The following is a 72089-nucleotide window of genomic DNA, read 5'->3' as shown; positions in this document are numbered from 1 at the left end:
GTGTCTTTATCAACAAAATTACTATAAAAGAGAAACCAAATCTGTTGGCTATAGAATACACAAAGTGGATAGTTTTTAAAAAAAGTTTACAGATTTCACTGTTGTTATATAAAAGTTGCTTATTGCTGCTTTAGGAAAATAAGACAACTATTTTCAGGAATCTCTGAACCTCTGAATCTCTAACCCGGCACCTCTCAGATTCTATTGTTTTATGAAGACTGAGAAAGTGCTCTGTTGGTTAGTGTCCATAAAGCACTGCAGAGGCAATGCTTTGCTGCTGCAGGATTCATTGTATAAGTATGGTACAATTCTGTTCTGAGCTCTGCCTTTTTCAACATGGAGCATGCGCCACTCTTTTTTAGTGCTGCATCAGGCAACCTCATACAGTGTAGTTGAAATAATTCTCCATGCAACAGAGTGTTGCACTAACAAGGTGCTTGCATACACCAAGATAGTATCACATACCTGTAAAAGATACATCAACATCATTCATCAGCTAACATCTGAAATAAAACAATTTGATGAACACATGCATACATCCAAGTCAAGTATATGACTACTAAAACTTAAAGAGACAACATCATTATTCCTACTTGCCCTTTACAGTGTGTGTAAAGGTTGTCAGTCATCCAGGTCATAATATACAAGATTAATCCACAAGGCAACTGGACTTGGTTAAATTTGCAAGTCCAGTTTCCTTTTAGAATAAATGATCTCCCTATCAGTTTCCCCAACAAAGTCTATAGGGGCATCTCAATAAATTAACCATATCGTTCAGGTACTTTGAAGGTGGCCTCATACATTGAATTTATTTTCTGTACTTGTGAATGACCACAAGTCATCTTGATGCTTGTGACCTCTAAGTCATCAACCTGGATGAAAAAAGTAGCATATCTCTACTACATTCACAAGTCAGACGGAATACATTTTCATTCCTCTGTGCACTTCTCCTGTGTGTAGTCTTGAATGCCAATAGTTAATTTTCAATCTGAAATACCAACCTTTCCCTTTTTTGTTATTAGACAATGAGTTAACTGCATTATTATTCATATCTGATTGCCATTTTAATAATGATAAAATAACTGTAATTATCATTTCCAAATCTGTCATGCAGACCAGCTAACTTTGGGCCATTGTTTCCATCTCCCCAGAGTTGTTGCAAACAGCCAAAAAGAAATGCATTACTCAAACGTGTTGGAGATACAGGAACAGGATACTACTCAGTGAAGATTGATGGTGGAGTTTGACGACAGGGAGTAACCTCACATGACACACCGGGGGTGATTAAGACACAGTGGGGGATGATTGAGTGACTGACCTTAACTTTAGTCAGTTTGATCACACTGAAGGAATGACTGGCTGCTACAATTAGAGCAGAGACAGTGGAATGTTTTGAAAATCGGAACTGGGATGAACATGTGACTGCTGCCATATTGCAACGAGAAATGCTCCCCAGCCCGCAAGGCCCACGAGGAAGCCATACCTGTAGCCTAAAAGATGTACTTTCAATTTCAGTCTATATCTCCTTTCGAGAGATTGCCTTGTGGGCCCACCACCTGCAAGGAAAGGCATATGGGTCGGGTGCAATGCAAACCGGGCAGCAGGCAAAGGCGGGGGCCTTGGGGTGCTGATCCCCAGGAGCACTTTTGGTTGGCCTCAAAGAAGTTCTGGCAAACTGTTTGAATACTCAGGAAGGGGAAGCAGGGATTGGCTCAAGCTGTTTTTAACAGGGGTGGAGAACTGTTAACCCGGACTGAGGATATTGTGGAGCGGTGGAAGGAACACTTTGAGGAAATCCTGAACCCAGCCAAAACGTCCTCTGATGAGGAGGCAGAGTCTGAAGTTCCAGGGGAAGCCTTATCTATATCTGTGGCAGAGGTCGCGGAGGTAGTCTAGAAGCTCCTCAGTGGCAAGGCGCCAGGTGTGGATGAGATTCACCCTGAGATGCTAAAGGCCCTGGATGTTGTTGGGCTGTCATGGCTGGCACGCCTCTTCAATGTCACGTGGAGGTCTGGGACAGTACCTGTGGAATGGCAGACCAGGGTGGTGGTTCCCATTTTCAAAAAGGGGGTGTGTCCCAACTATCGGGGTATAACACTACTCAGCCTCCTGGGTAAAGTTTATTCCAGGGTGCTTGAAAGGAGGCTCCGGCCGATTGTCGAACCTCGGATACAGGAGGAACAATGCGGATTCCGACCTGGCCGTGGAACAGTGGACCACCCTCTCCTGGCAGGGCTGCTTAGGGGGGCATGGGATTTTGCTCATCCAGTCTACATGTGCTTTGTGGACTTGGAGAAAGCTTATGATCATGTCCCCCGGGTGGTCCTGTGGGGGGTACTGCGGGAGTATGGGGTACTGGGGCCGTTGGTACGAGCCATCCAGTCGGCCTCCAGCAGGCATTGGGGCGGTTTGCAGCCGAGTGTGACGCGGTTGGGATGAGAGTCAGCACCTCCAAGTCTGAGGCCATGGTTCCCTGCCAGAAACCAGAAGATTGCCCCCTCCGGGTGGGGAGTGAGTCTTTGCCTCAAGCGAAGGAGTTCAAGTACCACGGGGTCTTGTGCACGAGTGAGGATAAAATGGATCGTGAGACTGACAGTGGATCGGTGCAGCATCAGCAGTAATGCAGGCGTTGTACCGGACTGTGTTGGTGAAGAGGGAGCTGAGCCTGATGGCAAAGCTTTCAATTTACCAGTCGATCTACGTTCCAACCCTCACCTATGGTCACGAGCTTTGGGTCGTGACCGAGAGAATGAGATCGCGGATACAAACGGCCGAAATGAGTTTCCTTCGGAGGGTGTCTGGGCTCAGCCTTAGAGATAGGGTCAGGAGCTCGGAGATCCGGGGGGAGCTCGGAGTAGAGCCGCTTCTCCTTCGCGTCGAAAGGAGCCAGTTGAGGTGGTTCGTGGGCGCCTCCCTTTGGAGGTTTTCCAGGCACGTTCAACTGGGAGGAGACCCCGGGGCAGACCCAGAGCTCGCTGGAGGGATTATATATCCTGTCTGGCCTGGGAACGCCTCGGAATCACCCAGGAGGAACTGGAAAATGTTGCTGGGGAAAGGGACGCTTGGGTCACCTTGCTGAGTAGGCTGCCACCGCGCCCCGGCCCCGGATAAGCGGAAGATAATGGCATATTAAGGCTCTACATGTAGCCTTTGTCTGCTCCTTCATAGACAGTGTATTGTTCCGTGCAGAATTGAAAGATCATCGACAACCCTAAAATGTCTGCTAAGTAAGGTGGCCTTACGAAGCTGGATGGAATAAACAGTATGGGCATGATTTATCTCACGATGCGCTAGATTGAGAAAAAAAAGGAATAATTAATCTACTATTAAGCACATCCAATTAACATTTAAACTTCATTATTATGAAAGTTGACATGGTTTTATTTGGCACATTACTGCATCTTCACCAAAGAGTTTTTCAACTCCTCTAGACGAGAGAAGTGCATTTTTACCACTTGTTGCAGGTTAAGGTGCAATGTCCTCCCCCATGCTATAAATATGTTTTGGTTCTTCAGAATTACTAAAAGAGATGATTAAGAACGGAAAACCGTCTAATATGTCTTAAAGGCACTTATTGAAACAGCAAAGCACGTTTTGATCTTCTCTCGCTGCTTTAAGCGTCTTTTGACAAGTATAGAATAATACACGCAAAATGACATGAATCCAATATAAAGCACATCCAAATAACATTAAAACTTCATTATTATGAAAAGTTGACATGGTTTCATTTGGCACATTACTGCATCTTTACCAAAAAGGGACATATGCTGTTTTTCCACTCCTCTAGACGAGAGAAGTGCATTTTTACCACTTGTTGTAGGTGAAGGTGCAATGTCCTCCCCCATGCTATAAAAATATTTTGCTTCTTCAGAATTACGAAAAGAGATGATTTAGAAGAGAAAACTGTATATATGTCTTAAATGCACTCACTGAAACAGCAAAGCACGTTTTGATCTTCTCTCGCTGCTTTAAGCGTCTTTTGACAAACATAGAATATTAAACGCTATATGACATAAAACAATATTAAGCACATCCAAATTAACATTTAAACTTCGTTATTATGAAAGTTGGAGTTGTTTTATTTGGTACATTACTGCATCTTCACCAAAGAGGAACATATGCTGTTTTTCAACTCCTCTAGACGAGAGAAGTGCATTTTTACCACTTGTTGTAGGTACAGGTGCAATGTCCTCCCACATGCTATAATAATGTTAAGCTTCTTCAGAATTACTAAAAGAGATGATTAAGAACGGAAAACCGTCTTATATGTCTTAAAGGCACTTATTGAAACAGCAAAGTACGTTTTGATCTTCTCTCGCAGCTTTAAGCGTCTTTTGACAAGTATAGAATAATACACGCAAAATGACATGAATCCAATATAAAGCACACCCAAATAACATTTAAACTTCATTATTATGAAAGTTGACATGGTTTCATTTGGCACATTACTGCATCTTTACCAAAGAGGGACATATGCTGTTTTTCAACTCCTCTAGACGAGAGATGTGCATTTTTACCACTTGTTATAGGTAAAGGTGCAATGTCCTCCCCCATGCTATAAATATGTTTTGGTTCTTCAGAATTACTAAAAGAGATGATCTAGAAGAGATAACTGTCTTATATGTCTGAAATGCACTCACTGAAACAGCAAAGCACGTTTTGATCTTCTCTCGCAGCTTTAAGCGTCTTTTGACAAACATAGAATATTTAACGATATATGACATAAAACAGTATTAAGCACATCCAAATAACATTTAAACTTCGTTATTATGAAAGTTGGAGTTGTTTTATTTGGCACATTACTGTATCTTCACCAAAGAGGAACATATGCTGTTTTTCAACTCCTCTAGACGAGAGAAGTGCATTTTTACCACTTGTTGTAGGTACAGGTGCAATGTCCTCCCCCATGCTATAATAATGTTAAGCTCATTCAGAATTACTAAAAGAGATGATTAAGAACGGAAAACCGTCTAATATGTCTTAAAGGCACTTATTGAAACAGCAAAGCACGTTTTGATCTTCTCTCGCTGCTTTAAGCGTCTTTTGACAAGTATAGAATAATACACGCAAAATGACATGAATCCAATATAAAGCACATCCAAATAACATGAAAACTTCATTATTATGAAAAGTTGACGTGGTTTCATTTGGCACATTACTGCTTCTTTACCAAAAAGGGACATATGCTGTTTTTCAACTCCTCTAGACGAGAGAAGTGCATTTTTACCACTTGTTGTAGGTGAAGGTGCAATGTCCTCCCCCATGCTATAAAAATATTTTGCTTCTTCAGAATTACTAAAAGAGATGATTTAGAAGAGAAAACTGTATATATGTCTTAAATGCACTCACTGAAACAGCAAAGCACGTTTTGATCTTCTCTCGCTGCTTTAAGCGTCTTTTGACAAACATAGAATATTAAACGCTATATGACATAAAACAGTATTAAGCACATCCAAATTAACATTTAAACTTCGTTATTATGAAAGTTGGAGTTGTTTTATTTGGTACATTACTGCATCTTCACCAAAGAGGAACATATGCTGTTTTTCAACTCCTCTAGACGAGAGAAGTGCATTTTTACCACTTGTTGTAGGTACAGGTGCAATGTCCTCCCCCATGCTATAATAATGTTAAGCTTATTCAGAATTACTAAAAGAGATGATTAAGAACGGAAAACCGTCTAATATGTCTTAAAGGCACTTATTGAAACAGCAAAGTACGTTTTGATCTTCTCTCGCTGCTTTAAGCGTCTTTTGACAAGTATAGAATAATACACGCAAAATGACATGAATCCAATATAAAGCACACCCAAATAACATTTAAACTTCATTATTATGAAAGTTGACATGGTTTCATTTGGCACATTACTGCATCTTTACCAAAGAGGGACATATGCTGTTTTTCAACTCCTCTAGACGAGAGATGTGCATTTTTACCACTTGTTATAGGTAAAGGTGCAATGTCCTCCCCCATGCTATAAATATGTTTTGGTTCTTCAGAATTACTAAAAGAGATGATCTAGAAGAGATAACTGTCTTATATGTCTGAAATGCACTCACTGAAACAGCAAAGCACGTTTTGATCTTCTCTCGCAGCTTTAAGCGTCTTTTGACAAACATAGAATATTTGACGATATATGACATAAAACAGTATTAAGCACATCCAAATAACATTAAAACTTCGTTATTATGAAAGTTGGAGTTGTTTTATTTGGCACATTACTGTATCTTCACCAAAGAGGAACATATGCTGTTTTTCAACTCCTCTAGACGAGAGAAGTGCATTTTTACCACTTGTTGTAGGTACAGGTGCAATGTCCTCCCCCATGCTATAATAATGTTAAGCTCATTCAGAATTACTAAAAGAGATGATTAAGAACGGAAAACCGTCTTATATGTCTTAAAGGCACTTATTGAAACAGCAAAGCACGTTTTGATCTTCTCTCGCTGCTTTAAGCGTCTTTTGACAAGTATAGAATAATACACGCAAAATGACATGAATCCAATATAAAGCACATCCAAATAACATGAAAACTTCATTATTATGAAAAGTTGACGTGGTTTCATTTGGCACATTACTGCTTCTTTACCAAAAAGGGACATATGCTGTTTTTCAACTCCTCTAGACGAGAGAAGTGCATTTTTACCACTTGTTGTAGGTGAAGGTGCAATGTCCTCCCCCATGCTATAAAAATATTTTGCTTCTTCAGAATTACTAAAAGAGATGATTTAGAAGAGAAAACTGTATATATGTCTTAAATGCTCTCACTGAAACAGCAAAGCACGTTTTGATCTTCTCTCGCTGCTTTAAGCGTCTTTTGACAAACATAGAATATTAAACGATATATGACATAAAACAGTATTAAGCACATCCAAATTAACATTTAAACTTCGTTATTATGAAAGTTGGAGTTGTTTTATTTGGTACATTACTTCATCTTCACCAAAGAGGAACATATGCTGTTTTTCAACTCCTCTAGACGAGAGAAGTGCATTTTTACCACTTGTTGTAGGTACAGGTGCAATGTCCTCCCCATGCTATAATAATGTTAAGCTTATTCAGAATTACTAAAAGAGATGATTAAGAACGGAAAACCGTCTTATATGTCTTAAAGGCACTTATTGAAACAGCAAAGCACGTTTTGATCTTCTCTCGCTGCTTTAAGCGTCTTTTGACAAGTATAGAATAGTACACGCTATTTGACATGAATCCACTATTAAACACAACCAAATAACATTTAAACTTTATTATTATGAAAGTCGCCTTGTTTTCATTTGGCACATTACTGCATCTTTACCATAGAGGTACAAGTGGTACTAGTCAATTTTTCTCAATTTTCATTTATTTTCTGCCTGTGAAAATGAGCTACCCTGGCTTTCATATGAGCTACCTTACTTATAATACAGTGAAAGTGTTATTACTCAATTTCCATCAATTTTCTAGCTGTCAACACCGCACAATTCAAACGCACGTACGTGTAGGCTAGGACCTTTGTGATTCACATGAGTCGTGTTTGTGTGTGTGTGTGTGTGTGTGTGTGTGTGTGTGTGTGTGTGTGTGTGTGTGTGTGTTGCAATTTTTCAATATGTCAAAGGATTATGACTACCAGAGATAAAACAGTATATTGACAAACTCAGTATTAGGGCTGCACAATATTGAAAGAAAAATTTACATTGCAATTTATACTTTTTCTGCGATATAAAGATAGAGATGCTGCAAGTATTTTTTCTGTCTTGTCTTGGTTCAGTATTTCTTACAATTTGCCGGTAACTATCCCCGTGAGAGTAACATATTAGACACAGAATCCTACAGCATATGTTGGCTGCGGACCCATGTAGCAACACTCTGAAAATGCATAGGAAGAGAAGCAAAAAGGTTCCCTTTAACTGCTGAATCGGACTCATTTGCCAGCTGCTTGCAATAATTATTTTCCCCAGTAGGTGTCAGTAGCAGCTTTGGTATATTATCAACTGGTTCTGAACTCCCAGTTAAGCAGGAAAAGTCCAGTCGGAAAGCATTAGACCATCGGGTTAACAAGCTGATTTTTTAATCATTAGTTATTATTTTTTCACCCTATACCTGTTTCATCCAAGGGAACTAAAAAGAAAGCATCATTACATCAGCAGATGGGTGATCACATTTTTATTTATTTATTTTATATGTTACATTTCAGTCAAAATTGAGCAGGTGATCACAGTTTTAGTTTTATTTTTTTTAATATACAAAATATTAATGACTAAGCAGACTGACATGAAAGGTCATAGAATTATTAGTAGTGTTATTTTCTTTATTCCGTACATATTCATAGACTAAGTAAGCAGAAGCAGCAATCTCGCTGAACGCCGAGATCTAGTAGCTAGACATTCAATTCTATTCAAATGGAAGGATGTAATCCCTCCATCACACAACCAATGGATAAAAAATGTGATGCAGAAGATCAAGCTGGAAAAAATCTGATGCACCCTCAATGGAACTATCAGCAGATTCCACAAAACCTGGGACCCGTCTATGAACTTTGTGAATAATTTATCTGGCCTGGAACTATGAACTTTCATCCCCTCAGGTGGTCTCTCCTATTAATGCTTAAGAACAGAATGCACCTTATTTTTTAATTTAACTCTTTTTAAATGTTATTTATTTATATACTTTTGTTTAATCATTTTCATCTCTTTTATTGTTAAAAAAATTGTTCTTTTTCCTTGTTTGTAAGCCTTTGTCTGTGGGAGTTTTGAAATGTTTAGTTTTGTGTCTTTGAGAAAGCTGTTTGTCGATGATAGGGGTGTTTGGGTTGTAGTTTGTCCATACGTATGCTCTTGTTGAGGTATATCAATGTTTTGTTCTGCAATGCAAAATCTGTTACAAATAAAGTGTTAAAAAAAACAAAAAAGCAAGCTGATTTTATTACAAGACTGTCTTTTTGTTATGTTTGCAGTTGCAGTAGCTGTATACTATCATGATTACTTATTCAAAAAGGTATTACGTTTAAGATCTCATATTACCCCTCTAGAATATTGCATTCCCTGGATGCAGGCCTGCTTGCGGTACCTTAAGTCTATGAGAGTAGTACGGGAGCCTTCAATTGTCAGGCCCCCCCACCCTGAGTCTCGTTCTGCTCAAGGTTTCTGCCTGTTAAAAGGAAGTTTTTCCTTGCAAATGTGCCGAATGTTGCTAAATGCTACTGATGGTGATTCATGTTGGATCTCTCTCTAAATAGCATAACAAAGAGTATGCTCTAGACCTGCTCTTTTTGTAAAGTGTCTTGAGAGAACTTTGGTTATGATTTGGCGGCATACAAATAAAATTTGATCTGAATTTCATTTGATTGATAATGAAATAATACCATTAAGGATGATTGTATTGATTGTCATTTCAAATTTGTTAGGGTTATTTGGGGAAAACTGACAGCCCTTTTTAGCTTGCACATTGAGGAGCTGTAATGCATTTAACCTTAACCTTAAGAAAACCTTGTATATTTTTATATATATAACTTCAGCATTTTTCACTCATATTTTCACCACTTCAGATGGCAGATTTTCTTTCCACCTCATTTTCCCTTCAGTAAAGACGGCCTGAAATAGGCTGTACAAGTCATTTACAACATATTTGACAATGTGGCAGACTTATCCAGTCTGAAAAAGCTTCAGCACCACCCATCAAAAACATGAACCAATGAGGAGTGGTTCGACACTCAAAAGTTTATCAAATCAAAAACACAGACAACCCTGAGCTCAGCCTCCAGTACTGGGGAACACTATGAACATACAGAGGAACACTCAGAAGTAAAAAAGAACAGCATGACAGGCACCAACTAGATCTAATCGAAGAGTCCATTGACTCTAATGACTTCTGGAAGAAATGGCACTCTTTCACCAAACCACACAAAGAAGAATTAGCTGTTCAAAATGGTGAAATCCGGAAAAAACAAAGACAATCATAACCCTTTAAACTATCACATAACTGAACCTGAGCTACTGGCCAAAATCCAGGCCCTGCAGCTGTGGAAAGCCAGCGGTCCTGATTGTATTTTAAATGAAATGCTGAAATTTAGCGAAGCACATGTGTCAGCCACAACCTGGGAAGGTTATTCTGCAACATCCTAAACAGCCGACTGCAAGACTTCCTCAGTGAGCACAATGTCCTGAGCAACAGTCAGATTGAATTTACACCAACACATCGAACTGCAGACCACATCCATACCCTCAACAGCCTCATTAAAAAACACGGCCGCAAAAACAAGAACAAAATCTTCTCCTGTTTTGTAGGCTTTAAAAAAAGCATTTGATTCGATTTGGCATTATGTTCTGTTCTTAAAATTAATTGAGAAGGTGTAGGAATTCATGACATCAATAAAGCATGTGTACACATATGAAACATGCTGTAAAAATTGAGAAACAGAGTTCTTTTACCAAAGAAGAGGGATGAAACAGGGCTGCAGTCTCAGTCCCACCCTCTTAAACATTTATACTGATGAATTGGCTAAATCATTGGAACAGTCTGATATCCCTGGTCTCACCCTGTCTGACACACATCAAATGCCTACTGTTTGCAGATGATCTGATATTGCTGGCTCCATCTAAGGGGGCATTTCAGCAGGAACTGGATCACCTCCAACCCTTCTGTCAGACCTATAGGCCCTGACAGTTAATTTAGACAAAAGAAGAATAATGATATTCCTGAAACGACCAAGGGGTCAGGGAAGTTTTTTCAGTTTTTATTGGGCCCCACTTGACATAGACTAATTTCCATTTTTCATTAGAATAAAAAAAGAGCTATCAAATGTTATAAACACCTCAAAACAAGTGACCCCAACTCGTACCATCACAAAGCACTGCAATGCCAAGAGGAGAACATGGAGAACATGGAGAACACCGTCAGCCAGCTAATCCTGAGGCTCAGCTCCTCTAACAGGCGTCAGGACAGCCCTCACACAATCCGGACCAACCACATGATAGATAAAGAAAAACAACATGACAACAACTATTGGACATGTAGCACAAACAGAGCAGCAAATTGCTGTGTTATTCGGCTCTAAACAGACAGTACACAGTGGCACTGTGACTGATGAGACTATAACCAGGTACAGACTCAGCGAACACAGCCTGTGTCTACCGAGACAGGTAGACACAGAGGCACCAGGCTCCAGAGAGGACAGACTGTGTCAGCTCTGTCCACACAGACAGTTGGAGACAGAGACACACTTCCTGCTACACTGCAGCAAATATGAACATATCTCGGAGAAATCAAATACAGCAGCCAAGCTGCAGAAAGATATGTCCAACATTTTCTACTGTTATCAACTCTTGCATGCATTGGAGTCCCTGTTAACAGTGAAAAACAGATTGGCAGCTGTGTCATGAGCACGGGTCCGAACGCAGGTTGACGAGGCATCGCTTCATCCAATTATATTGTTATCAGAATTATGCATGGGGACAATTCATCAGTAGCTTTATACTGATATTTTCCGGACATATACGAACATTTTCCCGCGCGCCTATGAAGTTTTGTTTCAGCTCAGTTGAGAGGATTCAAAGGTCCGGAGCCATGCAAGTTAGGCGGGGAGGAGTACGCAGAATTGGAGCAGACCAGCTGTTTTGCCGGAACAAGACGAGAGGTAGGGGTGCAGGGGTGCAGGGAGAAGCCTTGGAGGCGGGCTGGAGCTTTCATCCCCATTAACAACTTAGAAACGGTAGCCTATTTGTATCTCTGCTACTTTTTTGGCCATTGGCTTTTCCCTAAACTTTTGATTATGTGGGCAAAATCCACATTAGGGTGGGCTGAGCCCACACTTGCCCATAGCTGCGAGGCCGTCTTAGTATGGTAATTATGATCTCATCTCACCGAGCGTATCTTTTGACTAATAAGCTACCTACCTAATAAGTCATCTCTACCATATACACAGAGGTGAAAGTAACGAATAACAAGTACTCACATTACTGTAATTTAGTTGCTTTTTCGTGTACTTGTACTTTTTAGAGTATTCTTTAAAGTCAGTAATTTTACTTTTATTTAAGTAGGCTATGTTTTAAATGAGGCAAAGTCATTTGCTACAGATATACATCCATCCGTTAGCTACTGAGTTAAATATTTATTTACGGATATTGCGAGCTAGAAATAAAAACGGACTTGGACCAAACATCAATCAAATGCATCACATCACATCACATCCAAAACAGGCGAATCAGATCAAATTGTCATGCATCGCGTCAAAAAAAGCGGTGCTGGTTGAAGCCAAGAAGGAGAGCAGGTCTGCAACTACGAGCCCGACGCATAACGTGAGTGATGGGACAGAAGAGAGTTCGGATGATCTTGTTTCTTAGAAATGTAGGCAATTGTATATTAGAAATGGGAAAATGGGATGGGAATGGGATTATATAAAAACGCTTGTTTTTTCTGAATGATGTTTTTTTTTCTTCTAAAAGCAGCATGTTCCTTTCACTGAGTTAATGTTATTTTATGGTATAAATTTCATGTTGTAACTGTTTTTCCCGCTTCGCCGTTCAGTGACGTTTGATAAAGAAAAAAAAAGAAAAACCAACTATTTTTACTTGCGTCGTGGTTTTCTTTCTGAGTTTCTTTGAGAATTTTCCGTGATACAGAGCATGTTGATTTTTTTTTTCTCACCGGGGGAGGTCGCGAGATGCATTCCAAAAAACAAATAAAAATGTAACATGATTAAAAAATGGCATATTTTATCCATTATTGTCAAGATACATTCAAAATAGTAGTTACATTTGAAATAAAACAAAGCGCAAAAAAAGTGTCCCTGAGGTAATTGCGACTGATTAACAGCATCGTTTCAGCAGGTCAATTTACAACAGCACAGGAAATGCAGCGCCATGTGAACGTAGGTAGGTACATTCTCAGCACACCAGCTAAATACCTTATCTTAGGCTTTAAGCTACTATGAAACGTTGGTTAATGCTAACCAAAGAAGAAGCGGAGAGACCAGCGAGGAGGCCAGCGGAGCAGGAGAGATCAGCGGAGGCGGAGAGCGGACAAGCACCACCATCAGCAAGGGCGTAAAGACGTCTGAGACCACCGTGGTAATATCCATCATCAGTCGGAGCAGCTCTTCTCCAGGTGTCGAAAATATCAAGATGAATGCAATATGTATCTGCATGTGTCATCGTCAACAAACTTCAACACCTAACATGTGTTGCATGCGCCGGGGTACTTGCACTTGAAAGCCTAAAGCCTGTGAAAAGGCTACAGACACTGGAAAACCAAGCATCCCTCACTTGCTGCTAAATCAGTTGTTTTTTTTCCGCCGAAAGGAGCAAGAGTTGTAAGGCCAAAAAGCCCTTATGAAACAAACAACAATCCCAGCCAAAGCTCAAATGGCATCATAATGATGCGCCATATTTAATTGCACAGGCACAAAAGCTACACAATCGAGGAAACATGAATCAAACCCGCTGCTGTAGCAATAAGTCAGTTAATGTAAGTGCAGTTTTGACGGAATTCTTAATGCTGTTTTGCACCGCGCTGGAGGGGACGTGCACAGGTGAGGACATGTTAATTAAACTTGACAATAAACTTTGGGACGATTGCATTGGTGTGTATACAGACAGTGCTGGAGCAATGCTGGGGTAGAAAGGACTGAAGCAAGAGTCTTACAAGTGGCACCTCACGTAAATTTCAGACACTGTATTATTCACAGACAGCGCAAATTGAAATGGGCACGATTCATATGGTTTCTATAAGATGGAAGACTCCATGGAGGAAAATGCACTGAATGTTAACACAGTGAACAAGTCTATATCATTACGCAACCTCCAGTTCCTCCTGGAACACTTTAACAAGTATTTTCCAGAGGAAACCGATATGACTGAATAAGATCACCATTCACTGTTACGCGGGAAAATCATCTGACATCAGACCTGGAGGATGCATCAGTTGAACTGTCAAGTGGCCGAACGTTACAGACACCGTTTAATACCAAGATGCTGCTGAGACGCTGAGTTCCGGATTTCCGTCGACAGGGAATACACGCAGCTATCCAAGATCGCTATGGATGTCCTGATGCCCTTTGGCTCTAACTTCTTATGTGGAAAGACTTTTTGAGCACTGACTTGCATGAAAAAAAACAAAAAACAGTTCGGCACGAAACATGGATGATGATCTCCGAGTGGCCGTCTCCAAGATTAAACCCACAATGGGCTTGCTCTGCTCCATGCATTGTGCCCACCCATCTCATTAGGTCTGTCTAATGTTGAAGCAATGTGTAGAAAAATGAATTCTAAAATGTAATTTTGCACTTGAAAGCAACAATGTAGGTGTCGCTGCTCTTCACGCACACAGACATCACCTTATTAAATATTGTATTCAGTGCTACATGGAAATTACTTGTATTCTGCATTCTCTTGAATATTCAGATAGTAACAAGTTTTTCTTTAACTGTCATTCCCTCCCACACACAGCCCAGCTGTCACTTGACACGAAAATTATCACAAGCGACATTGTAAGCAAACCCTCAACAAGAACGATGTGATCAACAAAGCTTTTTAAAAAATCTTTTAATGCTTTTCTTCACCTTGTCAGTGCTTGCATGATTGTTGAAGTGAATCCTTTCTTCTCCAGACATGTTTTTCTGACCGCGGTGAGGTTTTATTATTGATCCAGATCCAGCAGCGTCTTCTTCAAAGTCAGCTTTGCTCAGAGTTGTCAGAAGAAGGAAACTCGGCTATCCCAGGCTGGGGTGCTCCTGAGAGAAAAGCATTTTGGAGACTCAGGATGTGGTTTTAATCCACATCAAGCAACTTCAACAAACATCCTTAGTGTTATTTAAAGCAAAAAAAAAATAGTAAAGGTATAAAAAATTAATTTGTACTCAGTAGTTAAACATCAAACTATTATTTTATTCATCCGTGTCAGAACACTTTATCACACATTTTTTACAAACCATCAAATACTAGTGAATGAAAGAAGTAAGTAATAATAATACTTAAATTGATATAGGCATGGCAGTCAAGTGCTCTGAAGTGCAATAGCGAACTATAGCAAACTTAAACTTTAAGAAAATTCTCATCTTGGCACAATCTGTGTCTTTATCAACAAAATTACTATAAAAGAAAAACCAAATCTGTTGGCTATAGAATACACAAAGTGGATAGTTTTTAAAAAAAGTTTACAGATTTCACTGTTGTTATATAAAAGTTGCTTATTGCTGCTTTAGGAAAATAAGACAACTATTTTCAGGAAAAGACAATGTGCTGAGAAACCCTGCATGTTTTTCTATTTGTGGTTGAATTGCTCTCTACTTTCCTTCTGAGAGCCAAAGACCTTTCAATCCCACGGTGCCAGGAGTGTTTAGCCAGAGCATTTCAGACAATCCAATTGTCATGGTGTTTTTAGGAAAGTCTTGATGCTTTTCAAAGTAAAGCGGCACCTCTCAGATTCTATTGTTTTATGAAGACTGAGAAAGTGCTCTGTTGGTTAGTGTCCATAAAGCACTGCAGAGGCAATGCTTTGCTGCTGCAGGATTCATTGTATAAGTATGGTACAATTCTGTTCTGAGCTCTGCCTTTTTCAACATGGAGCATGCGCCACTCTTTCTTAGTGCTGCATCAGGCAACCTCATACAGTGTAGTTGAAATAATTCTCCATGCAACAGAGTGTTGCACTAACAAGGTGCTTGCATGCACCAGGATAGTATCACATACCTGTAAAAGATACATCAACATCATTCATCAGCTAACATTTGAAATAAAACAATTTGATGAACACATGCATACATCCAAGTCAAGTATATGACTACTAAAACTTAAAGAGACAACATCATTATTCCTACTTGCCCTTTACAGTATGTGTAAAGGTTGTCAGTCATCCAGGTCATTATATACAAGATTAATCCACAAGGCAACTGGACTTGGTTAAATTTGCAAGTCCAGTTTCCTTTTAGAATAAATGGTCTCCCTATCAGTTTCCCCAACAAAGTCTATAGGGGCATCTCAATAAATTAACCATATCGTTCAGGTACTTTGAAGGTGGCCTCATACATTGAATTTATTTTCTGTATTTGTGAATGACCACAAGTCATCTTGATGCTTGTGACCTCTAAGTCATCAACCTGGATGAAAAAAGTAGAAAATGCAAAGATAAATTGCTGAAACACTGGAATATACATCACAGCTTACATTTGAAGCCAGCTTCTGTTCTCCTGGTTCCAGCATCCTCTGTCGTTATATAGCCTGTTACTGCTATTGAGGTGTACTCTCCCCAAACAGTGAGAAAAGGAATGGCCTGAAACAAAAAATAAAAAAATGGAATATAATAAAAGCATTTTAGCATATCTCTACTACATTCACAAGTCAGACGGAATACATTTTCATTCCTCTGTGCACTTCTCCTGTGTGTAGTCTTGAATGCCAATAGTTAATTTTCAATCTGAAATACCAACCTTTCCCTTTTTTGTTATTAGACAATGAGTTATCTGCATTATTATTCATATCTGATTGCCATTTCAATAATGATAAAATAACTGTAATTATCATTTCCAAATCTGTCATGCAGACCAGCTAACTTTGGGCCATTGTTTCCATCTCCCCAGAGTTGTTGCAAACAGCCAAAAAGAAATGCATTACTCAAACGTGTTGGAGATACAGGAACAGGATACTACTCAGTGAAGATTGATGGTGGAGTTTGACGACAGGGAGTAACCTCACATGACACACCGGGGGTGATTAAGACACAGTGGGGGATGATTGAGTGACTGACCTTAACTTTAGTCAGTTTGATCACACTGAAGGAATGACTGGCTGCTACAATTAGAGCAGAGACAGTGGAATGTTTTGAAAATCGGAACTGGGATGAACATGTGACTGCTGCCATATTGCAACGAGAAATGCTCCCCAGCCCGCAAGGCCCACGAGGAAGCCATACCTGTAGCCTAAAAGATGTACTTTCAATTTCAGTCTATATCTCCTTTCGAGAGATTGCCTTGTGGGCCCACCACCTGCAAGGATAGGTATATGGGTCGGGTGCAATGCAAACCGGGCAGCAGGCAAAGGCGGGGGCCTTGGGGTGCTGATCCCCAGGAGCACTTTTGGTTGGCCTCAAAGAAGTTCTGGCAAACTGTTTGAATACTCAGGAAGGGGAAGCAGGGATTGGCTCAAGCTGTTTTTAACAGGGGTGGAGAACTGTTAACCCGGACTGAGGATATTGTGGAGCGGTGGAAGGAACACTTTGAGGAACTCCTGAACCCAGCCAAAACGTCCTCTGATGAGGAGGCAGAGTCTGAAGTTCCAGGGGAAGCCTTATCTATATCTGTGGCAGAGGTCGCAGAGGTAGTCTAGAAGCTCCTCAGTGGCAAGGCGCCAGGTGTGGATGAGATTCACCCTGAGATGCTAAAGGCTCTGGACATTGTTGGGCTGTCATGGCTGGCACGCCTCTTCAATGTCGCGTGGAGGTCTGGGACAGTACCTGTGGAATGGCAGACCAGGGTGGTGTTCCCATTTTCAAAAAGGGGGACCGGAGGGTGTGTCCCAACTATTGGGGTATAACACTACTCAGCCTCCTGGTTAAAGTTTTTTCCAGGGTGCTTGAAAGGAGGCTCCGGCCGATTGTCGAACCTCGGATACAGGAGGAACAATGTGGATTCCGACCTGGTTGTGGAGCAGTGGACCACCCTGTCCTGGCAGGGCTGATTAGGGGGGCATGGGAGTTTGCTCATCCAGTCTACATGTGCTTTGTGGACTTGGAGAAAGCTTATGATCGTGTCCCCCGGGTGGTCCTGTGGGGGGTACTGCGAGAGTATGGGGTACTGGGGCCGTTGGTACGAGCCATCCAGTCGGCCTCCAGCAGGCATTGGGGTGGTTTGCAGCCGAGTGTGACGCGGTTGGGATGAGAGTCAGCACCTCCAAGTCTGAGGCCATGGTTCCCTGCCAGAAACCAGAAGATTGCCCCCTCCGGGTGGGGAGTGAGTCTTTGCCTCAAGCGAAGGAGTTCAAGTACCACGGGGTCTTGTGCACGAGTGAGGGTAAAATGGATCGTGAGACTGACAGTGGATCGGTGCAGCATCAGCAGTAATGCAGGCGTTGTACCGGACTGTGTTGGTGAAGAGGGAGCTGAGCCTGATGGCAAAGCTTTCAATTTACCAGTCGATCTACGTTCCAACCCTCACCTATGGTCACGAGCTTTGGGTAGTGACCGAGAGAATGAGATCGCGGATACAAACGGCCGAAATGAGTTTCCTTCGGAGGGTGTCTGGGCTCAGCCTTAGAGATAGGGTCAGGAGCTCGGAGATCCGGGGGGAGCTCGGAGTAGAGCCGCTTCTCCTTCGCGTCGAAAGGAGCCAGTTGAGGTGGTTCGTGGGCGCCTCCCTTTGGAGGTTTTCCAGGCACGTTCAACTGGGAGGAGACCCCGGGGCAGACCCAGAGCTCGCTGGAGGGATTATATATCCTGTCTGGCCTGGGAACGCCTCGGAATCACCCAGGAGGAACTGGAAAATGTTGCTGGGGAAAGGGACGCTTGGGTCACCTTGCTGAGTAGGCTGCCACCGCGCCCCGGCCCCGGATAAGCGGAAGATAATGGCATATTAAGGCTCTACATGTAGCCTTTGTCTGCTCCTTCATAGACAGTGTATTGTTCCGTGCAGAATTGAAAGATCATTGACAACCCTAAAATGTCTGGTAAGTATGGTGGCCTGACGAAGCTGGATGGAATAAACAGTATGGGCATGATTTATCTCACGATGCGCTAGATTGAGAAAAAAAGTAATGGTTCATTACTGCATCTTTACCAAAGAGGGACATATGCTGTTTTTCAACTCCTCTAGACGAGAGAAGTGCATTTTTTTACCACTTGTTGTAGGTATGTCCTCCCCCATGCAATAATAATGTTAAACTTATTCAGAATTACTAAAAGAGATGATTAAGAACGGAAAACTGTCTTATATGTCTTAAAGGCATTTATTGAAACAGCCAAAGCACGTTTTGATCTTCTCTCGCTGCTTTAAGCGTTTTTTGACAAACATAGAATATTAAACGCTATATGACATAAAACAGTATTAAGCACATCCAAATTAACATTTAAACTTCATTATAATGAAAGTTGACATGGTTTTATTTGGCACATTACTGCATCTTTGCCAAAGAGGGACATATGCTGTTTTTCAACTCCTCTAGACGAGAGAAGTGCATTTTTACCACTTGTTGTAGGTACAGGTGCAATGTCCTCCACCATGCTATAATAATGTTAAGCTTATTCAGAATTACTAAAAGAGATGATTAAGAACGGAAAACTGTCTTATATGTCTTAAAGGCACTTATTGAAACAGCCAAAGCACGTTTTGATCTTCTCTCGCTGCTTTAAGCGTATTTTGACAAATATAGAACAATACACGCAAAATGACATGAATCCAACATTAAGCACATCCAAATAACATTCAAACTTCATTATAATGAAAGTTGACATGGTTTTATTTGGCACATTACTGCATCTTTACCAGAGAAGAACATATGCTGTTTTTCAACTCTTCTATACGAGAGAAGTGCATTTTTACCACTTGTTGTAGGTGAAGGTGCAATGTCCTCCCCCATGCTATAATAATGTTAAGCTTATTCAGAATTACTAAAAGAGATGATTAAGAACGGAAAACTGTCTAATATGTCTAAAGCACTCATTGAAACAGCAAAGCACGTTTTGATCTTCTCTCGCTGCTTTAAGCGTATTTTGACAAATATAGAACAATACACGCAAAATGACATGAATCCAACATTAAGCACATCCAAATAACATTTAAACTTTGTTATTATGAAAGTTGGAGTTGTTTTATTTGGTACATTACTGCATCTTCACCAAAGAGGAACATATGCTGTTTTTCAACTCCTCTAGACGAGAGAAGTGCATTTTTACCACTTGTTGTAGGTACAGGTGCAATGTCCTCCCCCATGCTATAATAATGTTAAGCTTATTCAGAATTACTAAAAGAGATGATTAAGAACGGAAAACTGTCTTATATGTCTTAAAGGCACTTATTGAAACAGCCAAAGCACGTTTTGATCTTCTCTCGCTGCTTTAAGCGTATTTTGACAAATATAGAACAATACACGCAAAATGACATGAATCCAACATTAAGCACATCCAAATAACATTCAAACTTCATTATAATGAAAGTTGACATGGTTTTATTTGGCACATTACTGCATCTTTACCAGAGAAGAACATATGCTGTTTTTCAACTCCTCTAGACGAGAGAAGTGCATTTTTACCACTTGTTGTAGGTACAGGTGCAATGTCCTCCCCCATGCTATAATAATGTTAAGCTTATTCAGAATTACTAAAAGAGATGATTAAGAACGGAAAACTGTCTAATGTGTCTAAAGCACTCATTGAAACAGCAAAGCACGTTTCGATCTTCTCTCGCTGCTTTAAGCGTATTTTGACAAATATAGAACAATACACGCAAAATGACATGAATCCAACATTAAGCACATCCAATAACATTTAAACTTCATTATAATAAAAGTTGACATGGTTTTATTTTGCACATTACTGCATCTTCACCAAAGAGGGACATATGCTGTTTTTCAACTTCTCTCGTTGAGAGAAGTGCATTTTTACCACTTGTTGCAGGCTAAGGTGCAATGTCCTCCCCCATGCTATAAAAATGTTGAGCTTATTCAGAATTACTAATAGAGATGATTAAGAAGAGAAAACTGTCTTATATGTCTTAAAGGCACTTATTGAAACAGCAAAGCACGTTTTGATCTTCTCTCGCTGCTTTAAGCGTCTTTTGACAAACATAGAATATTAAACGATATATGACATAAAACAGTATTAAGCACATCCAAATTAACATTTAAACTTCGTTATTATGAAAGTTGGAGTTGTTTTATTTGGTACATTACTGCATCTTCACCAAAGAGAACATATGCTGTTTTTCAACTCCTCTAGACGGGAGAAGTGCCTTTTTACCACTTGTTGTAGGTACAGGTGCAATGTCCTCCCCCATGCTATAATAATGTTAAGCTTATTCAGAATTACTAAAAGAGATGATTAAGAACGGAAAACTGTCTTATATGTCTTAAAGGCACTTATTGAAACAGCCAAAGCACGTTTTGATCTTCTCTCGCTGCTTTAAGCGTTTTTTGACAAATATACAACAAAACACGCAAAATGACATGAATCCAATATTAAGCACATCCAAATAACATTTAAACTTTATCATAATGAAAGTCGGCGTGGTTTCATTTGGTACATCTTTACCAAAGAGGTACAAGTGGTACTAGTCATTTTTTCTCAATTTTCATTCATTTTCTAACTGTGAAAATGAGCTGGCTGTCAGTATGAGCTACCTTACTGATAATACATTGAAAGTGGTATTACTCAATTTCCATTAATTTTCTAGCTGTCAATACCGCACAATTCAAATGCACGTACGTGTAGGCTAGGACTTTTGTGAATCACATGAGTCGTGTTTGTGTGTGTATCGCAATATTTCAATATGTGAAAGGATTATGACTACCAGAGATAAAACAGTATTTTGAAAAACTCAATATTAGGGCTGCACAACATTGAAAGAAAAATTTATATTGCAATGTATTCTTTTTTCTGTCTTGTCTTTATTCAGTATTTCTTACAATTTGCCGGTAACTATCCCCCGTGAGAGTAACATATTAGACACGGAATCCTACAGCATATGTTGGCTGCGGACCCATGTAGCAACACACTGAAAATGCGTGGGAAGAGAAGCAAAAAGGTTCCCTCTAACTGCTGAATCGGACTCTTATTACAGCATTGTGCTAGCTGCTTGCAATAATTATTTTCCCCAGTAGGTGTCAGTAGCAGCTTTGGTATATTATCAACTGGCGCCAGCCGGAAAAGCATAAGACCATCGGGTTAGCAGCAAAACAAGCTGATTTTTTATTATTAGTTATTAATTTTTTCACCCTTTACCTGTTTCATCCAAGGGAACTAAAAAGAAAGCATCATTACATCAGCGGTAATGATCCCTCCGCTGGTTCACCTATGGAAACCTTGTTACTTATTCTTATTTTTTTTATTTTTTCATAGCATTTCAGTAAAGACTGAGCAGACTGCAGATGGGTGATCACTGTTTTATGTATTTATTTTATATGTTACATTTCAGTCAAAATTGAGCAGGTGATCACAGTTTTAGTTTTACTTTTTTTAATATACAAAATATTAATGACTAAGCAGACTTACATGAAAGGTCATAGAATTATTTTCTTTATTCCATACATATTCATAGACTAAGTAGACATTGGGTAATAGGCAAATAGGCAGAAGTCTAAGCCCCCCCCCCCCGGTCTGTCTAAAGGCATATATAGGCCTATATATAGATATATATATATATGTATAAATATATATACATATATATAGATATATATATATGTTTTATTCATTACTTGTATTTGTTTTTTGTACGTTTAATATCTGATTTGTGCATTCATCTATGTTTTGTATTGCTTAAATGGGAATTGGATTTACATATATGAACTAGATAGTTTCAGTGGCACACAGTAATTCATATCCAGTCCCAGGTAGGAGTGATGTGAAAATAATGAGTTGGAATGTAAAAGGGCTTAAACATGCAGTCAAAAGAGAGAGGGTTCTCTCACACTTAAAACATATCGGGGTAGGCATAGCATTCTTACAGGAAACCCACCTTCAGAATAAAGACCACTTTAGGATTCACAAAGACTGAGTAGACTGGGTTTGTTCAAGGCAGACAGTCCTATTTCAATGTGAGACGATTGTTTAACATAATCTACACGAAATCCCACACTCCATCCCCGGAAGCGGTAATCTCGCTCAGCGGCGAAAAGGTGTTTGATGGTTTGGTTTTGAGTGGGAATATCTTCTTTCCACACTCAGTTGGTTTGGATTCTGCCCTAATTTTATTGAACACATCAAATGTATCTACACTGACCAAACTGCCTCAGTTTACACTAACTCTGTCTCCTCTGAGTACTTCCCTCTCTTCAGGGGGACTAAACAAGGAGATCCATTGAGCCCACTACTTTTTGTCTTAGCAACAGAACCACTCCATAGCTCACAGGTGCAACAATGCTATACAGGGTATTACACGTGGTGGCCTAACATACTGTCTCGCTCTACTTAGACGACTTATTATATGTCACCAACCCTGTCTCAACCGTACCTCAGAGTCCTGGAAGAATTTGGAAAAATATCAGAATACAAACTTAATTTTAATAAAAGTGAATACTTCCCCATAAACAAGAAAGCTGAAGAATTTCCCAATCTGCCATTTAAACTCACAGCTGACTTTTTCTCATATCTGGGGGTAAAAATAACCAAATCTTACTACAGTTTATTTAAAGCAAATTTTATTCCTCTTTTAGAACAGTGTAAAAAGAATATTAAACGCTGGTCTTTTTTTTACCCATATCTCTTATTGGGAGAACAAATTCGTAAAGATGAATATTGTTCCAAATTTTTTATATTTGGTTAAGGGATTTTTGACACACTCTCAAAGTCTTCCGGCTGCATGGTTGTGCCCTCTCCTACAATTAGTATCTTCGGGGTATCCCTAGTTTCAGCTGGTACAAATTTCCCTCCTTACTTTTAGAAAGTTATTGCCTTTTCCTTTCCAGTAGGTAGACGTTCAATTCTATTCAAATAGTTCATAGTTATCTTTATTATACTACTTTGTAAAATATCCCCCTGGTGTCTAGTCCTTATTGTGTAAATTGGGATAAATGTAACAACGGTCAAAAGTACAATGTATTATTGGTCATTAAGATAAGCTTGCATCTAATCAGAACTTAGCACAATAAATCTGGTTCTGTGTTTGTTGTGTTTTTAATATATCATTTGTTGATTGATCCTGTTAATATTGTGACACTAAAAATATATACACATAGGACTTAATCATTTTAAAACAGCTCTCACCCACTTGGAAAAACCTTATACCAACAGTATGTCGGGATGCTGTTGATGTCAGCTTAACATTTCATTCCATCAACACTGAGAGCCTACACCTTATTCCTGGTCAGGAAGACTTAGCAGTACAGAACCATCTGGGTACAACAGACTCCCTCAATAACTGTTATCATTGCACAAGAGAAGGCATTCTGACATACAGCTGCACAGTCTGGTAGTCCAGCAGCACCGAGGCTTGCCCTTTCACATTCAAGGAATATGAAGGGGCTTGGTTCTTATTGTTCAGATTAAAATGAATGTTAAAGTGGTCACTGCACGATGTATTACGTATTTGCCATAAGATAACCCTGTGTCTAATCAGAACATTGAGTAACAGTGAGACAGACACTATTGTATTTTTAACTATATGAATTCATTCAGAGTTCTTCCACTTTTAAAAACTATTGCTCATTAACTCATTCATACCCTTTGATAATAGAATAGATACTAAGAAATTAAAGAATGTAACTCAACATTGATACTACATTATGACTAATGCTACAAATGCTGTAACTCAACATTGATACTACATTATGACTAATGCTACAAATGCTTACAAATAGACATTGCGAAGTACAAATCAATGTCACTGCTGCAGATTAAAGAACAAACAGCTCAACCAGGGTTCAGCAGGTTTCCCCAAAGATTCTGGCCAAGCAGATGGTCGCACACATGCCACAATGCACAAGCAAAGGAGTTAGTTCAGGACTTGGAATCTGACTTCATCAAGTCACAATAGTCAATAGCTTATAAAGATAAATAAAATTCTGTTAAACTTACCAAAGCTGCTCATCTTTTGAATGAGTCCATCCCTCGAAAAAGGCTTTTTCAGTGTATCCGTTTCTTCTTCTCCTTAAGCCATGTAAAAAAAGAACAATGGTAAATACAAATCCACACAAAAAAAAGTGCTACCTACCCTAACTGCTGTCAGCTTAGTGACCTTCAGAACGGTTTTAAGACATGGCAGTTAGGTAGTTAGACCTAACAGGCAGTTAGGTCCATACGGTTCTTGTCAAATAATAGAGCAAGAGAGAAATTCGTTATACTCTGAAAACCACCCTCACATAAGGGGAGAAATTGGCAAATCTCTAAGAGTTTGTGTGCAAGGGAAACTGTTAATGTATTGTTTCTGCATAACGACGGCGGATTTCAGTCATTCTTCTATAAACCGGGCTCTCCTTCCACTGTGCCCCTGCAGAAGTGGAGTGAAGCAGGTGTATGTGGAGGCAGCCCCACGTCTTCCAGCATTTCTCACCAGATCGGTAACAAACCGCAAGCAGCATCATGATTTAAAGAGACGAGGGAAACAATATCTTGCCGTCTCACAGTCCCATAAACGTTATTTCAGAAAAAAAATCAGTGGGACAACAAATAAAACTTAGAGCATAAAATATATTTTAAATTATTTAAAATAAAATAATTGTATTCCTTCCTGGTCCTGACGGCCCACATTTTGGTACACACTGTACTGCCACTAACAGTAATTTTATTAACTATAATCTACAAACATCTAGACATTCTTATAAAGGGTAGCTTACATACAACTTCATTGAAAAAGCCCTAAGTCTACAATACTCCTACACTAGATCCAAATTAAAGACTGACCGCCTTATAAACAACTTGCCGACTAACGGTGACTAACTGCGCAACAAGCAAGATCAAAAAGATACACATGCACCTGCATTTCAAAGATCAAAGATGTTTGCAAACAAGTGCCCGGCTTTGCCCTTTTGCCCACCCCCCCCCCCCCCCCCCTGTGTGTGTGTGTGTGTGTGTGTGTGTGTGTGTGTGTGTGTGAGAGAGAGAGAGAGAGAGAGAGAGTGAGAGTGAGAGAGAGAGAAAGAGAGAGATAACTAAATATATGGTACAGAAAAAAGTTGTTTCACAAAAAGTTCGAGTAGTTATATCAAATGCTAGTTATCATTTGAATCAAACCACGTTTAATCTTAATATTTAATATTAAGCATGTCGAGTAAAGGTCGAACCTATTTCCGTAATTTAGGCAGAATCCACGTCTGAGAGAAAAAAAAATGTGGGACGAGGATGAACTTTGATTCATTTGATTCTTCCTTCCTGGCCCTGATGGCCCACTATTGTATTGTTCTGGCACATCGATTGTACAAACTATTTTACCGCAACTCCAGAGTCATTATGCTATAATGAGCTGTAATCTAAGACATTACCAAGAATGTTAATATAATATCACTATCAGCATCATATAAAACAGCATAATATTCAGGAATTGTGCTTTGTCAAAGTGCATATTTGATTTTTAACGAAGAATGTGGATCACAATAAATATGTAGACCTACAGTTTCATCCACTGTATTCTACTCACCCAGCTCACATCTGATCAGCACCCCTGTCCACCCTAGCAGCAGATAGACCTCCGTTCCCATTCTCTTGCTCGTCCACTCATTCATTGTACCGTTAGCTGCAGTTAAAAGACCGGCGCCTGAAACCGTCAAGGCCTGTCAAATTGAGAAGTCTCCCTTCGTCCTATTGTTCTTTAGTGCGGAAAAACACATCTCTACCCACCCTGAAAGAAGCCACTCCGCCACTCCTCCAACCTCATTCGTCTTCTTACTCACTCCGGTAGTCGACTGTACTGCAGGCTAACAGTCGCATAGCTAAAGCATCTGTCGGCTCGCTTTAAACGATGCCTATACACCGCAAAAAAAGGCAACGTTCTCTGCCCCGAACTTAACTACCTACATTCAAACGTTAATCGAAACCTTTGCTGTACAACTGCTTTTACATTACAGGCTAACCTAACAATTTAAGCTAATAGCCACCGCCAGATATCGCGCAGTTAAAATTATGATATTAAATGGGGCTGCCCAAAGCTATATGCAGGGGCGTGCGTCTTGCCCATCCAATCAAAAATCGTTTTTTCACTAATATATCTGCCTTGGGCCATCACAAGTTGATAACGACCAGCATAATGAAAATTTCCGTGCACAAATTTGTGGTAAACATCTATGTCTGTTAAAGGAAAACATTAATTAAATAATTTATTATTTTGACATGTATGCCTTTTTCAATACATTCTCTGGATCTCAAATTATTATTATTATAATAATAATTATTATTTTATGTTATGTTTTACAAAAAAGAACGCTGTTTCAATTTTGCAGACAGATAGGCAACTAATCTAGTGGTAACTCGATTTTTATAATTTGAATTGAGTCAAAATATCTTTTACTTTTAATAGACTGATCAGCTCATGAGTCTCTAACCAAGCTTTAATGAAATTTTACAAGACAGACAGTCTAAAGACAGTCTAGTAAAATATGTAAATTTTCTAACAGAAATTTATATCAAAAGGTGCTTACATGTGGATTGTAACACTATTACAATTGCCCCTGATCCCAGTGTTACAATTGCCCCTGACCCGGCAGCCATGAAATCTCGTATACTAGCTAGCAACACTCATGTTAGCACAGGTTGTTTATGTTAATTTTTAACCAATAGCCTAGAGATGAAATTGATGAAGTTTAAATTCACAGTCATCTAAACTTTAAACAGCAAAAAGTAAGTAAAAGTCATCACTCAAGCTTGTTTCTTATTGGAGGAATTCAGTGTATTACAAATGCCCCCTGTTACAATTTTCTCCGGTCTCCCAAACGACCCTCATGCAGCAGAACCCATTAATCTGAAGTACAGAAACCAACCTTACAGGTTGACAAACGAAAGCAAGGACGAATATCAGAGAGCTATCAAAAATCCAATCATTCAAACTCATCTCGAGCATTTTCTTTCCACCTAATTTTCCCTTCAGTGAAGACCGCCTGAAATAGGCTGTACACGTCATTTACAACATATTTGACAATGTGGCAGACTTATCCAATCTGAAAAAGCCTCAGCACCACACATCAAAAACATGAAAACAGCTAAAATCCGGGCCCTGCAGCTGAGGAAAGCCAGAGGTCCTGATTGTATCTTAAATCAAATGCTGAAATTTAGCGACCATATATTTAATGCTGCTATATTAAAATTGTTCAACCTCATTCTGAGTACTGGACATTTCCCTGACCTCTGGAGTGAAGGAATTATCAGACCAATCTTTAAAAATGGAAATATATTCGGCCCAAACAATTACAGAGGCATATGTGTCAGCCACAACCTGGGAAAGTTATTCTGCAGCATCCTAAACAGCCGACTGCAAGACTTCCTCAGTGAGCACAATGTCCTGAGCAACAGTCAGATTGAATTTACACCCTCAACACCCTCATTAAAAAACACGACCACAAAAACAAGAACAAAATCTTCTCCTGTTTTGTAGACTTTATAAAAGCATTTGATTTGATTTGGCATTATGTTCTGTTCTTAAAATTAATTGAGAAGGGTGTAGGAGGGAAAGTTCAAGACATCATTAAAAGCATGTATACACAGATGAAACATGCTGTAAAAATGGTCAATGTGGAAACAGAGTTCTTTTAACAAAGTAGATGGGTGAAACAGGGCTGCAGTCTCAGCCCCACCCTCTTAAACATTTATACTGATGAATTGGCTAAATCATTGGAACAGTCTGACATCCCTGGCCTCACCCTGTCTGACACACATCAAATACCTACTGTTTGCAGATGATCTGATATTGCTGGCTCCATCTAAGGGGGCATTTCAACAGCAACTGGATCATCTGCAAACCTTCTGTCAGACCTAGGCCCTGACAGTTAATTTAGACAAAAGAAGAATAATGATATTCCTGAAACGACCAAGGGGACAGGGAAACCAGTCAGTTCTTATTGGGCTCCATTTGACAAAGACTAATTTCCATTTTTTATTGGAATAAAAAAAATAGCTATCAAATTTTAGGAACTTTTCAAAACAAGTGACCCCAACTCTTACCATCACAAAGCACTGCAATGCCAAGAGGAGAACATGGAGAACATGGAGAACACCGTCAGCCAGCTAATCCTGAGGCTCAGCTCCTCTAACAGGCCTCAGGACAGCCCTCACACAATCCGGACCAACCACATGATAGATAAAGAAAAACAACATGACAACAACTATTGGACATGTAGCACAAACAGAGCAGCAAATTGCTGTGTTATTCGGCTCTAAACAGACAGTACACAGTGGCACTGTGACTGATGAGACTATAACCAGGTACAGACTCAGCGAACACAGCCTGGCCATCGAGACAGGTAGACACAGAGGCACCAGGCTCCAGAGAGGACAGACTGTGTCAGCTCTGTCCACACAGACAGTTGGAGACAGAGACACACTTCCTGCTACACTGCAGCAAATATGAACATATCTCGGAGAAATCAAATACAGCAGCCAAGCTGCAGCAAGATATGTCCAACATTTTCTACTGTTATTAACTCAGAAGAAGGAAACTCGGCTATCCCAGGCTGGGGTGCTCCTGAGAGAAAAGCATTTTGGAGACTCAGGATGTGGTTTTAATCCACATCAAGCAACTTCAACAAACATCCTTAGTGTTATTTAAAGCAAAAAAAAATAGTAAAGGTATAAAAAATTAATTTGTACTCAGTAGTTAAATATCAAACTATTATTTTATTCATCCATGTCAGAACATTTATCACACATTTTTTTACAAACCATCAAATACTAGTGAATGAAAGAAGTAAGTAATAATAATACTTAAATTGATATAGGCATGGCAGTCAAGTGCTCTGAAGTGCAATAGCGAACTATAGCAAACCTAAACTTTAAGAAAATTCTCATCTTGGCACAATCTGTGTCTTTATCAACAAAATTACTATAAAAGAGAAACCAAATCTGTTGGCTATAGAATACACAAAGTGGATAGTTTTTAAAAAAAGTTTACAGATTTCACTGTTGTTATATAAAAGTTGCTTATTGCTGCTTTAGGAAAATAAAACAACTATTTTCAGGAAAAGACAATGTGCTGAGAAACCCTGCATGTTTTTCTATTTGTGGTTGAATTGCTCTCTACTTTCCTTCTGAGAGCCAAAAACCTTTCAATCCCACGGTGTCAGGAGTGTTTAGCCAGAGCATTTCAGACAATCCAATTGTCATGGTGTTTTTAGGAAAGTCTTGATGCTTTTCAAAGTAAAGCGGCACCTCTCAGATTCTATTGTTTTATGAAGACTGAGAAAGTGCTCTGTTGGTTAGTGTCCATAAAGCACTGCAGAGGCAATGCTTTGCTGCTGCAGAATTCATTGTATAAGTATGGTACAATTCTGTTCTGAGCTCTGCCTTTTTCAACATGGAGCATGCGCCACTCTTTTTTAGTGCTGCATCAGGCAACCTCATACAGTGTAGTTGAAATAATTCTCCATGCAACAGAGTGTTGCACTAACAAGGTGCTTGCATGCACCAAGATAGTATCACATACCTGTAAAAGATACATCAACATCATTCATCAGCTAACATTTGAAATAAAACAATTTGATGAACACATGCATACATCCAAGTCAAGTATATGACTACTAAAACTTAAAGAGACAACATCATTATTCCTACTTGCCCTTTACAGTATGTGTAAAGGTTGTCAGTCATCCAGGTCATTATATACAAGATTAATCCACAAGGCAACTGGACTTGGTTAAATTTGCAAGTCCAGTTTCCTTTTAGAATAAATGATCTCCCTATCAGTTTCCCCAACAAAGTCTATAGGGGCATCTCAATAAATTAACCATATCGTTCAGGTACTTTGAAGGTGGCCTCATACATTGAATTTATTTTCTGTATTTGTGAATGACCACAAGTCATCTTGATGCTTGTGACCTCTAAGTCATCAACCTGGATGAAAAAAGTAGAAAATGCAAAGATAAATTGCTGAAACACTGAAATATACATCACAGCTTACATTTGAAGCAAGCTTCTGTTCTCCTGGTTCCAGCATCCTCTGTCGTTATATAGCCTGTTACTGCTATTGAGGTGCACTCTCCCCAAACAGTGAGAAAAGGAATGGCCTGAAACAAAAAATAAAAAAATTGAATATGATAAAAGCATTTTAGCATATCTCTACTACATTCACAAGTCAGACGGAATACATTTTCATTCCTCTGTGCACTTCTCCTGTGTGTAGTCTTGAATGCCAATAGTTAATTTTCAATCTGAAATACCAACCTTTCCCTTTTTTGTTATTAGACAATGAGTTAACTGCATTATTATTCATATCTGATTGCCATTTCAATAATGATAAAATAACTGTAATTATCATTTCCAAATCTGTCATGCAGACCAGCTAACTTTGGGCCATTGTTTCCATCTCCCCAGAGTTGTTGCAAACAGCCAAAAAGAAATGCATTACTCAAACGTGTTGGAGATACAGGAACAGGATACTACTCAGTGAAGATTGATGGTGGAGTTTGACGACAGGGAGTAACCTCACATGACACACCGGGGGTGATTAAGACACAGTGGGGGATGATTGAGTGACTGACCTTAACTTTAGTCAGTTTGATCACACTGAAGGAATGACTGGCTGCTACAATTAGAGCAGAGACAGTGGAATGTTTTGAAAATCGGAACTGGGATGAACATGTGACTGCTGCCATATTGCAACGAGAAATGCTCCCCAGCCCGCAAGGCCCACGAGGAAGCCATACCTGTAGCCTAAAAGATGTACTTTCAATTTCAGTCTATATCTCCTTTCGAGAGATTGCCTTGTGGGCCGACCACCTGCAAGGATAGGCATATGGGTCGGGTGCAATGCAAACCGGGCAGCAGGCAAAGGCGGGGGCCTTGGGGTGCTGATCCCCGTCAGCACTTTCGGTTGGCCTCAAAGAAGCTCTGGCAAACTGTTTGAATACTCAGGAAGGGGAAGCAGGGATTGGCTCAAGCTGTTTTTAACAGGGGTGAAGAACTGTTAACCCGGACTGAGGATATTGTGGAGCGGTGGAAGGAACACTTTGAGGAACTCCTGAACCCAGCCAAAACGTCCTCTGATGAGGAGGCAGAGTCTGAAGTTCCAGGGGAAGCCTTATCTATATCCGTGGCAGAGGTCGCGGAGGTAGTCTAGAAGCTCCTCAGTGGCAAGGCGCCAGGTGTGGATGAGATTCACCCTGAGATGCTATAGGCCCTGGACATTGTTGGGCTGTCATGGCTGGCACGCCTCTTCAATGTCGCGTGGAGGTCTGGGACAGTACCTGTGGAATGGCAGACCAGGGTGGTGGTTCCCATTTTCAAAAAGGGGGACCGGAGGGTGTGTCCCAACTATCGGGGTATAACACTACTCAGCCTCCTGGGTAAAGTTTATTCCAGGGTGCTTGAAAGGAGGCTCCGGCCGACTGTCGAACCTCGGATACAGGAGGAACAATGCGGATTCCGACCTGGCCGTGGAACAGTGGACCACCCTCTCCTGGCAGGGCTGCTTAGGGGGGCATGGGATTTTGCTCATCCAGTCTACATGTGCTTTGTGGACTTGGAGAAAGCTTATGATCGTGTCCCCCAGGTGGTCCTGTGGGGGGTACTGCGGGAGTATGGGGTACTGGGGCCGTTGGTACGAGCCATCCAGTCGGCCTCCAGCAGGCATTGGGGCGGTTTGCAGCCGAGTGTGACGCGGTTGGGATGAGAGTCAGCACCTCCAAGTCTGAGGCCATGGTTCCCTGCCAGAAACCAGAAGATTGCCCCCTCCGGGTGGGGAGTGAGTCTTTGCCTCAAGCGAAGGAGTTCAAGTACCACGGGGTCTTGTGCACGAGTGAGGGTAAAATGGATCGTGAGACTGACAGTGGATCGGTGCAGCATCAGCAGTAATGCAGGCGTTGTACCGGACTGTGTTGGTGAAGAGGGAGCTGAGCCTGAAGGCAAAGCTTTCAATTTACCAGTCGATCTACGTTCCAACCCTCACCTATGGTCACGAGCTTTGGGTAGTGACCGAGAGAATGAGATCGTGGATACAAACGGCCGAAATGAGTTTCCTTCGGAGGGTGTCTGGGCTCAGCCTTAGAGATAGGGTCAGGAGCTCGGAGATCCGGGGGGAGCTCGGAGTAGAGCCGCTTCTCCTTCGCGTCGAAAGGAGCCAGTTGAGGTGGTTCGTGGGCGCCTCCCTTTGGAGGTTTTCCAGGCACGTTCAACTGGGAGGAGACCCCGGGGCAGACCCAGAGCTCGCTGGAGGGATTATATATCCTCTGGCCTGGGAACGCCTCGGAATCACCCAGGAGGAACTTGAAAATGTTGCTGGGGAAAGGGACGCTTGGGTCACCTTGCTGAGTAGGCTGCCACCGCCCCGGCCCCGGATAAGCGGAAGATAATGGCATATTAAGGCTCTACATGTAGCCTTTGTCTGCTCCTTCATAGACAGTGTATTGTTCCGTGCAGAATTGAAAGATCATCGACAACCCTAAAATGTCTGCTAAGTAAGGTGGCCTTACGAAGCTGGATGGAATAAACAGTATGGGCATGATTTATCTCACGATGCGCTAGATTGAGAAAAAAAAGTAATAATTAATCTACTATTAAGCACATCCAATTAACATTAAAACTTCATTATTATGAAAAGTTGACATGGTTTCATTTGGCACATTACTGCATCTTTACCAAAAGGGGACATATGCTGTTTTTCAACTCCTCTAGACGAGAGAAGTGCATTTTTTTACCACTTGTTGTAGGTATGTCCTCCCCCATGCAATAATAATGTTAAACTTATTCAGAATTACTAAAAGAGATGATTAAGAACGGAAAACTGTCTTATATGTCTTAAAGGCATTTATTGAAACAGCCAAAGCACGTTTTGATCTTCTCTCGCTGCTTTAAGCGTTTTTTGACAAACATAGAATATTAAACGCTATATGACATAAAACAGTATTAAGCACATCCAAATTAACATTTAAACTTCATTATAATGAAAGTTGACATGGTTTTATTTGGCACATTACTGCATCTTTGCCAAAGAGGGACATATGCTGTTTTTCAACTCCTCTAGACGAGAGAAGTGCATTTTTACCACTTGTTGCAGGTTAAGGTGCAATGTCCTCCCCCATGCTATAAAAATGTTGAGCTTATTCAGAATTACTAAAAGAGATGATTAAGAACGGAAAACTGTCTTATATGTCTTAAAGGCACTTACTGAAACAGCCAGAGCACGTTTTGATCTTCTCTCGCTGCTTTAAGCGTATTTTGACAAATATAGAACAATACACGCATAATGACATGAATCCAACATTAAGCACATCCAAATAACATTTAAACTTTATTATTATGAAAGTTGGAGTTGTTTTATTTGGTACATTACTGCATCTTCACCAAAGAGGAACATATGCTGTTTTTCAACTCCTCTAGACGAGAGAAGTGCCTTTTTACCACTTGTTGTAGGTGAAGGTCCTCCCCCATGCTATAATAATGTTAAGCTTATTCAGAATTACTAAAAGAGATGATTAAGAACGGAAAACTGTCTTATATGTCTTAAAGGCACTTATTGAAACAGCCAGAGCACGTTTTGATCTTCTCTCGCTGCTTTAAGCGTATTTTGACAAATATAGAACAATACACGCAAAATGACATGAATCCAACATTAAGCACATCCAAATAACATTTAAACTTTGTTATTATGAAAGTTGGAGTTGTTTTATTTGGTACATTACTGCATCTTCACCAAAGAGGAACATATGCTGTTTTTCAACTCCTCTAGACGAGAGAAGTGCATTTTTACCACTTGTTGTAGGTACAGGTGCAATGTCCTCCCCCATGCTATAATAATGTTAAGCTTATTCAGAATTACTAAAAGAGATGATTAAGAATGGAAAACTGTCTTATATGTCTTAAAGGCACTTATTGAAACAGCCAAAGCACGTTTTGATCTTCTCTCGCTGCTTTAAGCGTCTTTTGACAAACATAGAATATTAAACGATATATGACATAAAACAGTATTAAGCACATCCAAATTAACATTTAAACTTCGTTATTATGAAAGTTGGAGTTGTTTTATTTGGTACATTACTGCATCTTCACCAAAGAGGAACATATGCTGTTTTTCAACTCCTCTAGACGAGAGAAGTGCATTTTTACCACTTGTTGTAGGTACAGGTGCAATGTCCTCCCCCATGCTATAAAAATATTTTGCTTCTTCAGAATTACTAAAAGAGATGATTTAGAAGAGAAAACTGTCTTATATGTCTTAAATGCACTCACTGAAACAGCAAAGCACGTTTTGATCTTCTCTCGCTGCTTTAAGCGTCTTTTGACAAACATAGAATATTAAACGATATATGACATAAAACAGTATTAAGCACATCCAAATTAACATTTAAACTTCGTTATTATGAAAGTTGGAGTTGTTTTATTTGGTACATTACTGCATCTTCACCAAAGAGGAACATATGCTGTTTTTCAACTCCTCTAGACGAGAGAAGTGCATTTTTACCACTTGTTGTAGGTACAGGTGCAACCTCCCCCATGCTATAATAATGTTAAGCTTATTCAGAATTACTAAAAGAGATGATTAATAACGGAAAACCGTCTTATATGTCTTAAAGGCACTTATGGAAACAGCAAAGCACGTTTTGATCTTCTCTCGCTGCTTTAAGCGTCTTTTGACAAGTATAGAATAATACACGCAAAATTACATGAATCCAATATTAAGCACATCCAAATAACATTTAAACTTCATTATTATGAAAGTTGACATGGTTTCATTTGGCACATTAGTGCATCTTTACCAAAGAGGGACATATGCTGTTTTTCAACTCCTCTAGACGAGAGAAGTGCATTTTTACCACTTGTTGTAGGTGAAGGTGCAATGTCCTCCCCCATGCTATAAACATGTTTTGGTTCTTCAGAATTACTAAAAGAGATGATCTAGAAGAGATAACTGTCTTATATGTCTTAAATGCACTCACTGAAACAGCAAAGCACGTTTTGATCTTCTCTCGCAGCTTTAAGCGTCTTTTGACAAACATAGAATATTTCACGATATATGACATAAAACAGTATTAAGCACATCCAAATTAACATTTAAACTTCGTTATTATGAAAGTTGGAGTTGTTTTATTTGGTACATTACTGCATCTTCACCAAAGAGGAACATATGCTGTTTTTCAACTCCTCTAGACGAGAGAAGTGCATTTTTACCACTTGTTGTAGGTACAGGTGCAATGTCCTCCCCATGCTATAATAATGTTAAGCTCATTTAGAATTACTAAAAGACATGATTAAGAACGGAAAACCGTCTTATATGTCTTAAAGGCACTTATTGAAACAGCAAAGCACGTTTTGATCTTCTCTCGCTGCTTTAAGCGTCTTTTGACAAGTATAGAATAGTACACGCTATTTGACATGAATCCACTATTAAACACAACCAAATAACATTTAAACTTTATTATTATGAAAGTCGCCTTGTTTTCATTTGGCACATTACTGCATCTTTACCATAGAGGTACAAGTGGTACTAGTCAATTTTTCTCAATTTTCATTTATTTTCTACCAGTGAAAATGAGCTACCCTGGCTTTCATATGAGCTACCTCACTTTTAATACAGTGAAAGTGGTATTACTCAATTTCCCTCAATTTTCTAGCTGTCAACACCGCACAATTCAAACGCACGTACGTGTAGGCTAGGACTTTTGTGATTCACATGAGTCGTGTTTGTGTGTGTGTGTGTGTGTGTGTGTGTGTGTGTGTGTGTGTGTGTGTGTGTGTGTGTGTTGCAATTTTTCAATATGTCAAAGGATTATGACTACCAGAGATAAAACAGTATATTGACAAACTCAGTATTAGGGCTGCACAATATTGAAAGAAAAATTTACATTGCAATTTATACTTTTTCTGCGATATAAAGATAGAGATGCTGCAAGTATTTTTTCTGTCTTGTCTTTGTTCAGTATTTCTTACAATTTGCCGGTAACTATCCCCGTGAGAGTAACATATTAGACACAGAATCCTACAGCATATGTTGGCTGCGGACCCATGTAGCAACACTCTGAAAATGCATAGGAAGAGAAGCAAAAAGGTTCCCTTTAACTGCTGAATCGGACTCATTTGCCAGCTGCTTGCAATAATTATTTTCCCCAGTAGGTGTCAGTAGCAGCTTTGGTATATTATCAACTGGTTCTGAACTCCCAGTTAAGCAGGAAAAGTCCAGTCGGAAAGCATTAGACCATCGGGTTAACAAGCTGGTTTTTTAATCATTAGTTATTATTTTTTCACCCTATACCTGTTTCATCCAAGGGAACTAAAAAGAAAGCATCATTACATCAGCAGATGGGTGATCACATTTTTATTTATTTATTTTATATGTTACATTTCAGTCAAAATTGAGCAGGTGATCACAGTTTTAGTTTTACTTTTTTTAATATACAAAATATTAATGACTAAGCAGACTGACATGAAAGGTCACAGAATAATTAGTAGTCTTATTTTCTTTATTGCGTACATATTCATAGACTAAGTAAGCAGAAGCAGCAATCTCGCTGAACGCCGAGAAGGCGTTCGATAGGGTCCAGTGGGAATATCTTCTTTCCACATTCAGTCGGTTTGGATTCGGCACTCATTTTATTAAACACATCAAACTTATCTACACTGACCCAACTGCCTCAGTTTACACTATCTCGGTCTCCTCTGATTACTTCCCTCTCTTCAGGGGGACTAAACAAGGATAGCCCACTACTTTTTGTCTTTGCAATAGAACCCTCCAAGAACTCTCCATAGCTCTCATGTGCAACAATGCTATACAGGGTATTACACGCGGTGGCCTAACACATACTGTCTCACTCTACGCAGACGACTTGTTATTATATGTCACCAACCCTGTCCCAACCATACCTGAAGTCCTCAGAGTCCTGGAGGAATTTGGAAAAATATCAGGATACAAACTTAATTTCAATTAACAAGAAAGCTGAAGAATTTCCCAATCTGCCATTTAAACTCACAGCTGACTTTTTCACATATCTGGGGGTAAAAATAACCAAATCTTATCAACAGACTATTTAAAGCAAATTTTAGTACACTACTCTTTTAGAACAGTGTGAAAAGGATATTAAACACTGGTCTATTTTACCCTCATCTCTTATTGGGAGAACAAATTCTGTAAAGATGAATATTGTTCCAAAGTTTTTATATTTGGTTCAAGCGATACCTAAGCGATTTTTGACACACTCTCAAAGTCTTACGGCTGCATGGTTGTGCCCTCTCCTACAATTGGTATCTTCGGGGTATCCCTAGTTTCAGCTGGTACAAATTTCTCTCCTTACTTTCATAAAGTCATTGCCTTTTCCTCTCTAGTAGCTAGACGTTCAATTCTATTCAAATGGAAGGATGTAATCCCTCCATCACACAACCAATGGATAAAAAATGTGATGCAGAACATCAAGCTGGAAAAAATCTGATGCACCCTTAATGGAACTATCAGCAGATTCCACAAAACCTGGGACCCGTCTATGAACTTTGTGAATAATTTATCTGGCCTGGAACTATGAACTTTCATCCCCTCAGGTGGTCTCTCCTATTAATGCTTAAGAACAGAATGCACCTTATTTTTTAATTTAACTCTTTTTAAATGTTATTTATTCATATACTTTTGTTTAATCATTTTCATCACTTTTATTGTTAAAAAAATTGTTCTTTTTCCTTGTTTGTAAGCCTTTGTCTGTGGGAGTTTTGAAATGTTTAGTTTTGTGTCTTTGAGAAAGCTGTTTGTCGATGATAGGGGTGTTTGGGTTGTAGTTTGTCCATACGTATGCTCTTGTTGAGGTATATCAATGTTTTGTTCTGCAATGCAAAATCTGTTACAAATAAAGTGTTAAAAAAAACAAAAAAGCAAGCTGATTTTATTATAAGACTGTCTTTTTGTTATGTTTGCAGTTGCAGTAGCTGTATACTATCATGATTACTTATTCAAAAAGGTATTATGTTTAAGAGCTCATAGAACTCATAGGTATTACGTTTAAGATCTCATATTACCCCTCTAGAATATTGCATTCCCTGGATGCAGGCCTGCTTGCGGTACCTTAAGTCTATGAGAGTAGTACGGGAGCCTTCAACTGTCAGGCCCCCCCACCCTGAGTCTCGTTCTGCTCAAGGTTTCTGCCTGTTAAAAGGAAGTTTTTCCTTGCCAATGTGCCGAATGTTGCTAAATGCTACTGATGGTGATTCATGTTGGATCTCTCTCTAAATAGCATAACAAAGAGTATGCTCTAGACCAACTCTTTTTGTAAAGTGTCTTGAGAGAACTTTGGTTATGATTTGGCGGCATACAAATAAAATTTGATCTGAATTTCATTTGATTGATAATGAAATAATACCATTAAGGATGATTGTATTGATTGTCATTTCAAATTTGTTAGGGTTATTTGGGGAAAACTGACAGCCCTTTTTAGCTTGCACATTGAGGAGCTGTAATGCATTTAACCTTAACTTTAAGAAAACCTTGTATATTTTTATATATATAACTTCAGCATTTTTCACTCATATTTTCACCACTTCAGATGGCAGATTTTCTTTCCACCTCATTTTCCCTTCAGTAAAGACGGCCTGAAATAGGCTGTACAAGTCATTTACAACATATTTGACAATGTGGCAGACTTATCCAGTCTGAAAATGCTTCAGCACCACCCATCAAAAACATGAACCAATGAGGAGTGGTTCGACACTCAAAAGTTTATCAAATCAAAAACACAGACAACCCTGAGCTCAGCCTCCAATACTGGGGAACACTATGAACATACAGAGGAACACTCAGAAGTAAAAAAGAACAGCATGACAGGCACCAACTAGATCTATCGAAGAGTCCATTGACTCTAATGACTTCTGGAAGAAATGGCACTCTTTCACCAAACCACACAAAGAAGAATTAGCTGTTCAAAATGGTGAAATCCGGAAAAAACAAAGACAATCATAACCCTTTAAACTATCACATAACTGAACCTGAGCTACTGGCCAAAATCCAGGCCCTGCAGCTGTGGAAAGCCAGCGGTCCTGATTGTATTTTAAATGAAATGCTGAAATTTAGCGAAGCACATGTGTCAGCCACAACCTGGGAAGGTTATTCTGCAACATCCTAAACAGCCGACTGCAAGACTTCCTCAGTGAGCACAATGTCCTGAGCAACAGTCAGATTGAATTTACACCAACACATCGAACTGCAGACCACATCCATACCCTCAACAGCCTCATTAAAAAACACGGCCGCAAAAACAAGAACAAAATCTTCTCCTGTTTTGTAGGCTTTAAAAAAAGCATTTGATTCGATTTGGCATTATGTTCTGTTCTTAAAATTAATTGAGAAGGTGTAGGAATTCATGACATCAATAAAGCATGTGTACACATATGAAACATGCTGTAAAAATTGAGAAACAGAGTTCTTTTACCAAAGAAGAGGGATGAAACAGGGCTGCAGTCTCAGTCCCACCCTCTTAAACATTTATACTGATGAATTGGCTAAATCATTGGAACAGTCTGATATCCCTGGTCTCACCCTGTCTGACACACATCAAATGCCTACTGTTTGCAGATGATCTGATATTGCTGGCTCCATCTAAGGGGGCATTTCAACAGGAACTGGATCACCTCCAACCCTTCTGTCAGGGCCCTGACAGTTAATTTAGACAAAAGAAGAATAATGATATTCCTGAAACGACCAAGGGGTCAGGGAAGTTTTTTCAGTTTTTATTGGGCCCCACTTGACATAGACTAATTTCCATTTTTCATTAGAATAAAAAAAGAGCTATCAAATGTTATAAACACCTCAAAACAAGTGACCCCAACTCGTACCATCACAAAGCACTGCAATGCCAAGAGGAGAACATGGAGAACATGGAGAACACCGTCAGCCAGCTAATCCTGAGGCTCAGCTCCTCTAACAGGCGTCAGGACAGCCCTCACACAATCCGGACCAACCACATGATAGATAAAGAAAAACAACATGACAACAACTATTGGACATGTAGCACAAACAGAGCAGCAAATTGCTGTGTTATTCGGCTCTAAACAGACAGTACACAGTGGCACTGTGACTGATGAGACTATAACCAGGTACAGACTCAGCGAACACAGCCTGTGTCTACCGAGACAGGTAGACACAGAGGCACCAGGCTCCAGAGAGGACAGACTGTGTCAGCTCTGTCCACACAGACAGTTGGAGACAGAGACACACTTCCTGCTACACTGCAGCAAATATGAACATATCTCGGAGAAATCAAATACAGCAGCCAAGCTGCAGAAAGATATGTCCAACATTTTCTACTGTTATCAACTCTTGCATGCATTGGAGTCCCTGTTAACAGTGAAAAACAGATTGGCAGCTGTGTCATAAGCACGGGTCCTAACGCAGGTTGACGAGGCATCGCTTCATCCAATTATATTGTTATCAGAATTATGCATGGGGACAATTCATCAGTAGCTTTATACTGATATTTTCCGGACATATACGAACATTTTCCCGCGCGCCTATGAAGTTTTGTTTCAGCTCAGTTGAGAGGATTCAAAGGTCCGGAGCCATGCAAGTTAGGCGGTGAGGAGTACGCAGAATTGGAGCAGACCAGCTGTTTTGCCTGAACAAGACGAGAGGTAGGGGTGCAGGGGTGCAGAGAGAAGCCTTGGAGGCGGGCTGGAGCTTTCATCCCCATTAACAACTTAGAAACGGTAGCCTATTTGTATCTCTGCTACTTTTTTGGCCATTGGCTTTTTCCTAAACTTTTGATTATGTGGGCAAAATCCACATTAGGGTGGGCTGAGCCCACACTTGCCCATAGCTGCGAGGCCGTCTTAGTATGGTAATTATGATCTCATCTCACCGAGCGTATCTTTTGACTAATAAGCTACCTACCTAATAAGTCATCTCTACCATATACACAGAGGTGAAAGTAACGAATAACAAGTACTCACATTACTGTAATTTAGTTGCTTTTTCGTGTACTTGTACTTTTTAGAGTATTCTTTAAAGTCAGTTATTTTACTTTTATTTAAGTAGGCTATGTTTTAAATGAGGCAAAGTCATTTGCTACAGATATACATCCATCCGTTAGCTACTGAGTTAAATATTTATCTACGGATATTGCGAGCTAGAAATAAAAACGGACTTGGACCAAACATCAATCAAATGCATCACATCACATCACATCCAAAACAGGCGAATCAGATCAAATTGTCATGCATCGCGTCAAAAAAAGCGGTGCTGGTTGAAGCCAAGAAGGAGAGCAGGTCTGCAACTACGAGCCCGACGCATAACGTGAGTGATGGGACAGAAGAGAGTTCGGATGATCTTGTTTCTTAGAAATGTAGGCAATTGTATATTAGAAATGGGAAAAATGGGATTATATAAAAACGCTTGTTTTTTCTGAATGATGTTTTTTTTTCTTCTAAAAGCAGCATGTTCCTTTCACTGAGTTAATGTTATTTTATGGTATAAATTTCATGTTGTAACTGTTTTTCCCGCTTCGCCGTTCAGTGACGTTTGATAAAGAAAAAAAAAGAAAAACCAACTATTTTTACTTGCGTCGTGGTTTTCTTTCTGAGTTTCTTTGAGAATTTTCTGTGATACAGAGCATGTTGATTTTTTTTTTCTCACCGGGGGAGGTCGCGAGATGCATTCCAAAAAACAAATAAAAATGTAACATGATTAAAAAATGGCATATTTTATCCATTATTGTCAAGATACATTCAAAATAGTAGTTACATTTGAAATATAACAAAGCGCAAAAAAAGTGTCCCTGAGGTAATTGCGACTGATTAACAGCATCGTTTCAGCAGGTCAATTTACAACAGCACAGGAAATGCAGCGCCATGTGAACGTAGGTAGGTACATTCTCAGCACACCAGCTAAATACCTTATCTTAGGCTTTAAGCTACTATGAAACGTTGGTTAATACTAACCAAAGAAGAAGCGGAGAGACCAGCGAGGAGGCCAGCGGAGCAGGAGAGATCAGCGGAGGCGGAGAGCGGACAAGCACCACCATCAGCAAGGGCGTAAAGACCTCTGAGACCACCGTGGTAATATCCATCATCAGTCGGAGCAGCTCTTCTCCAGGTGTCGAAAATATCAAGATGAATGCAATATGTATCTGCATGTGTCATCGTCAACAAACTTCAACACCTAACATGTGTTGCATGCGCCGGGGTACTTGCACTTGAAAGCCTAAAGCCTGTGAAAAGGCTACAGACACTGGAAAACCAAGCATCCCTCACTTGCTGCTAAACCAGTTGTTTTTTTTCCGCCGAAAGGAGCAAGAGTTGTAAGGCCAAAAAGCCCTTATGAAACAAACAACAATCCCAGCCAAAGCTCAAATGGCATCATAATGATGCGCCATATTTAATTGCACAGGCACAAAAGCTACACAATCGAGGAAACATGAATCAAACCCGCTGCTGTAGCAATAAGTCAGTTAATGTAAGTACAGTTTTGACGGAATTCTTAATGCTGTTTTGCACCGCGCTGGAGGGGACGTGCACAGGTGAGGACATGTTAAATAAACTTGACAATAAACTTTGGGACGATTGCATTGGTGTGTATACAGACAGTGCTGGAGCAATGCTGGGGTAGAAAGGACTGAAGCAAGAGTCTTACAAGTGGCACCTCACGTAAATTTCAGACACTGTATTATTCACAGACTGCGCAAATTAAAATGGGCAGGGTTCATATGGTTTCTATAAGATGGAAGACTCCATGGAGGAAAATGCACTGAATGTTAACACAGTGAACAAGTCTATATCATTACGCAACCTCCAGTTCCTCCTGGAACACTTTAACAAGTATTTTCCAGAGGAAACCGATACGACTGAATAAGATCACCATTCACTGTTACGCGGGAAAATCATCTGACATCAGACCTGGAGGATGCATCAGTTGAACTGTCAAGTGGCCGAACGTTACAGACACCGTTTAATACCAAGACGCTGCTGAGACGCTGAGTTCTGGATTTCCGTCGACGGGGAAAACACGCAGCTATCCAAGATCGCTATGGATGTCCTGATGCCCTTTGGCTCTAACTTCTTATGTGGAAAGACTTTTTGAGCACTGACTTGCATGAAAAAAAACAAAAAACAGTTCGGCACGAAACATGGATGATGATCTCCGAGTGGCCGTCTCCAAAATTAAACCCTCAATGGGCTTGCTCTGCTCCATGCATTGTGCCCACCCATCTCATTAGGTGTGTCTAATGTTGAAGCAATGTGTAGAAAAAAAAATTCAAATTGAAAATGTAATTTTGCACTTGAAAGCAACAATGTAGGTGTCGCTGCTCTTCACACACAGACATCACCTTATTAAATATTGTATTCAGTGCTACATGGAAATTACTTGTATTCTGCGTTCTCTTGAATATTCAGATAGCAACAAGTTTTTCTTTAACTGTCATTCCCTCCCACACACAGCCCAGCTGTCACTTGACACGAAAATGATCACAAGCAACATTGTAAGCAAACCCTCAACAAGAACGATGTGATCAACAAAGCTTTTTAAAAAATCTTTTAATGCTTTTCCTCACCTTGTCAGTGCTTGCATGATTGTTGAAGTGAATCCTTTCTTCTCCAGACATGTTTTTCTGACCGCGGTGAGGTTTTATTATTGATCCAGATCCAGCAGCGTCTTCTTCAAAGTCAGCTTTGCCCAGAGTTGTCAGAAGAAGGAAACTCGGCTATCCCAGGCTGGGGTGCTCCTGAGAGAAAAGCATTTTGGAGACTCAGGATGTGGTTTTAATCCACATCAAGCAACTTCAACAAACATCCTTAGTGTTATTTAAAGCAAAAAAAAAAATAGTAAAGGTATAAAAAATTAATTTGTACTCAGTAGTTAAATATCAAACTATTATTTTATTCATCCATGTCAGAACACTTTATCACAGATTTTTTACAAACCATCAAATACTAGTGAATGAAAGAAGTAAGTAATAATAATACTTAAATTGATATAGGCAATGGCAGTCAAGTGCTCTGAAGTGCAATAGTGAACTATAGCAAACCTAAACTTTAAGAAAATTCTCATCTTGGCACAATCTGTGTCTTTATCAACAAAATTACTATAAAAGAGAAACCAAATCTGTTGGCTATAGAATACACAAAGTGGATAGTTTTTAAAAAAAGTTTACAGATTTCACTGTTGTTATATAAAAGTTGCTTTTTGCTGCTTTAGGAAAATAAGACAACTATTTTCAGGAATCTCTGAACCTCTGAATCTCTAACCCGGCACCTCTCAGATTCTATTGTTTTATGAAGACTGAGAAAGTGCTCTGTTGGTTAGTGTCCATAAAGCACTGCAGAGGCAATGCTTTGCTGCTGCAGGATTCATTGTATAAGTATGGTACAATTCTGTTCTGAGCTCTGCCTTTTTCAACATGGAGCATGCGCCACTCTTTTTTAGTGCTGCATCAGGCAACCTCATACAGTGTAGTTGAAATAATTCTCCATGCAACAGAGTGTTGCACTAACAAGGTGCTTGCATGCACCAAGATAGTATCACATACCTGTAAAAGATACATCAACATCATTCATCAGCTAACATCTGAAATAAAACAATTTGATGAACACATGCATACATCCAAGTCAAGTATATGACTACTAAAACTTAAAGAGACAACATCATTATTCCTACTTGCCCTTTACAGTGTGTGTAAAGGTTGTCAGTCATCCAGGTCATTATATACAAGATTAATCCACAAGGCAACTGGACTTGGTTAAATTTGCAAGTCCAGTTTCCTTTTAGAATAAATGATCTCCCTATCAGTTTCCCCAACAAAGTCTATAGGGGCATCTCAATAAATTAACCATATCGTTCAGGTACTTTGAAGGTGGCCTCATACATTGAATTTATTTTCTGTACTTGTGAATGACCACAAGTCATCTTGATGCTTGTGACCTCTAAGTCATCAACCTGGATGAAAAAAGTAGAAAATGCAAAGATAAATTGCTGAAACACTGAAATATACATCACAGCTTACATTTGAAGCCAGCTTCTGTTCTCCTGGTTCCTGCATCCTCTGTCGTTATATAGCCTGTTACTGCTATTGAGGTGCACTCTCCCCAAACAGTGAGAAAAGGAATGGCCTGAAACAAAAAATAAAAAAATGGAATATGATAAAAGCATTTTAGCATATCTCTACTACATTCACAAGTCAGACGGAATACATTTTCATTCCTCTGTGCACTTCTCCTGTGTGTAGTCTTGAATGCCAATAGTTAATTTTCAATCTGAAATACCAACCTTTCCCTTTTTTGTTATTAGACAATGAGTTAACTGCATTATTATTCATATCTGATTGCCATTTTAATAATGATAAAATAACTGTAATTATCATTTCCAAATCTGTCATGCAGACCAGCTAACTTTGGGCCATTGTTTCCATCTCCCCAGAGTTGTTGCAAACAGCCAAAAAGAAATGCATTACTCAAACGTGTTGGAGATACAGGAACAGGATACTACTCAGTGAAGATTGATGGTGGAGTTTGACGACAGGGAGTAACCTCACATGACACACCGGGGGTGATTAAGACACAGTGGGGGATGATTGAGTGACTGACCTTAACTTTAGTCAGTTTGATCACACTGAAGGAATGACTGGCTGCTACAATTAGAGCAGAGACAGTGGAATGTTTTGAAAATCGGAACTGGGATGAACATGTGACTGCTGCCATATTGCAACGAGAAATGCTCCCCAGCCCGCAAGGCCCACGAGGAAGCCATACCTGTAGCCTAAAAGATGTACTTTCAATTTCAGTCTATATCTCCTTTCGAGAGATTGCCTTGTGGGCCCACCACCTGCAAGGAAAGGCATATGGGTCGGGTGCAATGCAAACCGGGCAGCAGGCAAAGGCGGGGGCCTTGGGGTGCTGATCCGCGGCAGCACTTTCGGTTGGCCTCAAAGAAGTTCTGGCAAACTGTTTGAATACTCAGGAAGGGGAAGCAGGGATTGGCTCAAGCTGTTTTTAACAGGGGTGGAGAACTGTTAACCCGGACTGAGGATATTGTGGAGCGGTGGAAGGAACACTTTGAGGAAATCCTGAACCCAGCCAAAACGTCCTCTGATGAGGAGGCAGAGTCTGAAGTTCCAGGGGAAGCCTTATCTATATCTGTGGCAGAGGTCGCGGAGGTAGTCTAGAAGCTCCTCAGTGGCAAGGCGCCAGGTGTGGATGAGATTCACCCTGAGATGCTAAAGGCCCTGGATGTTGTTGGGCTGTCATGGCTGGCACGCCTCTTCAATGTCACGTGGAGGTCTGGGACAGTACCTGTGGAATGGCAGACCAGGGTGGTGGTTCCCATTTTCAAAAAGGGGGTGTGTCCCAACTATCGGGGTATAACACTACTCAGCCTCCTGGGTAAAGTTTATTCCAGGGTGCTTGAAAGGAGGCTCCGGCCGATTGTCGAACCTCGGATACAGGAGGAACAATGCGGATTCCGACCTGGCCGTGGAACAGTGGACCACCCTCTCCTGGCAGGGCTGCTTAGGGGGGCATGGGATTTTGCTCATCCAGTCTACATGTGCTTTGTGGACTTGGAGAAAGCTTATGATCGTGTCCCCCGGGTGGTCCTGTGGGGGGTACTGCGGGAGTATGGGGTACTGGGGCCGTTGGTACGAGCCATCCAGTCGGCCTCCAGCAGGCATTGGGGCGGTTTGCAGCCGAGTGTGACGCGGTTGGGATTAGAGTCAGCACCTCCAAGTCTGAGGCCATGGTTCCCTGCCAGAAACCAGAAGATTGCCCCCTCCGGGTGGGGAGTGAGTCTTTGCCTCAAGCGAAGGAGTTCAAGTACCACGGGGTCTTGTGCACGAGTGAGGGTAAAATGGATCGTGAGACTGACAGTGGATCGGTGCAGCATCAGCAGTAATGCAGGCGTTGTACCGGACTGTGTTGGTGAAGAGGGAGCTGAGCCTGATGGCAAAGCTTTCAATTTACCAGTCGATCTACGTTCCAACCCTCACCTATGGTCACGAGCTTTGGGTAGTGACCGAGAGAATGAGATCGCGGATACAAACGGCCGAAATGAGTTTCCTTCGGAGGGTGTCTGGGCTCAGCCTTAGAGATAGGGTCAGGAGCTCGGAGATCCGGGGGGAGCTCGGAGTAGAGCCGCTTCTCCTTCGCGTCGAAAGGAGCCAGTTGAGGTGGTTCGTGGGCGCCTCCCTTTGGAGGTTTTCCAGGCACGTTCAACTGGGAGGAGACCCCGGGGCAGACCCAGAGCTCGCTGGAGGGATTATATATCCTGTCTGGCCTGGGAACGCCTCGGAATCACCCAGGAGGAACTGGAAAATGTTGCTGGGGAAAGGGACGCTTGGGTCACCTTGCTGAGTAGGCTGCCACCGCGCCCCGGCCCCGGATAAGCGGAAGATAATGGCATATTAAGGCTCTACATGTAGCCTTTGTCTGCTCCTTCATCAAAACGTGCTTTGCTGTTTCATATTGTTCCGTGCAGAATTGAAAGATCATCGACAACCCTAAAATGTCTGCTAAGTAAGGTGGCCTTACGAAGCTGGATGGAATAAACAGTATGGGCATGATTTATCTCACGATGCGCTAGATTGAGAAAAAAAAGTAATAATTAATCTACTATTAAGCACATCCAATTAACATTTAAACTTCATTATTATGAAAGTTGACATGGTTTTATTTGGCACATTACTGCATCTTCACCAAAGAGTTTTTCAACTCCTCTAGACGAGAGAAGTGCATTTTTACCACTTGTTGCAGGTTAAGGTGCAATGTCCTCCCCCATGCTATAAATATGTTTTGGTTCTTCAGAATTAGTAAAAGAGATGATTAAGAATGGAAAACTGTCTTATATGTCTAAAGCACTCATTGAAACAGCAAAGCACGTTTTGATCTTCTCTCGCTGCTTTAAGCGTCTTTTGACAAACATAGAATATTAAACGCTATATGACATAAAACAGTATTAAGCACATCCAAATTAACATTTAAACTTCGTTATTATGAAAGTTGGAGTTGTTTTATTTGGTACATTACTGCATCTTCACCAAAGAGGAACATATGCTGTTTTTCAACTCCTCTAGACGAGAGAAGTGCATTTTTACCACTTGTTGTAGGTACAGGTGCAATTTCCTCCCCCATGCTATAATAATGTTAAGCTTATTCAGAATTACTAAAAGAGATGATTAAGAACGGAAAACCGTCTTATATGTCTTAAAGGCACTTATTGAAACAGCAAAGCACGTTTTGATCTTCTCTCGCTGCTTTAAGCGTCTTTTGACAAGTATAGAATAATACACGCAAAATGACATGAATCCAATATAAAGCACACCCAAATAACATTTAAACTTCATTATTATGAAAGTTGACATGGTTTCATTTGGCACATTACTGCATCTTTACCATAGAGGGACATATGCTGTTTTTCAACTCCTCTAGACGAGAGAAGTGCATTTTTACCACTTGTTATAGGTAAAGGTGCAATGTCCTCCCCCATGCTATAAACATGTTTTGGTTCTTCAGAATTACTAAAAGAGATGATCTAGAAGAGATAACTGTCTTATATGTCTTAAATGCACTCACTGAAACAGCAAAGCACGTTTTGATCTTCTCTCGCAGCTTTAAGCGTCTTTTGACAAACATAGAATATTTAACGATATATGACATAAAACAGTATTAAGCACATCCAAATTAACATTTAAACTTCGTTATTATGAAAGTTGGAGTTGTTTTATTTGGTACATTACTGCATCTTCACCAAAGAGGAACATATGCTGTTTTTCAACTCCTCTAGACGGAAGAAGTGCATTTTTAACACTTGTTGTAGGTACAGGTGCAATGTCCTCCCCCATGCTATAATAATGTTAAGCTCATTCAGAATTACTAAAAGAGATGATTAAGAACGGAAAACCGTCTAATATGTCTTAAAGGCACTTATTGAAACAGCAAAGCACGTTTTGATCTTCTCTCGCTGCTTTAAGCGTCTTTTGACAACTATAGAATAATACACGCAAAATGACATGAATCCAATATAAAGCACATCCAAATAACATTAAAACTTCATTATTATGAAAAGTTGACATGGTTTCATTTGGCACATTACTGCATCTTTACCAAAAAGGGACATATGCTGTTTTTCCACTCCTCTAGACGAGAGAAGTGCATTTTTACCACTTGTTGTAGGTGAAGGTGCAATGTCCTCCCCCATGCTATAAAAATATTTTGCTTCTTCAGAATTACTAAAAGAGATGATTTAGAAGAGAAAACTGTCTTATATGTCTTAAATGCACTCACTGAAACAGCAAAGCACGTTTTGATCTTCTCTCGCTGCTTTAAGCGTCTTTTGACAAACATAGAATATTAAACGATATATGACATAAAACAGTATTAAGCACATCCAAATTAACATTTAAACTTCGTTATTATGAAAGTTGGAGTTGTTTTATTTGGTACATTACTGCATCTTCACCAAAGAGGAACATATGCTGTTTTTCAACTCCTCTAGACGAGAGAAGTGCATTTTTACCACTTGTTGTAGGTACAGGTGCAATGTCCTCCCCCATGCTATAATAATGTTAAGCTTATTCAGAATTACTAAAAGAGATGATTAAGAACGGAAAACCGTCTTATATGTCTTAAAGGCACTTATTGAAACAGCAAAGCACGTTTTGATCTTCTCTCGCTGCTTTAAGCGTCTTTTGACAAGTATAGAATAGTACACGCTATTTGACATGAATCCACTATTAAACACAACCAAATAACATTTAAACTTTATTATTATGAAAGTCGCCTTGTTTTCATTTGGCACATTACTGCATCTTTACCATAGAGGTACAAGTGGTACTAGTCAATTTTTCTCAATTGTCATTTATTTTCTACCAGTGAAAATGAGCTACCCTGGCTTTCATATGAGTTACCTCACTTTTAATACAGTGAAAGTGGTATTACTCAATTTCCCTCAATTTTCTAGCTGTCAACACCGCACAATTCAAACGCACGTACGTGTAGGCTAGGACTTTTGTGATTCACATGAGTCGTGTTTGTGTGTGTGTGTGTGTGTGTGTGTGTGTGTGTGTGTGTGTGTGTGTGTTGCAATTTTTCAATATGTCAAAGGATTATGACTACCAGAGATAAAACAGTATATTGACAAACTCAGTATTAGGGCTGCACAATATTGAAAGAAAAATTTACATTGCAATTTATACTTTTTCTGCGATATAAAGATAGAGATGCTGCAAGTATTTTTTCTGTCTTGTCTTTGTTCAGTATTTCTTACAATTTGCCGGTAACTATCCCCGTGAGAGTAACATATTAGACACAGAATCCTACAGCATATGTTGGCTGCGGACCCATGTAGCAACACTCTGAAAATGCATAGGAAGAGAAGCAAAAAGGTTCCCTTTAACTGCTGAATCGGACTCATTTGCCAGCTGCTTGCAATAATTATTTTCCCCAGTAGGTGTCAGTAGCAGCTTTGGTATATTATCAACTGGTTCTGAACTCCCAGTTAAGCAGGAAAAGTCCAGTCGGAAAGCATTAGACCATCGGGTTAACAAGCTGGTTTTTTAATCATTAGTTATTATTTTTTCACCCTATACCTGTTTCATCCAAGGGAACTAAAAAGAAAGCATCATTACATCAGCAGATGGGTGATCACATTTTTATTTATTTATTTTATATGTTACATTTCAGTCAAAATTGAGCAGGTGATCACAGTTTTAGTTTTGCTTTTTTTAATATACAAAATATTAATGACTAAGCAGACTGACATGAAAGGTCACAGAATAATTAGTAGTCTTATTTTCTTTATTGCGTACATATTCATAGACTAAGTAAGCAGAAGCAGCAATCTCGCTGAACGCCGAGAAGGCGTTCGATAGGGTCCAGTGGGAATATCTTCTTTCCACATTCAGTCGGTTTGGATTCGGCACTCATTTTATTAAACACATCAAACTTATCTACACTGACCCAACTGCCTCAGTTTACACTATCTCGGTCTCCTCTGATTACTTCCCTCTCTTCAGGGGGACTAAACAAGGATAGCCCACTACTTTTTGTCTTTGCAATAGAACCCTCCAAGAACTCTCCATAGCTCTCATGTGCAACAATGCTATACAGGGTATTACACGCGGTGGCCTAACACATACTGTCTCACTCTACGCAGACGACTTGTTATTATATGTCACCAACCCTGTCCCAACCATACCTGAAGTCCTCAGAGTCCTGGAGGAATTTGGAAAAATATCAGGATACAAACTTAATTTCAATTAACAAGAAAGCTGAAGAATTTCCCAATCTGCCATTTAAACTCACAGCTGACTTTTTCACATATCTGGGGGTAAAAATAACCAAATCTTATCAACAGACTATTTAAAGCAAATTTTAGTACACTACTCTTTTAGAACAGTGTGAAAAGGATATTAAACACTGGTCTATTTTACCCTCATCTCTTATTGGGAGAACAAATTCTGTAAAGATGAATATTGTTCCAAAGTTTTTATATTTGGTTCAAGCGATACCTAAGCGATTTTTGACACACTCTCAAAGTCTTACGGCTGCATGGTTGTGCCCTCTCCTACAATTGGTATCTTCGGGGTATCCCTAGTTTCAGCTGGTACAAATTTCTCTCCTTACTTTCATAAAGTCATTGCCTTTTCCTCTCTAGTAGCTAGACGTTCAATTCTATTCAAATGGAAGGATGTAATCCCTCCATCACACAACCAATGGATAAAAAATGTGATGCAGAACATCAAGCTGGAAAAAATCTGATGCACCCTTAATGGAACTATCAGCAGATTCCACAAAACCTGGGACCCGTCTATGAACTTTGTGAATAATTTATCTGGCCTGGAACTATGAACTTTCATCCCCTCAGGTGGTCTCTCCTATTAATGCTTAAGAACAGAATGCACCTTATTTTTTAATTTAACTCTTTTTAAATGTTATTTATTTATATACTTTTGTTTAATCATTTTCATCTCTTTTATTGTTAAAAAAATTGTTCTTTTTCCTTGTTTGTAAGCCTTTGTCTGTGGGAGTTTTGAAATGTTTAGTTTTGTGTCTTTGAGAAAGCTGTTTGTCGATGATAGGGGTGTTTGGGTTGTAGTTTGTCCATACGTATGCTCTTGTTGAGGTATATCAATGTTTTGTTCTGCAATGCAAAATCTGTTACAAATAAAGTGTTAAAAAAAACAAAAAAGCAAGCTGATTTTATTATAAGACTGTCTTTTTGTTATGTTTGCAGTTGCAGTAGCTGTATACTATCATGATTACTTATTCAAAAAGGTATTATGTTTAAGAGCTCATAGAACTCATAGGTATTACGTTTAAGATCTCATATTACCCCTCTAGAATATTGCATTCCCTGGATGCAGGCCTGCTTGCGGTACCTTAAGTCTATGAGAGTAGTACGGGAGCCTTCAACTGTCAGGCCCCCCCACCCTGAGTCTCGTTCTGCTCAAGGTTTCTGCCTGTTAAAAGGAAGTTTTTCCTTGCCAATGTGCCGAATGTTGCTAAATGCTACTGATGGTGATTCATGTTGGATCTCTCTCTAAATAGCATAACAAAGAGTATGCTCTAGACCAACTCTTTTTGTAAAGTGTCTTGAGAGAACTTTGGTTATGATTTGGCGGCATACAAATAAAATTTGATCTGAATTTCATTTGATTGATAATGAAATAATACCATTAAGGATGATTGTATTGATTGTCATTTCAAATTTGTTAGGGTTATTTGGGGAAAACTGACAGCCCTTTTTAGCTTGCACATTGAGGAGCTGTAATGCATTTAACCTTAACTTTAAGAAAACCTTGTATATTTTTATATATATAACTTCAGCATTTTTCACTCATATTTTCACCACTTCAGATGGCAGATTTTCTTTCCACCTCATTTTCCCTTCAGTAAAGACGGCCTGAAATAGGCTGTACAAGTCATTTACAACATATTTGACAATGTGGCAGACTTATCCAGTCTGAAAATGCTTCAGCACCACCCATCAAAAACATGAACCAATGAGGAGTGGTTCGACACTCAAAAGTTTATCAAATCAAAAACACAGACAACCCTGAGCTCAGCCTCCAATACTGGGGAACACTATGAACATACAGAGGAACACTCAGAAGTAAAAAAGAACAGCATGACAGGCACCAACTAGATCTATCGAAGAGTCCATTGACTCTAATGACTTCTGGAAGAAATGGCACTCTTTCACCAAACCACACAAAGAAGAATTAGCTGTTCAAAATGGTGAAATCCGGAAAAAACAAAGACAATCATAACCCTTTAAACTATCACATAACTGAACCTGAGCTACTGGCCAAAATCCAGGCCCTGCAGCTGTGGAAAGCCAGCGGTCCTGACTGTATTTTAAATGAAATGCTGAAATTTAGCGAAGCACATGTGTCAGCCACAACCTGGGAAGGTTATTCTGCAACATCCTAAACAGCCGACTGCAAGACTTCCTCAGTGAGCACAATGTCCTGAGCAACAGTCAGATTGAATTTACACCAACACATCGAACTGCAGACCACATCCATACCCTCAACAGCCTCATTAAAAAACACGGCCGCAAAAACAAGAACAAAATCTTCTCCTGTTTTGTAGGCTTTAAAAAAAGCATTTGATTCGATTTGGCATTATGTTCTGTTCTTAAAATTAATTGAGAAGGTGTAGGAATTCATGACATCAATAAAGCATGTGTACACATATGAAACATGCTGTAAAAATTGAGAAACAGAGTTCTTTTACCAAAGAAGAGGGATGAAACAGGGCTGCAGTCTCAGTCCCACCCTCTTAAACATTTATACTGATGAATTGGCTAAATCATTGGAACAGTCTGATATCCCTGGTCTCACCCTGTCTGACACACATCAAATGCCTACTGTTTGCAGATGATCTGATATTGCTGGCTCCATCTAAGGGGGCATTTCAACAGGAACTGGATCACCTCCAACCCTTCTGTCAGGGCCCTGACAGTTAATTTAGACAAAAGAAGAATAATGATATTCCTGAAACGACCAAGGGGTCAGGGAAGTTTTTTCAGTTTTTATTGGGCCCCACTTGACATAGACTAATTTCCATTTTTCATTAGAATAAAAAAAGAGCTATCAAATGTTATAAACACCTCAAAACAAGTGACCCCAACTCGTACCATCACAAAGCACTGCAATGCCAAGAGGAGAACATGGAGAACATGGAGAACACCGTCAGCCAGCTAATCCTGAGGCTCAGCTCCTCTAACAGGCGTCAGGACAGCCCTCACACAATCCGGACCAACCACATGATAGATAAAGAAAAACAACATGACAACAACTATTGGACATGTAGCACAAACAGAGCAGCAAATTGCTGTGTTATTCGGCTCTAAACAGACAGTACACAGTGGCACTGTGACTGATGAGACTATAACCAGGTACAGACTCAGCGAACACAGCCTGTGTCTACCGAGACAGGTAGACACAGAGGCACCAGGCTCCAGAGAGGACAGACTGTGTCAGCTCTGTCCACACAGACAGTTGGAGACAGAGACACACTTCCTGCTACACTGCAGCAAATATGAACATATCTCGGAGAAATCAAATACAGCAGCCAAGCTGCAGAAAGATATGTCCAACATTTTCTACTGTTATCAACTCTTGCATGCATTGGAGTCCCTGTTAACAGTGAAAAACAGATTGGCAGCTGTGTCATAAGCACGGGTCCTAACGCAGGTTGACGAGGCATCGCTTCATCCAATTATATTGTTATCAGAATTATGCATGGGGACAATTCATCAGTAGCTTTATACTGATATTTTCCGGACATATACGAACATTTTCCCGCGCGCCTATGAAGTTTTGTTTCAGCTCAGTTGAGAGGATTCAAAGGTCCGGAGCCATGCAAGTTAGGCGGTGAGGAGTACGCAGAATTGGAGCAGACCAGCTGTTTTGCCTGAACAAGACGAGAGGTAGGGGTGCAGGGGTGCAGAGAGAAGCCTTGGAGGCGGGCTGGAGCTTTCATCCCCATTAACAACTTAGAAACGGTAGCCTATTTGTATCTCTGCTACTTTTTTGGCCATTGGCTTTTTCCTAAACTTTTGATTATGTGGGCAAAATCCACATTAGGGTGGGCTGAGCCCACACTTGCCCATAGCTGCGAGGCCGTCTTAGTATGGTAATTATGATCTCATCTCACCGAGCGTATCTTTTGACTAATAAGCTACCTACCTAATAAGTCATCTCTACCATATACACAGAGGTGAAAGTAACGAATAACAAGTACTCACATTACTGTAATTTAGTTGCTTTTTCGTGTACTTGTACTTTTTAGAGTATTCTTTAAAGTCAGTTATTTTACTTTTATTTAAGTAGGCTATGTTTTAAATGAGGCAAAGTCATTTGCTACAGATATACATCCATCCGTTAGCTACTGAGTTAAATATTTATCTACGGATATTGCGAGCTAGAAATAAAAACGGACTTGGACCAAACATCAATCAAATGCATCACATCACATCACATCCAAAACAGGCGAATCAGATCAAATTGTCATGCATCGCGTCAAAAAAAGCGGTGCTGGTTGAAGCCAAGAAGGAGAGCAGGTCTGCAACTACGAGCCCGACGCATAACGTGAGTGATGGGACAGAAGAGAGTTCGGATGATCTTGTTTCTTAGAAATGTAGGCAATTGTATATTAGAAATGGGAAAAATGGGATTATATAAAAACGCTTGTTTTTTCTGAATGATGTTTTTTTTTCTTCTAAAAGCAGCATGTTCCTTTCACTGAGTTAATGTTATTTTATGGTATAAATTTCATGTTGTAACTGTTTTTCCCGCTTCGCCGTTCAGTGACGTTTGATAAAGAAAAAAAAAGAAAAACCAACTATTTTTACTTGCGTCGTGGTTTTCTTTCTGAGTTTCTTTGAGAATTTTCTGTGATACAGAGCATGCTGATTTTTTTTTTCTCACCGGGGGAGGTCGCGAGATGCATTCCAAAAAACAAATAAAAATGTAACATGATTAAAAAATGGCATATTTTATCCATTATTGTCAAGATACATTCAAAATAGTAGTTACATTTGAAATATAACAAAGCGCAAAAAAAGTGTCCCTGAGGTAATTGCGACTGATTAACAGCATCGTTTCAGCAGGTCAATTTACAACAGCACAGGAAATGCAGCGCCATGTGAACGTAGGTAGGTACATTCTCAGCACACCAGCTAAATACCTTATCTTAGGCTTTAAGCTACTATGAAACGTTGGTTAATACTAACCAAAGAAGAAGCGGAGAGACCAGCGAGGAGGCCAGCGGAGCAGGAGAGATCAGCGGAGGCGGAGAGCGGACAAGCACCACCATCAGCAAGGGCGTAAAGACCTCTGAGACCACCGTGGTAATATCCATCATCAGTCGGAGCAGCTCTTCTCCAGGTGTCGAAAATATCAAGATGAATGCAATATGTATCTGCATGTGTCATCGTCAACAAACTTCAACACCTAACATGTGTTGCATGCGCCGGGGTACTTGCACTTGAAAGCCTAAAGCCTGTGAAAAGGCTACAGACACTGGAAAACCAAGCATCCCTCACTTGCTGCTAAACCAGTTGTTTTTTTTCCGCCGAAAGGAGCAAGAGTTGTAAGGCCAAAAAGCCCTTATGAAACAAACAACAATCCCAGCCAAAGCTCAAATGGCATCATAATGATGCGCCATATTTAATTGCACAGGCACAAAAGCTACACAATCGAGGAAACATGAATCAAACCCGCTGCTGTAGCAATAAGTCAGTTAATGTAAGTGCAGTTTTGACGGAATTCTTAATGCTGTTTTGCACCGCGCTGGAGGGGACGTGCACAGGTGAGGACATGTTAATTAAACTTGACAATAAACTTTGGGACGATTGCATTGGTGTGTATACAGACAGTGCTGGAGCAATGCTGGGGTAGAAAGGACTGAAGCAAGAGTCTTACAAGTGGCACCTCACGTAAATTTCAGACACTGTATTATTCACAGACAGCGCAAATTGAAATGGGCACGATTCATATGGTTTCTATAAGATGGAAGACTCCATGGAGGAAAATGCACTGAATGTTAACACAGTGAACAAGTCTATATCATTACGCAACCTCCAGTTCCTCCTGGAACACTTTAACAAGTATTTTCCAGAGGAAACCGATACGACTGAATAAGATCACCATTCACTGTTACGCGGGAAAATCATCTGACATCAGACCTGGAGGATGCATCAGTTGAACTGTCAAGTGGCCGAACGTTACAGACACCGTTTAATACCAAGATGCTGCTGAGACGCTGAGTTCCGGATTTCCGTCGACAGGGAATACACGCAGCTATCCAAGATCGCTATGGATGTCCTGATGCCCTTTGGCTCTAACTTCTTATGTGGAAAGACTTTTTGAGCACTGACTTGCATGAAAAAAAACAAAAAACAGTTCGGCACGAAACATGGATGATGATCTCCGAGTGGCCGTCTCCAAGATTAAACCCACAATGGGCTTGCTCTGCTCCATGCATTGTGCCCACCCATCTCATTAGGTCTGTCTAATGTTGAAGCAATGTGTAGAAAAATGAATTCTAAAATGTAATTTTGCACTTGAAAGCAACAATGTAGGTGTCGCTGCTCTTCACGCACACAGACATCACCTTATTAAATATTGTATTCAGTGCTACATGGAAATTACTTGTATTCTGCATTCTCTTGAATATTCAGATAGTAACAAGTTTTTCTTTAACTGTCATTCCCTCCCACACACAGCCCAGCTGTCACTTGACACGAAAATTATCACAAGCGACATTGTAAGCAAACCCTCAACAAGAACGATGTGATCAACAAAGCTTTTTAAAAAATCTTTTAATGCTTTTCTTCACCTTGTCAGTGCTTGCATGATTGTTGAAGTGAATCCTTTCTTCTCCAGACATGTTTTTCTGACCGCGGTGAGGTTTTATTATTGATCCAGATCCAGCAGCTTCTTCTTCAAAGTCAGCTTTGCTCAGAGTTGTCAGAAGAAGGAAACTCGGCTATCCCAGGCTGGGGTGCTCCTGAGAGAAAAGCATTTTGGAGACTCAGGATGTGGTTTTAATCCACATCAAGCAACTTCAACAAACATCCTTAGTGTTATTTAAAGCAAAAAAAAAATAGTAAAGGTATAAAAAATTAATTTGTACTCAGTAGTTAAACATCAAACTATTATTTTATTCATCCGTGTCAGAACACTTTATCACACATTTTTTACAAACCATCAAATACTAGTGAATGAAAGAAGTAAGTAATAATAATACTTAAATTGATATAGGCATGGCAGTCAAGTGCTCTGAAGTGCAATAGTGAACTATAGCAAACTTAAACTTTAAGAAAATTCTCATCTTGGCACAATCTGTGTCTTTATCAACAAAATTACTATAAAAGACAAACCAAATCTGTTGGCTATAGAATACACAAAGTGGATAGTTTTTAAAAAAAGTTTACAGATTTCACTGTTGTTATATAAAAGTTGCTTAATGCTGCTTTAGGAAAATAAGACAACTATTTTCAGGAAAAGACAATGTGCTGAGAAACCCTGCATGTTTTTCTATTTGTGGTTGAATTGCTCTCTACTTTCCTTCTGAGAGCCAAAGACCTTTCAATCCCACGGTGCCAGGAGTGTTTAGCCAGAGCATTTCAGACAATCCAATTGTCATGGTGTTTTTAGGAAAGTCTTGATGCTTTTCAAAGTAAAGCGGCACCTCTCAGATTCTATTGTTTTATGAAGACTGAGAAAGTGCTCTGTTGGTTAGTGTCCATAAAGCACTGCAGAGGCAATGCTTTGCTGCTGCAGGATTCATTGTATAAGTATGGTACAATTCTGTTCTGAGCTCTGCCTTTTTCAACATGGAGCATGCGCCACTCTTTCTTAGTGCTGCATCAGGCAACCTCATACAGTGTAGTTGAAATAATTCTCCATGCAACAGAGTGTTGCACTAACAAGGTGCTTGCATGCACCAGGATAGTATCACATACCTGTAAAAGATACATCAACATCATTCATCAGCTAACATTTGAAATAAAACAATTTGATGAACACATGCATACATCCAAGTCAAGTATATGACTACTAAAACTTAAAGAGACAACATCATTATTCCTACTTGCCCTTTACAGTATGTGTAAAGGTTGTCAGTCATCCAGGTCATTATATACAAGATTAATCCACAAGGCAACTGGACTTGGTTAAATTTGCAAGTCCAGTTTCCTTTTAGAATAAATGATCTCCCTATCAGTTTCCCCAACAAAGTCTATAGGGGCATCTCAATAAATTAACCATATCGTTCAGGTACTTTGAAGGTGGCCTCATACATTGAATTTATTTTCTGTATTTGTGAATGACCACAATTCATCTTGATGCTTGTGACCTCTAAGTCATCAACCTGGATGAAAAAAGTAGAAAATGCAAAGATAAATTGCTGAAACACTGAAATATACATCACAGCTTACATTTGAAGCCAGCTTCTGTTCTCCTGGTTCCAGCATCCTCTGTCGTTATATAGCCTGTTACTGCTATTGAGGTGCACTCTCCCCAAACAGTGAGAAAAGGAATGGCCTGAAACAAAAAATAAAAAAATGGAATATGATAAAAGCATTTTAGCATATCTCTACTACATTCACAAGTCAGACGGAATACATTTTCATTCCTCTGTGCACTTCTCCTGTGTGTAGTCTTGAATGCCAATAGTTAATTTTCAATCTGAAATACCAACCTTTCCCTTTTTTGTTATTAGACAATGAGTTATCTGCATTATTATTCATATCTGATTGCCATTTCAATAATGATAAAATAACTGTAATTATCATTTCCAAATCTGTCATGCAGACCAGCTAACTTTGGGCCATTGTTTCCATCTCCCCAGAGTTGTTGCAAACAGCCAAAAAGAAATGCATTACTCAAACATGTTGGAGATACAGGAACAGGATACTACTCAGTGAAGATTGATGGTGGAGTTTGACGACAGGGAGTAACCTCACATGACACACCGGGGGTGATTAAGACACAGTGGGGGATGATTGAGTGACTGACCTTAACTTTAGTCAGTTTGATCACACTGAAGGAATGACTGGCTGCTACAATTAGAGCAGAGACAGTGGAATGTTTTGAAAATCGGAACTGGGATGAACATGTGACTGCTGCCATATTGCAACGAGAAATGCTCCCCAGCCCGCAAGGCCCACGAGGAAGCCATACCTGTAGCCTAAAAGATGTACTTTCAATTTCAGTCTATATCTCCTTTCGAGAGATTGCCTTGTGGGCCCACCACCTGCAAGGATAGGTATATGGGTCGGGTGCAATGCAAACCGGGCAGCAGGCAAAGGCGGGGGCCTTGGGGTGCTGATCCCCGGCAGCACTTTTGGTTGGCCTCAAAGAAGTTCTGGCAAACTGTTTGAATACTCAGGAAGGGGAAGCAGGGATTGGCTCAAGCTGTTTTTAACAGGGGTGGAGAACTGTTAACCCGGACTGAGGATATTGTGGAGCGGTGGAAGGAACACTTTGAGGAACTCCTGAACCCAGCCAAAACGTCCTCTGATGAGGAGGCAGAGTCTGAAGTTCCAGGGGAAGCCTTATCTATATCCGTGGCAGAGGTCGCAGAGGTAGTCTAGAAGCTCCTCAGTGGCAAGGCGCCAGGTGTGGATGAGATTCACCCTGAGATGCTAAAGGCTCTGGACATTGTTGGGCTGTCATGGCTGGCACGCCTCTTCAATGTCGCGTGGAGGTCTGGGACAGTACCTGTGGAATGGCAGACCAGGGTGGTGTTCCCATTTTCAAAAAGGGGGACCGGAGGGTGTGTCCCAACTATTGGGGTATAACACTACTCAGCCTCCTGGTTAAAGTTTTTTCCAGGGTGCTTGAAAGGAGGCTCCGGCCGATTGTCGAACCTCGGATACAGGAGGAACAATGTGGATTCCGACCTGGTTGTGGAGCAGTGGACCACCCTGTCCTGGCAGGGCTGATTAGGGGGGCATGGGAGTTTGCTCATCCAGTCTGCATGTGCTTTGTGGACTTGGAGAAAGCTTATGATCGTGTCCCCCGGGTGGTCCTGTGGGGGGTACTGCGAGAGTATGGGGTACTGGGGCCGTTGGTACGAGCCATCCAGTCGGCCTCCAGCAGGCATTGGGGTGGTTTGCAGCCGAGTGTGACGCGGTTGGGATGAGAGTCAGCACCTCCAAGTCTGAGGCCATGGTTCCCTGCCAGAAACCAGAAGATTGCCCCCTCCGGGTGGGGAGTGAGTCTTTGCCTCAAGCGAAGGAGTTCAAGTACCACGGGGTCTTGTGCACGAGTGAGGGTAAAATGGATCGTGAGACTGACAGTGGATCGGTGCAGCATCAGCAGTAATGCAGGCGTTGTACCGGACTGTGTTGGTGAAGAGGGAGCTGAGCCTGATGGCAAAGCTTTCAATTTACCAGTCGATCTACGTTCCAACCCTCACCTATGGTCACGAGCTTTGGGTAGTGACCGAGAGAATGAGATCGCGGATACAAACGGCCGAAATGAGTTTCCTTCGGAGGGTGTCTGGGCTCAGCCTTAGAGATAGGGTCAGGAGCTCGGAGATCCGGGGGGAGCTCGGAGTAGAGCCGCTTCTCCTTCGCGTCGAAAGGAGCCAGTTGAGGTGGTTCGTGGGCGCCTCCCTTTGGAGGTTTTCCAGGCACGTTCAACTGGGAGGAGACCCCGGGGCAGACCCAGAGCTCGCTGGAGGGATTATATATCCTGTCTGGCCTGGGAACGCCTCGGAATCACCCAGGAGGAACTGGAAAATGTTGCTGGGGAAAGGGACGCTTGGGTCACCTTGCTGAGTAGGCTGCCACCGCGCCCCGGCCCCGGATAAGCGGAAGATAATGGCATATTAAGGCTCTACATGTAGCCTTTGTCTGCTCCTTCATAGACAGTGTATTGTTCCGTGCAGAATTGAAAGATCATTGACAACCCTAAAATGTCTGCTATGTATGGTGGCCTGACGAAGCTGGATGGAATAAACAGTATGGGCATGATTTATCTCACGATGCGCTAGATTGAGAAAAAAAGTAATGGTTCATTACTGCATCTTTACCAAAGAGGGACATATGCTGTTTTTCAACTCCTCTAGACGAGAGAAGTGCATTTTTCTACCACTTGTTGTAGGTATGTCCTCCCCCATGCAATAATAATGTTAAACTTATTCAGAATTACTAAAAGAGATGATTAAGAACGGAAAACTGTCTTATATGTCTTAAAGGCATTTATTGAAACAGCCAAAGCACGTTTTGATCTTCTCTCGCTGCTTTAAGCGTTTTTTGACAAACATAGAATATTAAACGCTATATGACATAAAACAGTATTAAGCACATCCAAATTAACATTTAAACTTCATTATAATGAAAGTTGACATGGTTTTATTTGGCACATTACTGCATCTTTGCCAAAGAGGGACATATGCTGTTTTTCAACTCCTCTAGACGAGAGAAGTGCATTTTTACCACTTGTTGTAGGTACAGGTGCAATGTCCTCCCCCATGCTATAATAATGTTAAGCTTATTCAGAATTACTAAAAGAGATGATTAAGAACGGAAAACTGTCTTATATGTCTTAAAGGCACTTATTGAAACAGCCAAAGCACGTTTTGATCTTCTCTCGCTGCTTTAAGCGTATTTTGACAAATATAGAACAATACACGCAAAATGACATGAATCCAACATTAAGCACATCCAAATAACATTCAAACTTCATTATAATGAAAGTTGACATGGTTTTATTTGGCACATTACTGCATCTTTACCAGAGAAGAACATATGCTGTTTTTCAACTCTTCTAGACGAGAGAAGTGCATTTTTACCACTTGTTGTAGGTGAAGGTGCAATGTCCTCCCCCATGCTATAATAATGTTAAGCTTATTCAGAATTACTAAAAGAGATGATTAAGAACGGAAAACTGTCTAATATGTCTAAAGCACTCATTGAAACAGCAAAGCACGTTTTGATCTTCTCTCGCTGCTTTAAGCGTCTTTTGACAAATATAGAACAATACACGCATAATGACATGAATCCAACATTAAGCACATCCAAATAACATTTAAACTTTATTATGAAAGTTGGAGTTGTTTTATTTGGTACATTACTGCATCTTCACCAAAGAGGAACATATGCTGTTTTTCAACTCCTCTAGACGAGAGAAGTGCCTTTTTACCACTTGTTGTAGGTGAAGGTCCTCCCCCATGCTATAATAATGTTAAGCTTATTCAGAATTACTAAAAGAGATGATTAAGAACGGAAAACTGTCTTATATGTCTTAAAGGCACTTATTGAAACAGCCAGAGCACGTTTTGATCTTCTCTCGCTGCTTTAAGCGTATTTTGACAAATATAGAACAATACACGCAAAATGACATGAATCCAACATTAAGCACATCCAAATAACATTTAAACTTTGTTATTATGAAAGTTGGAGTTGTTTTATTTGGTACATTACTGCATCTTCACCAAAGAGGAACATATGCTGTTTTTCAACTCCTCTAGACGAGAGAAGTGCATTTTTACCACTTGTTGTAGGTACAGGTGCAATGTCCTCCCCCATGCTATAATAATGTTAAGCTTATTCAGAATTACTAAAAGAGATGATTAAGAACGGAAAACTGTCTTATATGTCTTAAAGGCACTTATTGAAACAGCCAAAGCACGTTTTGATCTTCTCTCGCTGCTTTAAGCGTATTTTGACAAATATAGAACAATACACGCAAAATGACATGAATCCAACATTAAGCACATCCAATAACATTTAAACTTCATTATAATAAAAGTTGACATGGTTTTATTTTGCACATTACTGCATCTTCACCAAAGAGGGACATGTGCTGTTTTTCAACTTCTCTCGTTGAGAGAAGTGCATTTTTACCACTTGTTGCAGGCTAAGGTGCAATGTCCTCCCCCATGCTATAAAAATGTTGAGCTTATTCAGAATTACTAATAGAGATGATTAAGAAGAGAAAACTGTCTAATATGTCTTAAAGGCACTTATTGAAACAGCAAAGCACGTTTTGATCTTCTCTCGCTGCTTTAAGCGTCTTTTGACAAGTATAGAATAATACACGCAAAATGACATGAATCCAATATAAAGCACACCCAAATAACATTTAAACTTCATTATTATGAAAGTTGACATGGTTTCATTTGGCACATTACTGCATCTTTACCAAAGAGGAACATATGCTGTTTTTCAACTCCTCTAGACGAGAGAAGTGCATTTTTACCACTTGTTATAGGTAAAGGTGCAATGTCCTCCCCCATGCTATAAACATGTTTTGGTTCTTCAGAATTACTAAAAGAGATGATTTAGAAGAGAAAACTGTCTTATATGTCTTAAATACACTCACTGAAACAGCAAAGCACGTTTTGATCTTCTCTCGCTGCTTTAAGCGTCTTTTGACAAACATAGAATATTAAACGATATATGACATAAAACAGTATTAAGCACATCCAAATTAACATTTAAACTTCGTTATTATGAAAGTTGGAGTTGTTTTATTTGGTACATTACTGCATCTTCACCAAAGAGGAACATATGCTGTTTTTCAACTCCTCTAGACGAGAGAAGTGCATTTTTACCACTTGTTATAGGTAAAGGTGCAATGTCCTCCCCCATGCTATAAACATGTTTTGGTTCTTCAGAATTACTAAAAGAGATGATTTAGAAGAGAAAACTGTCTTATATGTCTTAAATACACTCACTGAAACAGCAAAGCACGTTTTGATCTTCTCTCGCTGCTTTAAGCGTCTTTTGACAAACATAGAATATTAAACGATATATGACATAAAACAGTATTAAGCACATCCAAATTAACATTTAAACTTCGTTATTATGAAAGTTGGAGTTGTTTTATTTGGTACATTACTGCATCTTCACCAAAGAGAACATATGCTGTTTTTCAACTCCTCTAGACGAGAGAAGTGCATTTTTACCACTTGTTGTAGGTACAGGTGCAATGTCCTCCCCCATGCTATAATAATGTTAAGCTTATTCAGAATTACTAAAAGAGATGATTAAGAACGGAAAACTGTCTTATATGTCTTAAAGGCACTTATTGAAACAGCCAAAGCACGTTTTGATCTTCTCTCGCTGCTTTAAGCGTTTTTTGACAAATATACAACAAAACACGCAAAATGACATGAATCCAATATTAAGCACATCCAAATAACATTTAAACTTTATCATAATGAAAGTCGGCGTGGTTTCATTTGGTACATCTTTACCAAAGAGGTACAAGTGGTACTAGTCATTTTTTCTCAATTTTCATTCATTTTCTAACTGTGAAAATGAGCTGGCTGTCAGTATGAGCTACCTTACTGATAATACATTGAAAGTGGTATTACTCAATTTCCATTAATTTTCTAGCTGTCAATACCGCACAATTCAAATGCACGTACGTGTAGGCTAGGACTTTTGTGAATCACATGAGTCGTGTTTGTGTGTGTGTCGCAATATTTCAATATGTCAAAGGATTATGACTACCAGAGATAAAACAGTATTTTGAAAAACTCAATATTAGGGCTGCACAACATTGAAAGAAAAATTTATATTGCAATGTATTCTTTTTTCTGTCTTGTCTTGGTTCAGTATTTCTTACAATTTGCCGGTAACTATCCCCCGTGAGAGTAACATATTAGACACGGAATCCTACAGCATATGTTGGCTGCGGACCCATGTAGCAACACACTGAAAATGCGTGGGAAGAGAAGCAAAAAGGTTCCCTCTAACTGCTGAATCGGACTCTTATTACAGCATTGTGCTAGCTGCTTGCAATAATTATTTTCCCCAGTAGGTGTCAGTAGCAGCTTTGGTATATTATCAACTGGCGCCAGCCGGAAAAGCATAAGACCATCGGGTTAGCAGCAAAACAAGCTGATTTTTTATTATTAGTTATTAATTTTTTCACCCTTTACCTGTTTCATCCAAGGGAACTAAAAAGAAAGCATCATTACATCAGCGGTAATGATCCTTCCGCTGGTTCACCTATGGAAACCTTGTTACTTATTCTTATTTTTTTTATTTTTTCATAGCATTTCAGTAAAGACTGAGCAGACTGCAGATGGGTGATCACTGTTTTATGTATTTATTTTATATGTTACATTTCAGTCAAAATTGAGCAGGTGATCACAGTTTTAGTTTTACTTTTTTTAATATACAAAATATTAATGACTAAGCAGACTTACATGAAAGGTCATAGAATTATTTTCTTTATTCCATACATATTCATAGACGAAGTAGACATTGGGTAATAGGCAAATAGGCAGAAGTCTAAGCCCCCCCCCCCCGTCTGTCTAAAGGCATATATAGGCCTATATATAGATATATATATATATATATGTATAAATATATATACATATATATAGATATATATATGTTTTATTCATTACTTGTATTTGTTTTTTGTACGTTTAATATCTGATTTGTGCATTCATCTATGTTTTGTATTGCTTAAATGGGAATGGGATTTACATATATGAACTAGATAGTTTCAGTGGCACACAGTAATTCATATCCAGTCCCAGGTAGGAGTGATGTGAAAATAATGAGTTGGAATGTAAAAGGGCTTAAACATGCAGTCAAAAGAGAGAGGGTTCTCTCACACTTAAAACATATCGGGGTAGGCATAGCATTCTTACAGGAAACCCACCTTCAGAATAAAGACCACTTTAGGATTCACAAAGACTGAGTAGACTGGGTTTGTTCAAGGCAGACAGTCCTATTTCAATGTGAGACGATTGTTTAACATAATCTACACGAAATCCCACACTCCATCCCCGGAAGCGGTAATCTCGCTCAGCGGCGAAAAGGTGTTTGATGGTTTGGTTTTGAGTGGGAATATCTTCTTTCCACACTCAGTTGGTTTGGATTCTGCCCTAATTTTATTGAACACATCAAATGTATCTACACTGACCCAACTGCCTCAGTTTACACTAACTCTGTCTCCTCTGAGTACTTCCCTCTCTTCAGGGGGACTAAACAAGGAGATCCATTGAGCCCACTACTTTTTGTCTTAGCAACAGAACAACTCCATAGCTCACAGGTGCAACAATGCTATACAGGGTATTACACGTGGTGGCCTAACACATACTGTCTCGCTCTACTTAGACGACTTGTTATTATATGTCACCAACCCTGTCTCAACCGTACCTGAAGTCCTCAGAGTCCTGGAAGAATTTGGAAAAATATCAGAATACAAACTTAATTTTAATAAAAGTGAATACTTCCCCATAAACAAGAAAGCTGAAGAATTTCCCAATCTGCCATTTAAACTCACAGCTGACTTTTTCTCATATCTGGGGGTAAAAATAACCAAATCTTACTACAGTTTATTTAAAGCAAATTTTATTCCTCTTTTAGAACAGTGTAAAAAGAATATTAAACGCTGGTCTTTTTTTTACCCATATCTCTTATTGGGAGAACAAATTCGTAAAGATGAATATTGTTCCAAATTTTTTATATTTGGTTAAGGGATTTTTGACACACTCTCAAAGTCTTCCGGCTGCATGGTTGTGCCCTCTCCTACAATTAGTATCTTCGGGGTATCCCTAGTTTCAGCTGGTACAAATTTCCCTCCTTACTTTCAGAAAGTTATTGCCTTTTCCTTTCCAGTAGGTAGACGTTCAATTCTATTCAAATAGTTCATAGTTATCTTTATTATACTACTTTGTAAAATATCCCCCTGGTGTCTAGTCCTTATTGTGTAAATTGGGATAAATGTAACAACGGTCAAAAGTACAATGTATTATTGGTCATTAAGATAAGCTTGCATCTAATCAGAACTTAGCACAATAAATCTGGTTCTGTGTTTGTTGTGTTTTTAATATATCATTTGTTGATTGATCCTGTTAATATTGTGACACTAAAAATATATACACATAGGACTTAATCATTTTAAAACAGCTCTCACCCACTTGGAAAAACCTTATACCAACAGTATGTCGGGATGCTGTTGATGTCAGCTTAACATTTCATTCCATCAACACTGAGAGCCTACACCTTATTCCTGGTCAGGAAGACTTAGCAGTACAGAACCATCTGGGTACAACAGACTCCCTCAATAACTGTTATCATTGCACAAGAGAAGGCATTCTGACATACAGCTGCACAGTCTGGTAGTCCAGCAGCACCGAGGCTTGCCCTTTCACATTCAAGGAATATGAAGGGGCTTGGTTCTTATTGTTCAGATTAAAATGAATGTTAAAGTGGTCACTGCACGATGTATTACGTATTTGCCATAAGATAACCCTGTGTCTAATCAGAACATTGAGTAACAGTGAGACAGACACTATTGTATTTTTAACTATATGAATTCATTCAGAGTTCTTCCACTTTTAAAAACTATTGCTCATTAACTCATTCATACCCTTTGATAATAGAATAGATACTAAGAAATTAAAGAATGTAACTCAACATTGATACTACATTATGACTAATGCTACAAATGCTGTAACTCAACATTGATACTACATTATGACTAATGCTACAAATGCTTACAAATAGACATTGCGAAGTACAAATCAATGTCACTGCTGCAGATTAAAGAACAAACAGCTCAACCAGGGTTCAGCAGGTTTCCCCAAAGATTCTGGCCAAGCAGATGGTCGCACACATGCCACAATGCACAAGCAAAGGAGTTAGTTCAGGACTTGGAATCTGACTTCATCAAGTCACAATAGTCAATAGCTTATAAAGATAAATAAAATTCTGTTAAACTTACCAAAGCTGCTCATCTTTTGAATGAGTCCATCCCTCGAAAAAGGCTTTTTCAGTGTATCCGTTTCTTCTTCTCCTTAAGCCATGTAAAAAAAGAACAATGGTAAATACAAATCCACACAAAAAAAAGTGCTACCTACCCTAACTGCTGTCAGCTTAGTGACCTTCAGAACGGTTTTAAGACATGGCAGTTAGGTAGTTAGACCTAACAGGCAGTTAGGTCCATACGGTTCTTGTCAAATAATAGAGCAAGAGAGAAATTCGTTATACTCTGAAAACCACCCTCACATAAGGGGAGAAATTGGCAAATCTCTAAGAGTTTGTGTGCAAGGGAAACTGTTAATGTATTGTTTCTGCATAACGACGGCGGATTTCAGTCATTCTTCTATAAACCGGGCTCTCCTTCCACTGTGCCCCTGCAGAAGTGGAGTGAAGCAGGTGTATGTGGAGGCAGCCCCACGTCTTCCAGCATTTCTCACCAGATCGGTAACAAACCGCAAGCAGCATCATGATTTAAAGAGACGAGGGAAACAATATCTTGCCGTCTCACAGTCCCATAAACGTTATTTCAGAAAAAAAATCAGTGGGACAACAAATAAAACTTAGAGCATAAAATATATTTTAAATTATTTAAAATAAAATAATTGTATTCCTTCCTGGTCCTGACGGCCCACATTTTGGTACACACTGTACTGCCACTAACAGTAATTTTATTAACTATAATCTACAAACATCTAGACATTCTTATAAAGGGTAGCTTACATACAACTTCATTTAAAAAGCCCTAAGTCTACAATACTCCTACACTAGATCCAAATTAAAGACTGACCGCCTTATAAACAACTTGCCGACTAACGGTGACTAACTGCGCAACAAGCAAGATCAAAAAGATACACATGCACCTGCATTTCAAAGATCAAAGATGTTTGCAAACAAGTGCCCGGCTTTGCCCTTTTGCCCCCCCCCCCCTGTGTGTGTGTGTGTGTGTGTGTGTGTGTGTGTGTGTGTGTGTGTGTGTGTGTGAGAGAGAGAGAGAGAGAGAGAGTGAGAGTGAGAGAGAGAGAAAGAGAGAGATAACTAAATATATGGTACAGAAAAAAGTTGTTTCACAAAAAGTTCGAGTAGTTATATCAAATGCTAGTTATCATTTGAATCAAACCACGTTTAATCTTAATATTTAATATTAAGCATGTCGAGTAAAGGTCGAACCTATTTCCGTAATTTAGGCAGAATCCACGTCTGAGAGAAAAAAAAATGTGGGACGAGGATGAACTTTGATTCATTTGATTCTTCCTTCCTGGCCCTGATGGCCCACTATTGTATTGTTCTGGCACATCGATTGTACAAACTATTTTACCGCAACTCCAGAGTCATTATGCTATAATGAGCTGTAATCTAAGACATTACCAAGAATGTTAATATAATATCACTATCAGCATCATATAAAACAGCATAATATTCAGGAATTGTGCTTTGTCAAAGTGCATATTTGATTTTTAACGAAGAATGTGGATCACAATAAATATGTAGACCTACAGTTTCATCCACTGTATTCTACTCACCCAGCTCACATCTGATCAGCACCCCTGTCCACCCTAGCAGCAGATAGACCTCCGTTCCCATTCTCTTGCTCGTCCACTCATTCATTGTACCGTTAGCTGCAGTTAAAAGACCGGCGCCTGAAACCGTCAAGGCCTGTCAAATTGAGAAGTCTCCCTTCGTCCTATTGTTCTTTAGTGCGGAAAAACACATCTCTACCCACCCTGAAAGAAGCCACTCCGCCACTCCTCCAACCTCATTCGTCTTCTTACTCACTCCGGTAGTCGACTGTACTGCAGGCTAACAGTCGCATAGCTAAAGCATCTGTCGGCTCGCTTTAAACGATGCCTATACACCGCAAAAAAAGGCAACGTTCTCTGCCCCGAACTTAACTACCTACATTCAAACGTTAATCGAAACCTTTGCTGTACAACTGCTTTTACATTACAGGCTAACCTAACAATTTAAGCTAATAGCCACCGCCAGATATCGCGCAGTTAAAATTATGATATTAAATGGGGCTGCCCAAAGCTATATGCAGGGGCGTGCGTCTTGCCCATCCAATCAAAAATCGTTTTTTCACTAATATATCTGCCTTGGGCCATCACAAGTTGATAACGACCAGCATAATGAAAATTTCCGTGCACAAATTTGTGGTAAACATCTATGTCTGTTAAAGGAAAACATTAATTAAATAATTTATTATTTTGACATGTATGCCTTTTTCAATACATTCTCTGGATCTCAAATTATTATTATTATAATAATAATTATTATTTTATGTTATGTTTTACAAAAAAGAACGCTGTTTCAATTTTGCAGACAGATAGGCAACTAATCTAGTGGTAACTCGATTTTTATAATTTGAATTGAGTCAAAATATCTTTTACTTTTAATAGACTGATCAGCTCATGAGTCTCTAACCAAGCTTTAATGAAATTTTACAAGACAGACAGTCTAAAGACAGTCTAGTAAAATATGTAAATTTTCTAACAGAAATTTATATCAAAAGGTGCTTACATGTGGATTGTAACACTATTACAATTGCCCCTGATCCCAGTGTTACAATTGCCCCTGACCCGGCAGCCATGAAATCTCGTATACTAGCTAGCAACACTCATGTTAGCACAGGTTGTTTATG

The 72089-nt window shown here is 39.8% G+C and overlaps 1 long non-coding RNA gene across 1 annotated transcript; it reads right to left on the bottom strand.

Annotated features, from left to right (window-relative positions):
* Positions 1-45712: 45712 nt before the first annotated feature.
* LOC138592863 (uncharacterized) lies at positions 45713-69537 on the bottom strand. Its single transcript, XR_011308228.1, has 4 exons — positions 69414-69537; positions 60146-60251; positions 58543-58713; positions 45713-45813 (listed from the first exon to the last, which is right to left on the bottom strand). It is a non-coding gene; the product is annotated as an uncharacterized lncRNA (long non-coding RNA).
* Between the last annotated feature and the right edge of the window lie 2552 nt (positions 69538-72089).

This window comes from Semicossyphus pulcher, unplaced genomic scaffold (assembly GCF_022749685.1).
Source record: "Semicossyphus pulcher isolate SPU_LCO1_2020_fin unplaced genomic scaffold, fSemPul1.0.p SCAF_15, whole genome shotgun sequence".
Lineage (NCBI taxonomy): Eukaryota > Metazoa > Chordata > Actinopteri > Labriformes > Labridae > Semicossyphus > Semicossyphus pulcher.
This window is presented reverse-complemented; position numbering and strand designations above follow the sequence as displayed.